Genomic DNA, 60,948 nt, shown 5'->3' with positions numbered 1-60,948 from the left:
GGTATACAGAGAGGGAACGACGGAGCAGAGGACGGTATACAGAGAGGGAACGACGGAGCAGAGAGGACGGTATACAGAGAGGGAACGACGGAGCAGAGAGGACGGTATACAGAGAGGGAACGACGGAGCAGAGGACGGTATAAAGAGGGAACGACGGAGCAGAGAGGAAACAATGGAGGAGAATATATGCTGCCAACTCACAGTGGTCTCGGCCGGTGTTGGTGATGAGAAGGATGACACTCAGGATGATGATGACGAAGACCAGGAGCGCAGAGGCTCGCCTCCCTGCAGGACATAACATCACATCATCAGGATCCATAGCCGCAGAGATGAGATGGTGAGGAATCCAGCTGTATATCCATCTACATTATAATGGGGTGCAGTAGGGGGCTGCAATCCCATATATATATATATGAGTGACAGGTGCAGCACGGGAGGAGACCTGGAGCCTCAAACAACTCCTCTGCCTTATACTCAGTCTCCTGAACCATCTCCATCCTCTCCTGATCTTGTAAGACGCAAAACAATTCTACATGTACCGGCCCGGTCACTCCATTACACGGGTCACATCTCTCCTCTACCGGCCCGGTTACTCCGTTACACTGGTCACATCTCTCCTCTACCGGCCGGTTACTCCATTACACTGGTCACATCTCTCCTCTATCGGCCGGTTACTCCATTACACTGGTCACATCTCTCCTCTATCGGCCGGTTACTCCATTACAATGGTCACATCTCTCCTCTACATCTACCGGCCTGGTCACTCCATTACACTGGTGACATCTCTCCTCTACCGGCCGGTTACTCCATTACACGGGTCACATCTCTCCTCTACATCTACCGGCCCTATCGCTCCATTACACTGGTCACATCTCTCCTCTACATCTACCGGCCCGGTTACTCCATTACACTGGTCACATCTCTCTTCTACCGGCCCGGTCACTCCATTACACTGGTCACATCTCTCCTCTACATCTACCGGCCTGGTTACTCCATTACACAGGTCGCATCTCTCCTCTACCGGCCCGGTCACTCCGTTACACTGGTTACATCTCTCCTCTACCGGCCGGTTACTCCGTTACACTGGTTACATCTCTCCTCTACCGGCCGGTTACTCCATTACACTGGTCACATCTCTCCTCTATCGGCCGGTTACTCCATTACACTGGTCACATCTCTCCTCTACCGGCCAGTTACTCCATTACACGGGTCACATCTCTCCTCTACATCTACCGGCCCGGTTACTCCATTACACTGGTCACATCTCTCCTCTACCGGCCCGGTCACTCCATTACACGGGTCACATCTCTCCTCTACATCTACCGGCCCGGTTACTCCATTACACTGGTCACATCTCTCCTCTACCGGCCCGGTCACTCCATTACACGGGTCACATCTCTCCTCTACATCTACCGGCTGGTCACTCCATTACACTGGTCACATCTCTCCTCTACATCTACCGGCCCGGTTACTCCATTACACTGGTCACATCTCTCCTCTACATCTACCGGCCCGGTCACTCCATTACACTGGTCACATCTCTCTACTACCGGCCCGGTCACTCCATTACACTGGTCACATCTCTCCTCTACCGGCCCGGTCACTCCATTACACTGGTCACATCTCTCCTCTTCATCTACCGGCCTGGTCACTCCATTATACGGGTCACATCTCTCCGTCCGGTCACTCCATTACACGGGTCACATCTCTCCTCTACATCTACCGGCCCGGTCACTCCATTACACTGGTCACATCTCTCCTCCACATCTACCGGCCCGGTCACTCCATTACACTGATCACATCTCTCTACTACTGGCCCGGTCACTCCATTACACTGGTCACATCTCTACATCTACTGGCCGGTCACTCCATTACACTGGTCACATCTCTCCTCTACCGGCCCGGTAAATTCTGTTATTGTAGATTTACCAACCACCTCTGCTGGAAGTTTGTTCCAGGTATCTACTACTCTTTCAGTAAAATAATATTTTCTTACATTGCTTCTGATCTTTCCCCCAACTAACCTCTCACTGTGTCCTCTTGTTCTTGAGCTCAGTTTTTTACTAAAAACACTCCCCTCTTGAACCTTATTTAGTCCCTTAACATACTTAAAGGTTTCAATCATGTCCCCCCTTTCCCGTCTTTCCTCCAGACTATACAGATTCAAATCCTTAAGTCTTTCCTGATATGGTTTATGCCTCACACCCTCCACCATTTTTGTAGCTCGTCTTTGGACCCGTTCTATTTTATCAATGTCCTTTTTTAGGTGAGGTCTCCAGAACTGGACACAGTATTCCAGATGTGGCCTCACCAGAGCTCTATACAGCGGGATCACAATCTCCCTCTTCCTACTGGTTATACCTCTAGCTATACACCCCAGCATACCATTATATATATATATATATATATATATATATATATACACCCCAGCATACGATTTGCTTTCCCCACCGCCTGGTTGCACTGGTGACTCATTTTAAGGCTTTCAGAAATCATTACCCCTAAATCCTTCTCTTCTGAAGTCTTTTCCAACACAGTACTGCCGATGTGATACTCGGATAGAGGATTCCTCCTCCCCAAGTGCATTATTTTACATTTGGAAACGTTGAACTTCAATTTCCACTGTTTGGACCACGTATCTAGCAAAGCTAAATCATTTTCCATATTACTGACACTTCCAGGAATATCCACCCTATTGCACACTTTTGTGTCGTCAGCAAACAGACAAACTTTACCTATCAACCCTTTTCCTATGTCACTTACAAACATATTAAAAAGAATAGGACCCAGAACAGACCCTTGAGGCACACCACTTGTAACCAGTCTCTGCTCGGAATATTCACCATTACCAACAACCCTCTGATATCTCTCCTTCAGCCAACCACAAATCCACTCAACTATCCAGGGATTTAGTCCAATTTTCTCCAACTTCTCTATCAGCTCTTTATGGGGAACTGTATCTGCGGCTTTGCTGAAGTCCAGATAGGTGATATCCACAGCACCACCTTCATCCAGCACTTTTGTGGCATAATCAAAGAAATCAATGAGATTAGTCTGACATGATCGGCTCTCAGTAAAGCCATGCTGGTTTGGATCCATCAAATTGTTGATTCTTAGGTGATCCCTTATCTTCTTTTTTAGAAGAGTTTCCATCATTTTCACTACTACAGATGTCAGGCTCACTGGCCTGTAGTTACTGGGCTCTTCTCTATTCCCCTTCTTGTGGATTGGTATAACATTGGCCGTTCTCCAATCATCGGGGACATCTCCTGTTAGCAGGGATTGGTTATACAGATCTGTCAGGGGGGCAGCAATCACAGATCTGAGTTCTTTAAGAACCCTGGGATGGATCCCATCTGGACCCATCGCCTTATTCAGCTTTAAACGGGCAAGTTCCTCTGCAACTTCAGCCTCTGAAAATACTGGAGCCGAACCCATATAGCTGGAGGCCATGCTGTGTCCAACCGTCCTGTGATTGTGAAGGCCGCCTGCTGAAAACACTGAGCAGAAGTAACTATTCAAATAGTCAGCGACCGCCTTATCTCCATCAATAAACGTATTCTCCCCATTACTTATCCCCATTACTCTCCTCCACATCTACCGGCCCGGTCACTCCATTACACTGGTCACATCTTTGCTTTACCGGCCCGGTCACTCCATTACTCTGGTCACATCTCTCCTCTACATCTACCGGCCCGGTCACTCCATTACACTGGTCACATCTCTCCTCTACATCTACCGGCCCGGTCACTCCATTACACTGGTCACATCTCTCCTCTACATCTACCGGCCCGGTTACTCCATTACACTGGTCACATCTCTCTTCTACCGGCCCGGTCACTCCATTACACTGGTCACATCTCTCCTCTACATCTACCGGCCCGGTTACTCCATTACACGGGTCACATCTCTTTTCTACCGGCTCAGTCACTCCATTACACGAGTCACATCTCTCCCCTTCCGGCCCAGTCACTCCATTACACGGGTCACATCTCTCCTCTACCGGCCCGGTCACTCCATTACACGGGTCACATCTCTCCTCTACCGGCCCGGTCACTCCATTACACGGGTCACATCTCTCCTTTACCGGCCCGGTCACTCCATTACACGGGTCACATCTCTCCTCTACATCTACCGGCCGGTCACTCCATTACACTGGTCACATCTCTCCTCTACATCTACCGGCCCAGTCACTCCATTACACTGGTTACATCTCTCCTCTACCGGCCGGTTACTCCATTACACTGGTCACATCTCTCCTCTACCGACTGGTTACTCCATTACACTGGTTACATCTCTCCTCTACCGGCCAGTTACTCCATTACACGGGTCACATCTCTCCTCTACATCTACCGGCCCGGTTACTCCATTGCACGGGTCACATCTCTCTACTACCGGCCCGGTCACGCCATTACACTGGTCACATCTCTCCTCTACATCTACCGGCCCGGTTACTCCATTACACTGGTCACATCTCTCTTCTACCGGCCCGGTCACTCCATTACACTGGTCACATCTCTCCTCTACATCTACCGGCCCGGTTACTCCATTACACGGGTCACTTCTCTCCTCTACATCTACCGGCCCGGTCACTCCATTACATGGGTCACATCTCTCCTCTACATCTACCGGCCCGGTCACTCCTTTACACTGGTTACATCTCTCCTCTACCGGCCCGGTCACTCCATTACACTGGTCACATCTCTCCTCTACATCTACCGGCCCGGTTACTCCATTACACGGGTCACTTCTCTCCTCTACATCTACCGGCCCGGTCACTCCATTACATGGGTCACATCTCTCCTCTACATCTACCGGCCCGGTCACTCCTTTACACTGGTTACATCTCTCCTCTACCGGCCCGGTCACTCCATTACACGAGTCACATCTCTCCTTTACCGGCCCGGTCACTCCATTACACGGGTCACATCTCTCCTCTACATCTACCGGCCCGGTCACTCCATTACACGGGTCACATCTCTCCTCTACATCTACCGGCCCGGTCACTCCTTTACACTGGTCACATCTCTCTTCTACCGGCCCGGTCACTCCATTACACTGGTCACATCTCTCCTCTACATCTACCGGCCTGGTCACTCCTTTACACTGGTCACATCTCTCCTCTACCGGCCGGTTACTCCATTACACGGGTCACATCTCTCCTCTACATCTACCGGCCCTATCGCTCCATTACACTGGTCACATCTCTCCTCTACATCTACCGGCCCGGTTACTCCATTACACTGGTCACATCTCTCTTCTACCGGCCCGGTCACTCCATTACACTGGTCACATCTCTCCTCTACATCTACTGGCCCGGTCACTCCATTACACTGGTCACATCTCTCCTCTATCGGCCCGGTCACTCTATTATACTGGTCACATCTGTCCACTACATCTACAGGCCTGGTCACTCCATTACACTGGTTACATCTCTCCTCTACCGGCCCGGTCACTCTGTTACACTGGTCACATCTCTCCTCTACCCGCCTGGTCACTCCATTACACTGGTCACATCTCTCCTCTACCGGCCCGGTCACTCCATTACACTGGTCACATCTCTCCTCTTCATCTACCGGCCTGGTCACTCCATTATACGGGTCACATCTCTCCGCCCGGTCACTCCATTACACGGGTCACATCTCTCCTCTACATCTACTGGCCCGGTTACTCCATTACACGGGTCACATCTCTCTTCTACCCGTCCGGTCACTCCATTACACGGGTCACATCTCTCTTCTACTGGCCCGGTCACTCCATTACACTGGTCACATCTCTCCTCTACATCTACCGGCCCGGTTACTCCATTACACTGGTCACATCTCTCTTCTACCGGCCCGGTCACTCCATTACACTGGTCACATCTCTCCTCTACATCTACTGGCTCAGTCACTCCATTACACGAGTCACATCTCTCCCCTTCCGGCCCAGTCACTCCATTACACGGGTCACATCTCTACATCTACCGGCCGGTCACTCCATTACACTGGTCACATCTCTCACCTTCCGGCCCAGTCACTCCATTACACGGGTCACATCTCTACATCTACCGGCCGGTCACTCCATTACACGGGTCACATCTCTACATCTACCGGCCGGTCACTCCATTACACTGGTCACATCTCTCACCTTCCGGCCCAGTCACTCCACTACACGGGTCACATCTCTACATCTACCGGCCGGTCACTCCATTACACTGGTCACATCTCTCCTCAACCCCCCCCCCCCCCCCCCCCGTTCACTCAATTACACGGGTCACATCTCTCCCCTACCGGCCCAGTCACTCTATTACATGGGTCACATCTCTACATCTACCGGCCTGGTCACTCCATTACACGGGTCACATCTCTCTTGTTACAGGCCCGGTCACTCCATTAAACTGGTCACATCTCTCCTCTACATCTACCGGCCTGGTCACTCCATCACACTGGTCACATCTCTCCTCTACATCTACCGGCCCGGTCACTCCATTACACGGGTCACATCTCTCTTGTACAGGCCCGGTCACTCCATTACACGGTTCACATCTCTCTTCTACCGGCCCGGTCACTCCATTACACTGGTCACATCTCTCCTCTATCGGCCAGTTACTCCATTACACTGGTCACATCTCTCCGCTACCGGCCCGGTCTCTCCATTACACTGGTCACATCTCTCCTCTACCGGCCCGGTCACTCCATTACACTGGTCACATCTCTCTTCTACCGGCCCGGTCACTCCATTACACGGGTCACATCTCTCTTGTACAGGCCCGGTCACTCCATTACACTGGTCACATCTCTACATCTACTGGCCGGTCACTCCATTACACTGGTCACATCTCTCCTCTACCTGCCCGGTCACTCCATTACACTGGTCACATCTCTCTTCTACCGGCCCGGTCACTCCATTACACTGGTCACATCTCTCTTGTACAGGCCCGGTCACTCCATTACACTGGTCACATCTCTCCTCTACATCTACCGGCCCGGTTACTCCATTACACTGGTCACATCTCTACATCTACTGGCCGGTCACTCCATTACACTGGTCACATCTCTCCTCTACATCTACCGGCCCGGTTACTCCATTACACTGGTCTCATCTCTCCTCCACATCTACCGGCCCGGTCACTCCATTACACTGGTCACATCTCTCCTCTACCGGCCCGGTAAATTCTGTTATTGTAGATTTACCAACCACCTCTGCTGGAAGTTTGTTCCAGGTATCTACTACTCTTTCAGTAAAATAATATTTTCTTACATTGCTTCTGATCTTTCCCCCAACTAACCTCTCACTGTGTCCTCTTGTTCTTGAGCTCAGTTTTTTACTAAAAACACTCCCCTCTTGAACCTTATTTAGTCCCTTAACATACTTAAAGGTTTCAATCATGTCCCCCCTTTCCCGTCTTTCCTCCAGACTATACAGATTCAAATCCTTAAGTCTTTCCTGATATGGTTTATGCCTCACACCCTCCACCATTTTTGTAGCTCGTCTTTGGACCCGTTCTATTTTATCAATGTCCTTTTTTAGGTGAGGTCTCCAGAACTGGACACAGTATTCCAGATGTGGCCTCACCAGAGCTCTATACAGCGGGATCACAATCTCCCTCTTCCTACTGGTTATACCTCTAGCTATACACCCCAGCATACCATTATATATATATATATATATATATATATATACACCCCAGCATACGATTTGCTTTCCCCACCGCCTGGTTGCACTGGTGACTCATTTTAAGGCTTTCAGAAATCATTACCCCTAAATCCTTCTCTTCTGAAGTCTTTTCCAACACAGTACTGCCGATGTGATACTCGGATAGAGGATTCCTCCTCCCCAAGTGCATTATTTTACATTTGGAAACGTTGAACTTCAATTTCCACTGTTTGGACCACGTATCTAGCAAAGCTAAATCATTTTCCATATTACTGACACCTCCAGGAATATCCACCCTATTGCACACTTTTGTGTCGTCAGCAAACAGACAAACTTTACCTATCAACCCTTTTCCTATGTCACTTACAAACATATTAAAAAGAATAGGACCCAGAACAGACCCTTGAGGCACACCACTTGTAACCAGTCTCTGCTCGGAATATACACCATTAACAACAACCCTCTGATATCTCTCCTTCAGCCAACCACAAATCCACTGAACTATCCAGGGATTTAGTCCAATCTTCTCCAACTTCTCTATCAGCTCTTTATGGGGAACTGTATCTGCGGCTTTGCTGAAGTCCAGATAGGTGATATCCACAGCACCACCTTCATCCAGCACTTTTGTGGCATAATCAAAGAAATCAATGAGATTAGTCTGACATGATCGGCTCTCAGTAAAGCCATGCTGGTTTGGATCCATCAAATTGTTGATTCTTAGGTGATCCATTATCTTCTTTTTTAGAAGAGTTTCCATCATTTTCACTACTACAGATGTCAGGCTCACTGGCCTGTAGTTACTGGGCTCTTCTCTATTCCCCTTCTTGTGGATTGGTATAACATTGGCCGTTCTCCAATCATCGGGGACATCTCCTGTTAGCAGGGATTGGTTATACAGATCTGTCAGGGGGGCAGCAATCACAGATCTGAGTTCTTTAAGAACCCTGGGATGGATCCCATCTGGACCCATCGCCTTATTCAGCTTTAAACGGGCAAGTTCCTCTGCAACTTCAGCCTCTGAAAATACTGGAGCCGAACCCATATAGCTGGAGGCCATGCTGTGTCCAACCGTCCTGTGATTGTGAAGGCCGCCTGCTGAAAACACTGAGCAGAAGTAACTATTCAAATAGTCAGCGACCGCCTTATCTCCATCAATAAACGTATTCTCCCCATTACTTATCCCCATTACTCTCCTCCACATCTACCGGCCCGGTCACTCCATTACACTGGTCACATCTTTGCTTTACCGGCCCGGTCACTCCATTACACTGGTCACATCTCTCCTCTACATCTACCGGCCCGGTCACTCCATTACACTGGTCACATCTCTCCTCTACATCTACCGGCCCGGTTACTCCATTACACTGGTCACATCTCTCTTCTACCGGCCCGGTCACTCCATTACACTGGTCACATCTCTCCTCTACATCTACCGGCCCGGTTACTCCATTACACGGGTCACATCTCTTTTCTACCGGCTCAGTCACTCCATTACACGAGTCACATCTCTCCCCTTCCGGCCCAGTCACTCCATTACACGGGTCACATCTCTCCTCTACCGGCCCGGTCACTCCATTACACGGGTCACATCTCTCCTCTACCGGCCCGGTCACTCCATTACACGGGTCACATCTCTCCTTTACCGGCCCGGTCACTCCATTACACGGGTCACATCTCTCCTCTACATCTACCGGCCAGTCACTCCATTACACTGGTCACATCTCTCCTCTACATCTACCGGCCCAGTCACTCCATTACACTGGTTACATCTCTCCTCTACCGGCCGGTTACTCCATTACACTGGTCACATCTCTCCTCTACCGACTGGTTACTCCATTACACTGGTTACATCTCTCCTCTACCGGCCAGTTACTCCATTGCACGGGTCACATCTCTCTACTACCGGCCCGGTCACGCCATTACACTGGTCACATCTCTCCTCTACATCTACCGGCCCGGTTACTCCATTACACTGGTCACATCTCTCTTCTACCGGCCCGGTCACTCCATTACACTGGTCACATCTCTCCTCTACATCTACCGGCCCGGTTACTCCATTACACGGGTCACTTCTCTCCTCTACATCTACCGGCCCGGTCACTCCATTACATGGGTCACATCTCTCCTCTACATCTACCGGCCCGGTCACTCCTTTACACTGGTTACATCTCTCCTCTACCGGCCCGGTCACTCCATTACACTGGTCACATCTCTCCTCTACATCTACCGGCCCGGTTACTCCATTACACGGGTCACTTCTCTCCTCTACATCTACCGGCCCGGTCACTCCATTACATGGGTCACATCTCTCCTCTACATCTACCGGCCCGGTCACTCCTTTACACTGGTCACATCTCTCCTCTACATCTACCGGCCTGGTCACTCCTTTACACTGGTCACATCTCTCCTCTACCGGCCGGTTACTCCATTACACGGGTCACATCTCTCCTCTACATCTACCGGCCCTATCGCTCCATTACACTGGTCACATCTCTCCTCTACATCTACCGGCCCGGTTACTCCATTACACTGGTCACATCTCTCTTCTACCGGCCCGGTCACTCCATTACACTGGTCACATCTCTCCTCTACATCTACTGGCCCGGTCACTCCATTACACTGGTCACATCTCTCCTCTATCGGCCCGGTCACTCTATTATACTGGTCACATCTGTCCACTACATCTACAGGCCTGGTCACTCCATTACACTGGTTACATCTCTCCTCTACCGGCCCGGTCACTCTGTTACACTGGTCACATCTCTCCTCTACCCGCCTGGTCACTCCATTACACTGGTCACATCTCTCCTCTACCGGCCCGGTCACTCCATTACACTGGTCACATCTCTCCTCTTCATCTACCGGCCTGGTCACTCCATTATACGGGTCACATCTCTCCGCCCGGTCACTCCATTACACGGGTCACATCTCTCCTCTACATCTACTGGCCCGGTTACTCCATTACACGGGTCACATCTCTCTTCTACCCGTCCGGTCACTCCATTACACGGGTCACATCTCTCTTCTACTGGCCCGGTCACTCCATTACACTGGTCACATCTCTCCTCTACATCTACCGGCCCGGTTACTCCATTACACTGGTCACATCTCTCTTCTACCGGCCCGGTCACTCCATTACACTGGTCACATCTCTCCTCTACATCTACTGGCTCAGTCACTCCATTACACGAGTCACATCTCTCCCCTTCCGGCCCAGTCACTCCATTACACGGGTCACATCTCTACATCTACCGGCCGGTCACTCCATTACACTGGTCACATCTCTCACCTTCCGGCCCAGTCACTCCATTACACGGGTCACATCTCTACATCTACCGGCCGGTCACTCCATTACACGGGTCACATCTCTACATCTACCGGCCGGTCACTCCATTACACTGGTCACATCTCTCACCTTCCGGCCCAGTCACTCCACTACACGGGTCACATCTCTACATCTACCGGCCGGTCACTCCATTACACTGGTCACATCTCTCCTCAACCCCCCCCCCCCCCCCCCCCCCCCCGTTCACTCAATTACACGGGTCACATCTCTCCCCTACCGGCCCAGTCACTCTATTACATGGGTCACATCTCTACATCTACCGGCCTGGTCACTCCATTACACGGGTCACATCTCTCTTGTTACAGGCCCGGTCACTCCATTAAACTGGTCACATCTCTCCTCTACATCTACCGGCCTGGTCACTCCATCACACTGGTCACATCTCTCCTCTACATCTACCGGCCCGGTCACTCCATTACACGGGTCACATCTCTCTTGTACAGGCCCGGTCACTCCATTACACGGGTCACATCTCTCTTGTACAGGCCCGGTCACTCCATTACACGGTTCACATCTCTCTTCTACCGGCCCGGTCACTCCATTACACTGGTCACATCTCTCCTCTATCGGCCAGTTACTCCATTACACTGGTCACATCTCTCCGCTACCGGCCCGGTCTCTCCATTACACTGGTCACATCTCTCCTCTACCGGCCCGGTCACTCCATTACACGGGTCACATCTCTCTTGTACAGGCCCGGTCACTCCATTACACGGGTCACATCTCTCTTGTACAGGCCCGGTCACTCCATTACACTGGTCACATCTCTACATCTACTGGCCGGTCACTCCATTACACTGGTCACATCTCTCCTCTACCTGCCCGGTCACTCCATTACACTGGTCACATCTCTCTTCTACCGGCCCGGTCACTCCATTACACTGGTCACATCTCTCTTGTACAGGCCCGGTCACTCCATTACACTGGTCACATCTCTCTTCTACCGGCCCGGTCACTCCATTACACTGGTCACATCTCTCTTGTACAGGCCCGGTCACTCCATTACACTGGTCACATCTCTCCTCTACATCTACCGGACCGGTCACTCCATTACACGGATCACATCTCTCCTCTACTGGCTGGTCACTCCATTACACTGGTCACATCTCTACATCTACTGGCCGGTCACTCCATTACACTGGTCACATCTCTCCTCTACCGGCCCGGTCACTCCATTACACTGGTCACATCTCTCTTGTACAGGCCCGGTCACTCCATTACACTGGTCACATCTCTCCTCTACCGGCCGGTTACTCCATTACACTGGTCACATCTCTCCTCTACCGGCCGGTTACTCCATTACACTGGTCACATCTCTCCTCTACCGGCCGGTCACTCCATTACACTGGTCACATCTCTCCTCTACATCTACCGGCCCGGTCACTCCATTACACGGGTCACATCTCTCCTCTACATCTACCGGCCGGTCACTCCATTACACTGGTCACATCTCTCCTCTACATCTACCGGCCCGGTCACTCCATTACACGGGTCACATCTCTCCTCTACATCTACCGGCCCGGTCACTCCATTACACGGGTCACATCTCTCCTCTACATCTACCGGCCCGGTCACTCCATTACACTGGTCACATCTCTCCTCTACCGGCCCGGTCACTCCATTACACGGGTCACATCTCTGCTTTACCGGCCCAGTCACTCCATTACACTGGTCACATCTCACCGCCCAGAGATCAGCATGCGGAGGGCAGGCTACCCTGGGCACCATACCTGGGTGTAATATCTGCTTCCAGCCTGTACTCTGCTCGGCTCCTCGGACCATCACACAAGTCTCTGATGTTGGTTGTTCCTCATATTGACCTATAAGAAGGTTAAAACTCATCAGGTGAATTCACACTGAGGAATCTGCACTGAGAAGTTCCCACGGATTCCGTCGCTCAAACCCGCTCGGGCCCGCGTGCATTTCCGTCCGTCCCATAGACTCCATTGTGTCAATTCTTTGAGCGGATACATTATATGTGTGATATTACATGGGGGGGGGGGATGTAATACAGGGTATGATTGTATACCAGCTGGTCTCCTACCTCCTCGGGGTTCCTCCAGTTTTTGGCCCCTCTGATTGGTCAGCGCGGCGTATGTGACTGTCAGCTCTTCTCCCCTCCTTGTATCTAGATGAACAGATAAGGTTTTATATCCCTGTAATAATCTAGAAATGGCTCACGTTGTAGGCTATGTTCACACACGTACATTTTATGAGAAGAACGGCCACTCATTAATTTCATTACAATTTTCAATGCATAATAGTCGTTGTCTGTACTGTGTGTGAGCATAGCCGTACAGTGTAGACACTAGAGGGCGCTCTGTGTGTGTGAGCATAGCCGTACAGTGTAGACACTAGAGGGCGCTCTGTGTGTGTGAGCATAGCCGTACAGTGTAGACACTAGAGGGCGATCTGTGTGTGTGAGCATAGCCGTACAGTGTAGACACTAGAGGGCGCTCTGTGTGTGAGCATAGCCGTACAGTGTAGACAATAGAGGGCGCTCTGTGTGTGAGCATAGCCGTACAGTGTAGACACTAGAGACGCTCTGTGTGTGAGCATAGCCGTACAGTGTAGACACTAGAGGGCGCTCTGTGTGTGAGCATAGCCGTACAGTTTATACACTAGAGGGCGCTCTGTGTGTGAGCATAGCCGTACAGTGTAGACACTAGAGGGCGCTCTGTGTGTGTGAGCATAGCCGTACAGTGTAGACACTAGAGGGCGCTCTGTATGTGTGAGCATAGCCGTACAGTGTAGACACTAGAGGGCGCTCTGTGTGTGTGAGCATAGCCGTACAGTGTAGACACTAGAGACGCTCTGTGTGTGAGCATAGCCGTACAGTGTAGACACTAGAGGGCGCTCTGTGTGGGTGAGCATAGCCGTACAGTGTAGACACTAGAGGGCGCTCTGTGTGTGTGAGCATAGCCGTACAGTGTAGACGCTAGAGGGCGCTCTGTATGTGTGAGCATAGCCGTACAGTGTAGACACTAGAGGGCGCTCTGTGTGTGTGAGCATAGCCGTACAGTGTAGACACTAGAGGGCGCTCTGTGTGTGAGCATAGACGTACAGTGTAGACACTAGAGGGCGCTCTGTGTGTGTGAGCATAGCCGTACAGTGTAGACACTAGAGGGCGCTCTGTGTGTGAGCATAGCCGTACAGTGTAGACACTAGAGGGCGCTCTGTGTGTGAGCATAGCCGTACAGTTTATACACTAGAGGGCGCTCTGTGTGTGTGAGCATAGCCGTACAGTGTAGACGCTAGAGGGCGCTCTGTATGTGTGAGCATAGCCGTACAGTGTAGACACTAGAGGGCGCTCTGTGTGGGTGAGCATAGCTGTACAGTGTAGACACTAGAGGGCGCTCTGTGTGTGTGAGCATAGCCGTACAGTGTAGACACTAGAGGGCGCTCTGTGTGTGTGAGCATAGCCGTACAGTGTAGACACTAGAGGGCGCTCTGTGTGTAAGTATAGCCGTACAGTGTAGACACTAGAGGGCGCTCTGTGTGTGTGAGCATAGCCGTACAGTGTAGACACTAGAGGGCGCTCTGTGTGTGAGCATAGCCGTACAGTGTAGACACTAGAGGGCGCTCTGTGTGTGAGCATAGCCGTACAGTGTAGACACTAGAGGGCGCTCTGTGTGTGTGAGCATAGCCGTACAGTGTAGACACTAGAGGGCGCTCTGTGTGTGTGAGCATAGCCGTACAGTGTAGACACTAGAGGGCGCTCTGTGTGTGTGAGCATAGCCGTACAGTGTAGACACTAGAGGGCGCTCTGTGTGTGTGAGCATAGCCGTACAGTGTAGACACTAGAGGGCGCTCTGTATGTGTGAGCATAGCCGTACAGTGTAGACGCTAGAGGGCGCTCTGTGTGTGTGAGCATAGCCGTACAGTGTAGACACTAGAGGGCGCTCTGTGTGTGTGAGCATAGCCGTACAGTGTAGACACTAGAGGGCGCTCTGTGTGTGTGAGCATAGCCGTACAGTGTAGACACTAGAGGGCGCTCTGTGTGTGAGCATAGCTGTACAGTGTAGACACTAGAGGGCGCTCTGTGTGTGAGCATAGCCGTACAGTGTAGACACTAGAGGGCGCTCTGTGTGGGTGAGCATAGCCGTACAGTGTAGACACTAGAGGGCGCTCTGTGTGTGAGCATAGCCGTACAGTTTATACACTAGAGGGCGCTCTGTGTGTGTGAGCATAGCCGTACAGTGTAGACGCTAGAGGGCGCTCTGTATGTGTGAGCATAGCCGTACAGTGTAGACACTAGAGGGCGCTCTGTGTGTGTGTGAGCATAGCCGTACAGTGTAGACACTAGAGGGCGCTCTGTATGTGAGCATAGCCGTACAGTGTAGACACTAGAGGGCGCTCTGTGTGTGAGCATAGCCGTACAGTGTAGACACTAGAGGGCGCTCTGTGTGTGAGCATAGCCGTACAGTGTAGACACTAGAAGGCGCTCTGTGTGTGTGAGCATAGCCGTACAGTGTAGACACTAGAGGGCGCTCTGTATGTGTGAGCATAGCCGTACAGTGTAGACACTAGAGGGCGCTCTGTGTGTGAGCATAGCCGTACAGTGTAGACACTAGAGGGCGCTGTGTGTGTGTGAGCATAGCCGTACAGTGTAGACACTAGAGGGCGCTCTGTATGTGTGAGCATAGCCGTACAGTGTAGACACTAGAGGGCGCTCTGTGTGTGTGAGCATAGCTGTACAGTGTAGACACTAGAGGGCGCTCTGTGTGTGTGAGCATAGCCGTACAGTGTAGACACTAGAGGGCGCTCTGTGTGTGAGCATAGCCGTACAGTGTAGATACTAGAGGGCGCTCTGTGTGTGTGAGCATAGCCGTACAGTGTAGACACTAGAGGGCGCTCTGTGTGTGAGCATAGCCGTACAGTGTAGACACTAGAGGGCGCTCTGTGTGTGTGAGCATAGCCGTACAGTGTAGACACTAGAGGGCGCTCTGTGTGTGAGCATAGCCGTACAGTGTAGACACTAGAGGGCGCTCTGTGTGGGTGAGCATAGCCGTACAGTGTAGACACTAGAGGGCGCTCTGTGTGTGAGCATAGCCGTACAGTTTATACACTAGAGGGCGCTCTGTGTGTGTGAGCATAGCCGTACAGTGTAGACGCTAGAGGGCGCTCTGTATGTGTGAGCATAGCCGTACAGTGTAGACACTAGAGGGCGCTCTGTGTGTGAGCATAGCCGTACAGTGTAGACACTAGAGGGCGCTCTGTGTGTGAGCATAGCCGTACAGTGTAGACACTAGAGGGCGCTCTGTGTGTGAGCATAGCCGTACAGTGTAGACACTAGAGGGCGCTCTGTGTGTGTGAGCATAGCCGTACAGTGTAGACACTAGAGGGCGCTCTGTGTGTGAGCATAGCCGTACAGTGTAGACACTAGAGGGCGCTCTGTGTGTGTGAGCATAGCCGTACAGTGTAGACACTAGAGGGCGCTCTGTGTGTGAGCATAGCTGTACAGTGTAGACACTAGAGGGCGCTCTGTGTGTGAGCATAGCCGTACAGTGTAGACACTAGAGGGCGCTCTGTGTGTGAGCATAGCCGTACAGTGTAGACACTAGAGGGCGCTCTGTGTGTGAGCATAGCCGTACAGTGTAGACACTAGAGGGCGCTCTGTGTGTGAGCATAGCCGTACAGTGTAGACACTAGAGGGCGCTCTGTGTGTGAGCATAGCCGTACAGTGTAGACACTAGAGGGCGCTCTGTGTGGGTGAGCATAGCCGTACAGTGTAGACACTAGAGGGCGCTCTGTGTGTGAGCATAGCCGTACAGTGTAGACACTAGAGGGCGCTCTGTGTGTGAGCATAGCTGTACAGTGTAGACACTAGAGGGCGCTCTGTGTGTGTGAGCATAGCCGTACAGTGTAGACACTAGAGACGCTCTGTGTGTGAGTATAGCCGTACAGTGTAGACACTAGAGGGCGCTCTGTGTGTGTGAGCATAGCCGTACAGTGTAGACACTAGAGGGCGCACTGTGTGGGTGAGCATAGCCGTACAGTGTAGACACTAGAGGGCGCTCTGTGTGTGTGAGCATAGCCGTACAGTGTAGACACTAGAGGGCGCTCTGTGTGTGTGAGCATAGCCGTACAGTGTAGACACTAGAGGGCGCTCTGCGTGTGAGCATAGCCGTACAGTGTAGACACTAGAGGGCGCTCTGTGTGTGAGCATAGCCGTACAGTGTAGACACTAGAGGGCGCTCTGTGTGGGTGAGCATAGCCGTACAGTGTAGACACTAGAGGGCGCTCTGTGTGTGTGAGCATAGCCGTACAGTGTAGACACTAGAGGGCGCTCTGTGTGTGAGCATAGCCGTACAGTGTAGACACTAGAGGGCGCTCTGTGTGTGAGCATAGCCGTACAGTGTAGACACTAGAGGGCGCTCTGTGTGTGTGAGCATAGCTGTACAGTGTAGACACTAGAGGGCGCTCTGTGTGTGAGCATAGCCGTACAGTGTAGACACTAGAGGGCGCTCTGTGTGTGAGCATAGCCGTACAGTGTAGACACTAGAGGGCGCTCTGTGTGTGTAAGTATAGCCGTACAGTGTAGACACTAGAGGGCGCTCTGTGTGTAAGTATAGCCGTACAGTGTAGACACTAGAGGGCGCTCTGTGTGTAAGTATAGCCGTACAGTGTAGACACTAGAGGGCGCTCTGTGTGTAAGTATAGCCGTACAGTGTAGACACTAGAGGGCGCTGTGTGTGTGTGAGCATAGCCGTACAGTGTAGACACTAGAGGGCGCTCTGTGTGTGTGAGCATAGCCGTACAGTGTAGACACTAGAGGGCGCTCTGTGTGTAAGTATAGCCGTACAGTGTAGACACTAGAGACGCTCTGTGTGTAAGTATAGCCGTACAGTGTAGACACTAGAGGGCGCTCTGTGTGTAAGTATAGCCGTACAGTGTAGACACTAGAGGGCGCTCTGTGTGTTGGCAGATGGACAGTAGGTGAGAGGTTGAGGAGCACAGGATGCGATACTACTACCACACAAACCACCATCTGTGATTGGTAGAGATGGGTGAGCAGGGTCATGTGACCCCGCTATACTCTCCATCATAAAGTACCTTCCTGAGAAGGTGGCGGATTAGTTTTCTTGCTGATAGCGGCCTATGTGACCGTGACCCCATCACCCTGCAGAGGATCAGCACCTAGAGAACAAACAGGAGTGCTAAGCCTGTCACTATATATGGGGGTATTATACTATCACTATATGGAGGTATTATACTATCACTATATATGGGGGTATTATACTATCACTATATGGAGGTATTATACTATCACTATATATGGGGGTATTATACTATCACTATATATGGGGGTATTATACTATCACTATATATATATAGGGGTATTATACTATCACTATATATATGGGGGTATTATACTATCACTATATATGGGGTATTATACTATCACTATATATGGGGGTATTATACTATCACTATATATATGGGGTATTATACTATCACTATATGGGGGTATTATACTATCACTATATATATGGGGGTATTATACTATCACTATATATATGGGGTATTATACTATCACTATATATATGGGGGTATTATACTATCACTATATATGGGGGTATTATACTATCACTATATATGGGGTATTATACTATCACTATATGGAGGTATTATACTATCACTATATATGGGGGTATTATACTATCACTATATGGAGGTATTATACTATCACTATATATGGGGGTATTATACTATCACTATATATGGGGGTATTATACTATCACTATATATATATGGGGTATTATACTATCACTATATATGGGGGTATTATACTATTACTATATGGAGGTATTATACTATCACTATATATGGGGGTATTATACTATCACTATATATATGGGGGTATTATACTATCACTATATATATGGGGGTATTATACTATCACTATATATGGGGTATTATACTATCACTATATATGGGGGTATTATACTATCACTATATATGGGGGTATTATACTATCACTATATGGAGGTATTATACTATCACTATATATGGGGGTATTATACTATCACTATATGGAGGTATTATACTATCACTATATATGGGGGTATTATACTATCACTATATGGAGGTATTATACTATCACTATATATGGGGGTATTATACTATCACTATATATATGGGGGTATTATACTATCACTATATATATATGGGGTATTATACTATCACTATATATATGGGGTTATTATACTATCACTATATATATGGGGGTATTATACTATCACTATATATATATGGGGTATTATACTATCACTATATATATGGGGTATTATACTATCACTATATATGGGGGTATTATACTATCACTATATATATGGGGGTATTATACTATCACTATATATGGGGGTATTATACTATCACTATATATGGGGTATTATACTATCACTATATATATGGGGTATTATACTATCACTATATATGGGGGTATTATACTATCACTATATATATATGGGGTATTATACTATCACTATATATATGGGGTATTATACTATCACTATATATGGGGGTATTATACTATCACTATATATATGGGGTATTATACTATCACTATATATGGGGGTATTATACTATCACTATATGGAGGTATTATACTATCACTATATATATGGGGGTATTATACTATCACTATATATATGGGGGTATTATACTATCACTATATGGGGGTATTATACTATCACTATATATGGGGGTATTATACTATCACTATATATGGGGGTATATGGGGGTATTCTACTATCACTATATATGGGGGTATTATACTATCACTATATATGGGGGTATTATACTATCACTATATATGGGGGTATTATACTATCACTATATATGGGGTATTATACTATCACTATATATGGGGGTATTATACTATCACTATATATGGGGGTATTATACTATCACTATATATGGGGGTATTATACTATCACTATATATGGGGGTATTATACTATCACTATATATATGGGGGTATTATACTATCACTATATATATGGGGTATTATACTATCACTATATATGGGGGTATTATACTATCACTATATATGGGGGTATTATACTATCACTATATATGGGGTATTATACTATCACTATATATATGGGGTATTATACTATCACTATATATATGGGGTATTATACTATCACTATATATGGAGGTATTATACTATCACTATATATGGGGGTATTATACTATCACTATATATGGGGGTATTATACTATCACTATATATATGGGGGTATTATACTATCACTATATATATGGGGTATTATACTATCACTATATATGGGGGTATTATACTATCACTATATATGGGGGTATTATACTATCACTATATATGGGGGTATTATACTATCACTATATATATGGGGTATTATACTATCACTATATGGGGGTATTATACTATCACTATATATGGGGGTATTATACTATCACTATATATGGGGGTATTATACTATCACTATATATGGGGTATTATACTATCACTATATATGGGGGTATTATACTATCACTATATATGGGGGTATTATACTATCACTATATATATGGGGGTATTATACTATCACTATATATATGGGGGTATTATACTATCACTATATATATGGGGGTATTATACTATCACTATATATATGGGGGTATTATACTATCACTATATATATGGGGGTATTATACTATCACTATATATGGGGGTATTATACTATCACTATATATATGGGGGTATTATACTATCACTATATATGGGGGTATTATACTATCACTATATATGGGGTATTATACTATCACTATATATGGGGGTATTATACTATCACTATATATATGGAGGTATTATACTATCACTATATATATGGGGTATTATACTATCACTATATATATGGGGTATTATACTATCACTATATATGGGGTATTATACTATCACTATATATGGGGGTATTATACTATCACTATATATGGGGGTATTATACTATCACTATATATATGGGGGTATTATACTATCACTATATATATGGGGTATTATACTATCACTATATATGGGGGTATTATACTATCACTATATATGGGGGTATTATACTATCACTATATATATGGGGTATTACTATCACTATATATATGGGGTATTATACTATCACTATATATATGGGGTATTATACTATCACTATATATATGGGGGTATTATACTATCACTATATATGGGGGTATTATACTATCACTATATATGGGGTATTATACTATCACTATATGGGGGTATTATACTATCACTATATATATGGGGTATTATACTATCACTATATATGGGGGTATTATACTATCACTATATATGGGGGTATTATACTATCACTATATATATGGGGGTATTATACTATCACTATATATATGGGGGTATTATACTATCACTATATATGGGTATTATACTATCACTATATATGGGGTATTATACTATCACTATATATGGGGTATTATACTATCACTATATATATGGGGGTATTATACTATCACTATATATATGGGGGTATTATACTATCACTATATATATGGGGTATTATACTATCACTATATATATGGGGGTATTATACTATCACTATATATGGGTATTATACTATCACTATATATATGGGGGTATTATACTCCCCTATATATGGGGTATTATACTATCACTATATATATGGGGGTATTATACTATCACTATATATGGCGGTATTATACTATCACTATATATATGGGGGTATTATACTATCACTATATATATGGGGTATTATACTATCACTATATATATGGGGGTATTATACTATCACTATATATATGGGGGTATTATACTATCACTATATATATGGGGGTATTATACTATCACTATATATATGGGGTATTATACTATCACTATATATGGGGGTATTATACTATCACTATATATGGGGTATTATACTATCACTATATATATGGGGGTATTATACTATCACTATATATGGGGGTATTATATCTATCACTATATATATGTGGGTATTATACTATCACTATCTATATGGGGTATTATACTATCACTATATATGGAGGGTATATACTATCACTATATATAGGGGGTATTATACTATCACTATATATGGGGTATTATACTATCACTATATATATGGGGGTATTATACTATCACTATATGGAGGTATTATACTATCACTATATATATGGGGGTATTATACTATCACTATATATATGGGGTATTATACTATCACTATATATGGGGGTATTATACTATCACTATATATGGGGGTATTATACTATCACTATATATATGGGGTATTATACTATCACTATATATATGGGGTATTATACTATCACTATATATGGGGTATTATACTATCACTATATATATGGGGTATTATACTATCACTATATATGGGGGTATTATACTATCACTATATATGGGGGTATTATACTATCACTATATATGGGGTATTATACTATCACTATATATGGGGTATTATACTATCACTATATATGGGGGTATTATACTATCACTATATATGGGGGTATTATACTATCACTATATATATGGGGTATTATACTATCACTATATATATGGGGGTATTATACTATCACTATATATATGGGGTATTATACTATCACTATATATATGGGGTATTATACTATCACTATATATATGGGGGTATTATACTATCACTATATATGGGGGTATTATACTATCACTATATATATGGGGGTATTATACTATCACTATATATGGGGGTATTATACTATCACTATATATGGGGGTATTATACTATCACTATATATATGGGGTATTATACTATCACTATATATATGGGGTATTATACTATCACTATATATGGGGTATTATACTATCACTATATATATGGGGTATTATACTATCACTATATATGGGGTATTATACTATCACTATATATGGGGGTATTATACTATCACTATATATGGGGGTATTATACTATCACTATATATATGGGGGTATTATACTATCACTATATATGGGGTATTATACTATCACTATATATGGGGTATTATACTATCACTATATATATGGGGGTATTATACTATCACTATATATATGGGGGTATTATACTATCACTATATATGGGGGTATTATACTATCACTATATATATGGGGGTATTATACTATCACTATATATATGGGGGTATTATACTATCACTATATATGGGGGTATTATACTATCACTATATATGGGGTATTATACTATCACTATATATGGGGGTATTATACTATCACTATATATGGGGGTATTATACTATCACTATATATGGGGGTATTCTACTATCACTATATATGGGGGTATTATACTATCACTATATATGGGGGTATTCTACTATCACTATATATGGGGGTATTATACTATCACTATATATGGGGTATTATACTATCACTATATATATGGGGTATTATACTATCACTATATATGGGGGTATTATACTATCACTATATATGGGGTATTATACTATCACTATATATGGGGGTATTATACTATCACTATATATGGGGGTATTATACTATCACTATATATGGGGGTATTATACTATCACTATATATGGGGTATTATACTATCACTATATATATGGGGTATTATACTATCACTATATATGGGGGTATTATACTATCACTATATATGGGGTATTATACTATCACTATATATATGGGGGTATTATACCATCACTATATATGGGGTATTATACTATCACTATATATATATGGGGTATTATACTATCACTATATATGGGGGTATTATACTATCACTATATATGGGGGTATTATACTATCACTATATATGGGGGTATTATACTATCACTATATATGGGGGTATTATACTATCACTATATATGGGGGTATTATACTATCACTATATATGGGGGTATTATACTATCACTATATATGGGGGTATTATACTATCACTATATATGGAGGTATTATACTATCACTATATATATATGGGGTATTATACTATCACTATATATAGGGGTATTATACTATCACTATATATGGGGGTATTATACTATCACTATATATATGGGGGTATTATACTATCACTATATATGGGGTATTATACTATCACTATATATATGGGGTATTATACTATCACTATATATGGGGGTATTATACTATCAAAGAGGCGTATCACACTTCTAAAACTTCACATTTATTTATTCGGCTAAAATGCTAAAAACGCCACATAAACCACATTTACTTCCAAATTGCACCTATCGGTGACTACTAGATAACAGTCGCCTGGATCATCCGATCCACATATTTCAGGCGACAACCACCCACAAAATAGTTATTATTCACAAACTGATGTAATAAAAGTAACAGTCATATACTAACTGATACTAAATTTCAATATCGTTACACACAACGTGGTTTATGTGGCGTTTTTAGCATTTTAGCTGAATAAATAAATGTGAAGTTTTAGAAGTGTGATACGCCTCTGTGATTTAGTTTTTGATTTATACGTATCCAAGGCCTGTGGTTAGTGGCAATTCACTAACTTTTTCTGTGATAGGAGTTTTTGATTTTTTGATTATGGCCGATTTTCTGACTGGAGCCATTGACACTGTGACTTTGACGAATGAAGCAAGGGAGGTGTTTTCGGAAACTGAACTTGTGAATTCTGCTACCTCTCACATTTCTATAAAAACAGCATTTAGAGATATTAATCGAGGATATAAGAACAATATTAAATCCTGGTGGGAACTTCAGTCCCTCGATAACTATATCAAACATAGGATAGTACCGAAGGGACTGAGGGTCCAGATCCAACCTGCTGAGAGGTCATGCTCAACAACCCTTATCTCTGAATGGGAACGTGAATCACTGGATAGTTCTTTAAGATTTATGCAATTGCTTTTGGACGAAGAAAAAAGAATTTTTGAGTCCACTTCAACTAGATTGAGCTGACAGATGAGGTTTTGAAGTTTAAACCAGACCCTGAATTTGAAAAACGTGAAACAACACTTAAAACAGAGGTTGATAAATTTCAGACTCAGTTGAAGGAGCGCAAACATAATCAGTTTGTGAAAGACCTGAATGAATTCAAAGAAAAGAAAGCATTCAGGTTTGACCAGAGAGAGAGTGCGACTATAACTGAGTCTGAACAATCTTCTTCCGACCTCGACCCATCGGACTCAGAACAGACATCTCAATACTTCCCCGACAGTAACATTAGAGGTATAAGATCAGAGGGGAGGGGTAGAGGCAGAAATAAGGGCCAAGGAAGAGGAAGAAGTAGGGGAAATAGTAGAGGCAGAGGATGGTCATCAAATCCAGGAAGAGGAGGGAGGGGGAACATAGTAACACGGTCAGTGTACAGATCCTCCTCCTCTTTACCTACGGCTGCCTCGGATGGTACACATCAACCTTTTTTTAGAGAGGGGGCCCACGTACCAAACACGGGGCAAATAGGACTCCAGACGGACCCCATAATAACAGAAAAAGATGAAGGGCTACAGGTGATCAATCTATCACAGAAATTAATGTCCACACATGAATTAAATGTGTTGAAGAAGGGTCTTACATTTGTACCAGTCACGAGATTTGATCCTTTTACATGGGTGAAGGACCTTAATTTATTTTCACGTAGACTTAAGTGGCACAAATTTTTCAAGCACACTAATAGACGGACGTGTACTGAATTGGGCATCTCGGAGGAGGATTTGCCGGATGTACAATTACTGGCCGATCTATTTGAATCGGGCGGGAGGGGCTTGGGGGAGGGCCCCTTCACTGACCTGAGACCGAGAAGTACAAAAATGCCCCCTATTGGAGACTGTGGTAATATTGATACATTTTTGACCATAGTAACACATGAAATTGAAGCCTTATGTGAGATGCACAGACAATCTTCTTGTCAAAATATGACTAAAGAAGAACTTCAGGCTTTACTGTCATTGGAACGAGATGATTCAATAATAATAAAACCCTCAGACAAGGGGGGAAACCTTGTTGTGTTGGATCATCCCAAGTACAAAGACATGTGCTTGAGAATCTTGAGAGATAAGAACTGCTACCGTATACTTGAGGCTGATCCCACTAAATGTTATATTGATGAATTACGGATCATCCTCGAGGAAGGACTAACCCAAAAGCTGATCAGTAAAAATGAATTTGAATTTATGTTACCTAGGGCACCACAAGTGGCCACTTTTTATAGCCTGCCCAAAATTCATAAGGGGCTAAATCCTCTAAAGGGACGCCCAATTGTTTCGGGTGTTGACTCGATCACCCAAAACACTAGTGTTTATATTGATCAGATCCTAAGGGAGTTTGTGACGAGTCTCCCCTCGTATACGAGAGATACTTCTGATTTTTTATGCAAAATTGGCGATCTTGAGGTTGGATCAGACACCCTGCTTATAAGTATCGATGTTGAATCTCTGTACAGCTCAATTCCCCATGACGCTGGGCTGGCAGCGGTGAGATATTTCTTAAGATCTAGAGGTAATCACTGTGTCAACCATAATGAATTTGTAATAAGACTTACTGAGTTTGTCCTACACCATAATTATTTTTTGTTTGATCATGAATACTACCACCAACTCAGGGGGACGGCCATGGGTAGCCCATGTGCACCCAGCTACGCTAACCTCCTCCTGGGTTGGTGGGAGGACACTACAGTCTTCCCAGGGGAACCCAGAAGTTGGACTGATAAGATCCTGTTCTGGACCCGCTACATAGATGACATTTTTCTACTATGGGCGGGTTCCAGAGAGGAATTTTGTGAATTCATGGAAATTCTTAACTCCCAAAATGATGTTGGTCTAAGATTCACATACGAGGTGGGAGATGGAGAGTTACCCTTTTTAGATCTGATGGTGAAGAAGGAGGGTGACAAGTTGGCAACTACTATTTTTAGGAAAGCCACAGCGACTAACAGCCTCCTTCATTGGAGCAGTTACCATCCCTACCCCCTGAGAAAAGGAATTCCAAAGGGCCAATTCCTCAGGGTACGTAGAAACTGTTCCTCTGAACAAGAATTCCACAGACAGGCAGCAACCCTCAAGAGGAGGTTTGCTGCGAGAGGGTACCCTGAGGAACCTCTATGTGAGGCATATCAGTATGCCCAGGGTCAGGATCGACGCTATCTTGTGTCATCCACGAGACCACGGCAGACTGAGGAGAAGGTCGCTCGTATTGTAGGTACATTTGATGATAGGGCACCTGAAATTAGAAAAATCCTACAGACATACTGGCCGATATTGACAGTGGACGATGACCTCACTGACATCCTTCCCCGGACACCCAGTATAACGTTCCGTAAGGGACGTAATCTGAGAGACAGACTGGTACACAGCCACTACACACGCCCGAGTGCAAATCCTATGTGGCTAAATGTCAAGTCCACTGGGATGTTCAAATGTGGGAGGTGCAAAGCATGTAATTTCGTGAGGACCACAAAACAAGTGGAAAGTGCGGTGACAGGAGAGACCTTTGAAATTAGGGATTTCCTTAACTGTAGATCAGACGGAGTAGTGTATATCTGTAAATGTGATTGCCCTAAGGACTATGTGGGCAAAACATTTAGGGAATTCAGAAGACGCATGTGTGAACATGTGAAGGACGTGGAACACAGAAGAGATACCCCAATTGCACGTCACGTCTGGGAGACCCATAAGGGTGATCCCAGATGCCTCTCCTTCATGGCAATCGAAAGGGTCAGACCTTCCCCTAGACAGGGTGACTGGAACAAGAGGATCTTGTGTAAGGAAGCAGCCTGGATATATATAGATTTAAATCGCAGGCCCCAGGTGGCTTGAATGAAATGCAAAACTATACTTGTTTCCTCTAAGCTTACCTTCCCTTTTTACTTCGTTAGTTTCTGAATATAATAGTGTCACATGTAATGTCAATTAAGGCTAACCAGTCAGTATTGGCAATGGAGCAGGAATGCTCATGCCATTTTTCCTTTTTTTAATAATAATAATACCATCACCCCCCCCCCCGGCATGCAATAACTGAATAAGTATGATAATGTGCCGGTGGATAGGGGGATGATAGACTCAGGAGGAGTATGATGTTGACATCTGTCATCATCAATTAGACGGCCTGGGGGCATAATATATGGGTTCCTGTGCTGTCGTCCTGGACGGGTGTTCCTGCGATGCCTCTCTCCTTTTCCCTTGCTGCATCTAGATCATGTACCCTACCTTTCCCTCCCTCGATGTCTTAGATTGGTCCCTTTAGAAAATCAATGTATAGCAGGGCGTAAGAGGGATAGGTTCCAGCGCGGGGTCGCCCTTTCTAGGGCGGTAGCTCCGCTTGTAGATAGGTAGGGGGTAATAAGGGTTAGCAGGGAGGGTTTAATACAAGGGACAGGGATCACCTCTCTCTCTCTCTCCCCTCCAACCCCCTATAATTATAATAGATGCCATCTTGAAACCACTATTAATGAAATACTGGGGCATGTATCAATATACTACCCTGTATTCTTTAGTTTGACTAGCAAGGTAGTTAAAATAATTCTTCTAGCATTTATGCATTGTAATGGAGCTCATGTGAGTTGATACTAATGAGATGGAGACAAGTGCAACCATCTCAATATGAAGGAACGTAGCGCTGGAATGCAGCGCATGTTTCTAATGGGTGGAACGCACGGTGGAACGCATTGGCGCTCCACGGATCTAATGATGAGTGCGATCATGTGACTGGTCATGTGAGCACAGGATCCATATGGGTGGAGCGCACGGTGGAGCGCATCGGCGCTCCACGTGCGTAATCACGCATGCGATCATGTGACGAGTCATGTGGCTGGAACCGGAAGCACAATCAAGGCACCAGCCGGCAACTGACGATTAGGGAGAGGCATTTAAGGAGCACTGTCCGGGCGGCACACAGGTATCCTCAACACCCCGCGGTACACCACTGCAGCCCCAATGGAGGCCGGACACCACTCCTAAGGGGAAAGAGTAAGAGGCTCGGCTGAGCCATCTTTTGCATTATTACATTTTTTCTCCTCAGTTTACAACCATGAATGGCTATTATCTGTTTGCTGATTGGGCAAAATAGAGTATTTAGTGCACCTACGTCATAATTTCTAATGAGAAGGGCATTTATCGTTGCATTTCTTGTTTATGGTACATGACCGTGGGATTTAGTCCAGTCTCTGTTTGCTGATAGGGTTAAACAGAGCATTAAGTGCACCTACGTCACAGCTTTCAGTGAGAACTGTATTCATATATTTATGCTTTCTCTGTTTATGTTATGTGACCGTGGGTTTTAGGATCAGTGCACTTTAACCCCTGATGATCCGTGGATACACACCACGGGGAAACGCGTCGGGTATGGGTATTTAATATACTTTTTGTGTGTAACGATATTGAAATTTAGTATCAGTTAGTATATGACTGTTACTTTTATTACATCAGTTTGTGAATAATAACTATTTTGTGGGTGGTTGTCGCCTGAAATATGTGGATCGGATGATCCAGGCGACTGTTATCTAGTAGTCACCGATAGGTGCAATTTGGAAGTAAATGTGGTTTATGTGGCGTTTTTAGCATTTTAGCCGAATAAATAAATGTGAAGTTTTAGAAGTGTGATACGCCTCTGTGATTTAGTTTTTAGTTTTTGATTTATACGTATCCAAGGCCTGTGGTTAGTGGCAATTCACTAACTTTTTCTGTGATAGGGGTATTCTACTATCACTATATATGGGGGTATTATACTATCACTATATGGGGGTATTATACTATCACTATATATGGGGGTATTATACTATCACTATATATATGGGGGTATTATACTATCACTATATATATGGAGGTATTCTACTATCACTATATATGGGGGTATTATACTATCACTATATATATGGGGGTATTATACTATCACTATATATATGGGGGTATTCTACTATCACTATATATGGGGGTATTCTACTATCACTATATATATGGGGGTATTATACTATCACTATATATGGGGTATTATACTATCACTATATATGGAGGTATTATACTATCACTATATATGGGGGTATTATACTATCACTATATATATATGGGGTATTATACTATCACTATATATATATGGGGTATTATACTATCACTATATATGGGGTATTATACTATCACTATATATGGGGGTATTATACTATCACTATATATATATGGGGTATTATACTATCACTATATATGGGGGTATTATACTATCACTATATATGGGGGTATTATACTATCACTATATATGGGGTATTATACTATCACTATATATGGGGGTATTATACTATCACTATATATGGGGGTATTATACTATCACTATATATGGGGGTATTATACTATCACTATATATGGGGTATTATACTATCACTATATATGGGGGTATTATACTATCACTATATATATGGGGGTATTCTACTATCACTATATATGGGGGTATTCTACTATCACTATATATGGGGGTATTCTACTATCACTATATATATGGGGGTATTATACTATCACTATATATGGGGTATTATACTATCACTATATATATGGGGTATTATACTATCACTATATATGGGGGTATTATACTATCACTATATATGGGGTATTATACTATCACTATATATATGGAGGTATTATACTATCACTATATATATGGGGTATTATACTATCACTATATATATATGGGGGTATTCTACTATCACTATATATATGGGGGTATTATACTATCACTATATATGGGGTATTATACTATCACTATATATGGAGGTATTATACTATCACTATATATGGGGGTATTATACTATCACTATATATGGGGGTATTATACTATCACTATATATATATGGGGTATTATACTATCACTATATATGGGGGTATTAGACTATCACTATATATGGGGGTATTATACTATCACTATATATGGGGTATTATACTATCACTATATATGGGGGTATTATACTATCACTATATATGGGGTATTATACTATCACTATATATGGGGTATTATACTATCACTATATATGGGGGTATTATACTATCACTATATATGGGGTATTATACTATCACTATATATGGGGGTATTATACTATCACTATATATGGGGGTATTATACTATCACTATATATGGGGGTATTATACTATCACTATATATATATGGGGTATTATACTATCACTATATATGGGGGTATTATACTATCACTATATATGGGGTATTATACTATCACTATATATGGGGGTATTATACTATCACTATATATGGGGGTATTATACTATCACTATATATGGGGGTATTATACTATCACTATATATGGGGGTATTATACTATCACTATATATATGGGGTATTATACTATCACTATATATGGGGGTATTATACTATCACTATATATGGGGTATTATACTATCACTATATATGGGGGTATTATACTATCACTATATATGGGGTATTATACTATCACTATATATGGGGGTATTCTACTATCACTATATATATGGGGGTATTATACTATCACTATATATATATGGGGTATTATACTATCACTATATATGGGGGTATTATACTATCACTATATATATGGGGGTATTATACTATCACTATATATGGGGGTATTATACTATCACTATATATGGGGGTATTATACTATCACTATATATGGGGGTATTCTACTATCACTATATATGGGGGTATTATACTATCACTATATATGGGGGTATTATACTATCACTATATGGAGGTATTATACTATCACTATATATATGGGGGTATTATACTATTACTATATATGGGGGTATTATACTATCACTATATAGGGGTATTATACTATCACTATATATATGGGGGTATTATACTATTACTATATATATGGGGGTATTATACTATCACTATATAGGGGTAACGTTGTGTTTCCTCCTCTTTACCTTTCTGCTTTGTGAATGATTTCCCCTCTCTCTTTTCTGGGGGTCTCTTGAGAGCTGCGTATGTGACTCCGGGGTCCTGATCCTGTGGGCGGGCTGAAAGGAGAGACGGGAGAGTCAGGGAGGCGGAGTCTAAAGTGTTCTATACAATATAGCAAGGGAACCAAAACATCCCCCCCCCACTCCAAGTACACACTGGCCATTACCCCCTCCCTCCATCATTACTATGTGTGATTCTCCTCCCTCCATCATTGCTTTGTGTGATTCTCCTCATTACTATGTGTGATTCTCATTACTATGTGTGATTCTCCTCATTACTATGTGTGATTCTCATTACTATGTGTGATTCTTCTCATTACTATGTGTGATTCTCATTACTATGTGTGATTCTTCTCATTACTATGTGTGATTCTCCTCATTACTATGTGTGATTCTCATTACTATGTGTGATTCTTCTCATTACTATGTGTGATTCTCATTACTATGTGTGATTCTCCTCATTACTATGTGTGATTCTCATTACTATGTGTGATTCTTCTCATTACTATGTGTGATTCTTCTCATTACTATGTGTGATTCTCATTACTATGTGTGATTCTCCTCATTACTATGTGTGATTCTCATTACTATGTGTTATTCTCATTACTATGTGTGATTCTTCTCATTACTATGTGTGATTCTCATTACTATGTGTGATTCTCATTACTATGTGTGATTCTCCTCATTACTATGTGTGATTCTCATTACTATGTGTGATTCTTCTCATTACTATGTGTGATTCTCATTACTATGTGTGATTCTCATTACTATGTGTGATTCTCCTCATTACTATGTGTGATTCTCATTACTATGTGTGATTCTTCTCATTACTATGTGTGATTCTCATTACTATGTGTGATTCTCCTCATTACTATGTGTGATTCTCATTACTATGTGTGATTCTCATTACTATGTGTGATTCTTCTCATTACTATGTGTGATTCTCATTACTATGTGTGATTCTCATTACTATGTGTGATTCTCCTCATTACTATGTGTGATTCTCATTACTATGTGTGATTCTCATTACTATGTGTGATTCTTCTCATTACTATGTGTGATTCTCATTACTATGTGTGATTCTCATTACTATGTGTGATTCTCATTACTATGTGTGATTCTCCATCATTACTATGTGTGATTCTCCTCCCTCCATCATTACTATGAGTGATTCTCCATCATTACTATGTGTGATTCTTCTCATTACTATGTGTGATTCTTCTCATTACTATGTGTGATTCTCCATCATTACTATGTGTGATTCTCCATCATTACTATGTGTGATTCTCCATCATTACTATGTGTGATTCTCCATCATTACTATGTGTGATTCTCCATCATTACTATGTGTGATTCTCCATCATTACTATGTGTGATTCTCCATTATTACTATGTGTGATTCTCCATCATTACTATGAGTGATTCTCCATCATTACTATGTGTGATTCTTCTCATTACTATGTGTGATTCTTCTCATTACTATGTGTGATTCTCCATCATTACTATGTGTGATTCTCCTCCCTCCATCATTACTATGTGTGATTCTCCATCATTACTATGTGTGATTCTCCATCATTACTATGTGTGATTCTCCATCATTACTATGTGTGATTCTCCATCATTACTATGTGTGATTCTCCATCATTACTATGTGTGATTCTCCATCATTACTATGAGTGATTCTCCATCATTACTATGTGTGATTCTCCATCATTACTATGAGTGATTCTCCTCCCTCCATCATTACTATGAGTGATTCTCCATTATTACTATGTGTGATATTCTCCTCATTACTATGTGTGATTCTCCATCATTACTATGTGTGATTCTCCATCATTACTATGTGTGATTCTCCATCATTACTATGTGTGATTCTCCTCATTACTATGTGTGATTCTCCTCATTACTATGTGTGATTCTCCATCATTACTATGTGTGATTCTCCATCATTACTATGTGTGATTCTCCTCCCTCCATCATTATGTGTGATTCTCCATCATTACTATGTGTGATTCTCCTCATTACTATGTGTGATTCTCCTCCCTCCATCATTATGTGTGATTCTCCATCATTACTATGTGTGATTCTCTTCATTGCTTTGTTTGATTCTCCTCATTACTATGTGTGATTCTCCTCCCTCCATCATTACTATGTGTGATTCTTCTCATTACTATGAGTGATTCTCCATCATTACTATGTGTGATTCTCCTCATTACTATGTGTGATTCTCCATCATTACTATGTGTGATTCTCCATCATTACTATGTGTGATTCTTTACAGTCCCTTATACCTTTGCCCCCATAGCAGTACCAGTCTCAGTCCCTTTTACCTATTACCCATCATCATACATGAAAGCCCATCCGCAGGGTCTCCTATCTCTGTCACACACACCTGGTGCAGGGTCTCCTATCTCTGTCACACACAACTGGTGCAGGGTCTCCTATCTCTGTCACACACACCTGGTGCAGGGTCTCCTATCTCTGTCACACACACCTGGTGCAGGGTCTCCTATCTCTGTCACACCCGGTGCAGGGTCTCCTATCTCTGTTACACCTGGTGCAGGGTCTCCTATCTCTGTCACACACACCTGGTGCAGGGTCTTCTATCTCTGTCACACACACCTGGTGCAGGGTCTCCTATCTCTGTCACACACACCTGGTGCAGGGTCTCCTATCTCTGTTACACACACCTGGTGCAGGGTCTCCTATCTCTGTCACACACACCTGGTGCAGGGTCTCCTATCTCTGTCACACCCGGTGCAGGGTCTCCTATCTCTGTCACACCCGGTGCAGGGTCTCCTATCTTGGTGCAGGGTTTCGTGCTGGGCTGCGGGGGGGAAGCCGCCTGGGTTGTGGCAGTATGAGGATTTGCCGGGGGTCTCACCTGTTTTAGCCTTTCCCTGCTTTTTCCCTTTGCCGGTGTTTAGCTTAATCTCGGCGTAGGTGATGTTCTCCTCCATGGTGATCTGTCCGTTCTCCGTGGTGATCCGTCCGTTCTCAGAGCTGCCTGGAAATGAGACGATGAGAAGGAAGTGTGTGAGGCCGGCGAGATGGAGATGTGAAAGCTGCACTATAAATAACATGTGCGCGTGGTGTATGAGAGACGAGGAACGGCCGTATGTACCGATCACCCCCAGCAGTAACGCACTCACAGACTGCTGCGCCCCCTGACCAGGAACGGCCGTATGTACCGATCACCCCCAGCAGTAACGCACTCACAGACTGCTGCGCCCCCAGAGGAGGAACGGCCGTATGTACCGATCACCCCCAGCAGTAACGCACTCACAGGCTGCTGCGCCCCCTGACCAGGAACGGCCGTATGTACCAATCACCCCTAGCAGTAACGCACTCACAGGCTGCTGCGCCCCCAGAGGAGGAACGGCCGTATGTACCGATCACCCCCAGCAGTAACGCACTCACAGGCTGCTGCGCCCCCGACGAAGAACGGCCGTATGTACCGATCACCCCCAGCAGTAACGCACTCACAGACTGCTGCGCCCCCAGAGGAGGAACGGCCGTATGTACCGATCACCCCCAGCAGTAACGCACTCACAGACTGCTGCGCCCCCAGAGGAGGAACGGCCGTATGTACCGATCACCCCCAGCAGTAACGCACTCACAGACTGCTGCGCCCCCAGAGGAGGAACGGCCGTATGTACCGATCACCCCCAGCAGTAACGCACTCACAGGCTGCTGCGCCCCCCGATGAGGAACGGCCGTATGTACCGATCACCATCAGCAGTAACGCACTCACAGGCTGCTGCGCCCCCCGGACGAGGAACGGCCGTATGTACCGATCACCATCAGCAGTAACGCACTCACAGACTGCTGCGCCCCCCGACGAGGAACGGCCGTATGTACCGATCACCATCAGCAGTAACGCACTCACAGGCTGCTGCGCCCCCAGAGGAGGAACGGCCGTATGTACCGATCACCACCAGCAGTAAGGCCCTAACAGGCTGCTGCGCCCCCAGAGGAGGAACGGCCGTATGTACCGATCACCCCCAGCAGTAACGCACTCACAGACTGCTGCGCCCCCTGACCAGGAACGGCCGTATGTACCGATCACCCCCAGCAGTAACGCCCTAACAGGCTGCTGCGCCCCCGGACCAGGAACGGCCGTATGTACCGATCACCCCCAGCAGTAACGCCCTCACAGACTGCTGCGCCCCCAGAGGAGGAACGGCCGTATGTACCGATCACCCCCAGCAGTAACGCACTCACAGACTGCTGCGCCCCCAGAGGAGGAACGGCCGTATGTACCGATCACCCCCAGCAGTAACGCACTCACAGACTGCTGCGCCCCCCGACGAGGAACGGCCGTATGTACCGATCACCACCAGCAGTAACGCACTCACAGGCTGCTGCGCCCCCGACGAGGAACGGCCGTATGTACCGATCACCATCAGCAGTAACGCACTCACAGACTGCTGCGCCCCCAGAGGAGGAACGGCCGTATGTACCGATCACCACCAGCAGTAAGGCCCTAACAGGCTGCTGCGCCCCCAGAGGAGGAACGGCCGTATGTACCGATCACCCCCAGCAGTAACGCACTCACAGACTGCTGCGCCCCCTGACCAGGAACGGCCGTATGTACCGATCACCCCCAGCAGTAACGCCCTAACAGGCTGCTGCGCCCCCGGACCAGGAACGGCCGTATGTACCGATCACCCCCAGCAGTAACGCCCTCACAGACTGCTGCGCCCCCAGAGGAGGAACGGCCGTATGTACCGATCACCCCCAGCAGTAACGCACTCACAGACTGCTGCGCCCCCAGAGGAGGAACGGCCGTATGTACCGATCACCCCCAGCAGTAACGCACTCACAGACTGCTGCGCCCCCCGACGAGGAACGGCCGTATGTACCGATCACCATCAGCAGTAACGCACTCACAGACTGCTGCGCCCCCAGAGGAGGAACGGCCGTATGTACCGATCACCCCCAGCAGTAACGCCCTCACAGACTGCTGCGCCCCCAGAGGAGGAACGGCCGTATGTACCGATCACCCCCAGCAGTAACGCACTCACAGACTGCTGCGCCCCCAGAGGAGGAACGGCCGTATGTACCGATCACCCCCAGCAGTAACGCACTCACAGACTGCTGCGCCCCCCGACGAGGAACGGCCGTATGTACCGATCACCACCAGCAGTAACGCACTCACAGGCTGCTGCGCCCCCGACGAGGAACGGCCGTATGTACCGATCACCATCAGCAGTAACGCACTCACAGACTGCTGCGCCCCCAGAGGAGGAACGGCCGTATGTACCGATCACCATCAGCAGTAACACACTCACAGGCCCCCCCGGCGGGGAGTATGGCTGCCGCTGCTTCATGGCGTCCTCTATCCCTCGGTGGTTATTGTTATGTCACCTGTTGGTTGTTGGTTTACTCCATATCTTTATTGGGTTTCGCAGGTCGTGTTACGACGGCCGTTTCTTCTTCTTCTTCCTCAGTCTCGGGGTTTGTCTCCATGTCCATATTTGCAGGACTCTTCTTACTTGTGGGTTTTGCAGGTCGTGTTATGGTGGCCCCTTCCGTTCGGCCTGGCGGGTGGTCCTTAGGCTTCACCATCAGTGAGTACCAGGAGGACCGGATGGTCTCTACGGCAGATGGAGCCGATGGAGTTAGTTACTAGAGATGAGCAGATAAGTTATAAATCTAATTTGTTACACTTTTGCATTTCTTCTATTGACTCACAAAATTATGGTCACCATATTAGCAAAAAGAAGGGTTCTGTTAGGGGTACACCGTCCGGCCGTTGCAGAGCTGAGAGGAGTTGCACCATACATGGTTTCTCAGGACAATCTGAAGAGAATCTGACCCTGAAATGTTTTGGGGAACTTCAGCGTCTATTGTAAATCTTATTCACTATTAGTGCTGAGCGAGCGTGCTGGTCCGAGCTTGGTACTCGATGGAGTATTAGGGAACTGGATGGAGTATTAGGGTACTGGATGGAGTATTAGGGTACTGGATGGAGTATTAGGGTACTCGATGGAGTATTAGGGTACTGGATGGAGTATTAGGGTACTGGATGGAGTATTAGGGTACTGGATGGAGTATTAGGGTACTCGATGGAGTATTAGGGTACTGGATGGAGTATTAGGGTACTGGATGGAGTATTAGGGTACTCGATGGAGTATTAGGGTACTGGATGGAGTATTAGGGTACTGGATGGAGTATTAGGGTACTGGATGGAGTATTAGGGTACTGGATGGAGTATTAGGGTACTGGATGGAGTATTAGGGTACTGGATGGAGTATTAGGGTACTGGATGGAGTATTAGGGTACTCGATGGAGTATTAGGGTACTGGATGGAGTATTAGGGTACTGGATGCAGTATTAGGGTACTGGATGGAGTATTAGGGTACTGGATGGAGTATTAGGGTACTGGATGGAGTATTAGGGTACTGGATGGAGTATTAGGGTACTGGATGGAGTATTAGGGTACTCGATGGAGTATTAGGGTACTGGATGGAGTATTAGGGTACTGGATGCAGTATTAGGGTACTGGATGGAGTATTAGGGTACTGGATGGAGTATTAGGGTACTGGATGGAGTATTAGGGTACTGGATGGAGTATTAGGGTACTCGATGGAGTATTAGGGTACTCGATGGAGTATTAGGGTACTGGATGGAGTATTAGGGTACTCGATGGAGTATTAGGGTACTGGATGGAGTATTAGGGTACTCGATGGAGTATTAGGTTACTCGATGGTTCTCGTTACTCGGACGAGCATCTTGCGATACTCGAGAAAATGGCATCATCCGTTTCCTGTAAGTTTGGCCGCTATTTCTCAGCCAATAAACATGCAGGAGACTCTTTGGTACATCCTGCGATGACGTGGGACCCATACATGTCGATAGCAGCCATTGGTTGGCCAGATCAGATGACCCTGCCATATAAAACTGGGCGGGGGCAGTGCTGGCTTCAGACGCATGCTATGAGAGATCAGGGAGAGAGCTGCTGCTGGTCAGGGAGAGTGTCAGTGTAGGATATAGCGTTCTAGTAGGCAGGGTATATACCAGCAATACAAACACACAGACCTTTTCAGGGTTTAAAAGCTTTTATTATTACTATTACTACAGACTGCTGGCTGGGAGTTGTAGTGCAGCTACCGCGATTTAACCAGCACACTGTGGTGACCGGCTGCTGGCATAAAGGGGGCATTAGGTGTTGTATACTCACCCCTAAGATGTGCTCAGTGTACTGTTTTATGATTTTGTGCCTGGTGGTCCTGGTGTCGTACATTGTATTGCTGGGATTTGTAGTACAGCTGCATATAACTTCACTGCTCATTGTTCTGTGTAACAGGTGGCATAGACCATATACCACCACTTACACACAGACTCTATAGACAGCCTCTAAATACTAGTGTGACACTGACCACCAATAAATTAGTTTTTTTCTGTATTTCTTATTGAGTGCATATCCAAGCTCACTGCTAATTGCCCTGTGTAAGTGCTGCTATACACCATATACCTGCACTTACACACAGACTCTATACCACTACCTCCAAAAGTAGTCTGAGTAATATATTTTCTTGGCTTGCTGTGATCTGTAGTGCAGCTATCTCAGTCTTGACTGTGCGGTGTCCATAAAATGGTGAACCCCAGGGGTAAGGGTCGAGGGCGTGGGGTACCGTTGCCGGAGGCCGTGGTTCAGGGCAGGGTGACACAGCAGCACCTGTTGAACTGTTTTCTGGACCTGTCAGGACTGGCAGGCGTAGACAAGACACTAGACAGTGGGCCCTGAATCTGACCCCACCCACTGTCACCTGCCTACTTGCCTCGGTCGACCCTAGGCGGTCGCGGACAACCACAAAGACAATCCTTATGCTGAATACATGCAGACAAAAAAACATGCAGACAGACAGACAAACACAATGCGGAAAGGTCAACTAGCCGAGACAGAAACCGAACGAGCAACGCAGTATCAAATCAGGAAGAAGCGGGTAGTCAGGGGGCAGGCAGAAGGTCAGAATCCAGGCAAGGCAATATAGAAGGAATAGGGCAGAATACAGGGAACTGGGGAGCTGGGACTAGTAACAACTAATAGCCAGCAGGGAAATGAGGAGCTGGGACTAGTAACAACTAATAGCCAGCAGGGAAATGAGGAGCTGGGACTAGTAACAACTAATAGCCAGCAGGGAAATGAGGAGCTGGGACTAGTAACAACTAATAACCAGCAGGGAAATGAGGAGCTGGGACTAGTAACAACTAATAGCCAGCAGGGAAATGAGGAGCTGGGACTAGTAACAACTAATAGCCAGCAGGGAAATGAGGAGCTGGGATCAGTACAACTAATAGCCAGCAGGGAAATGAGGAGCTGGGACTAGTAACAACTAATAGCCAGCAGGGAAATGAGGAGCTGGGACTAGTAACAACTAATAGCCAGCAGGGAAATGAGGAGCTGGGACTAGTAACAACTAATAGCCAGCAGGGAAATGAGGAGCTGGGACTAGTAACAACTAATAGCCAGCAGGGAACTGGGGAGCTGGGATCAGTACAACTAATAGCCAGCAGGGAAATGAGGAGCTGGGATCAGTACAACTAATAGCCAGCAGGGAAATGAGGAGCTGGGATCAGTACAACTAATAGCCAGCAGGGAAATGAGGAGCTGGGACTAGTAACAACTAATAGCCAGCAGGGAAATGAGGAGCTGGGACTAGTAACAACTAATAGCCAGCAGGGAAATAAGGAGCTGGGACTAGTAACAACTAATAGCCAGCAGGGAAATGAGGAGCTGGGACTAGTAACAACTAATAGCCAGCAGGGAAATGAGGAGCTGGGACTAGTAACAACTAATAGCCAGCAGGGAAATGAGGAGCTGGGACTAGTAACAACTAATAGCCAGCAGGGAAATGAGGAGCTGGGACTAGTAACAACTAATAGCCAGCAGGGAAATGAGGAGCTGGGACTAGTAACAACTAATAGCCAGCAGGGAAATGAGGAGCTGGGACTAGTAACAACTAATAGCCAGCAGGGAAATGAGGAGCTGGGATCAGAACAACTAATAGCCAGCAGGGAAATGAGGAGCTGGGACTAGTAACAACTAATAACCAGCAGGGAAATGAGGAGCTGGGACTAGTAACAACTAATAACCAGCAGGGAAATAAGGAGCTGGGACTAGTAACAACTAATAGCCAGCAGGGAAATGAGGAGCTGGGACTAGTAACAACTAATAGCCAGCAGGGAAATGAGGAGCTGGGACTAGTAACAACTAATAGCCAGCAGGGAAATGAGGAGCTGGGACTAGTAACAACTAATAACCAGCAGGGAAATGAGGAGCTGGGACTAGTAACAACTAATAGCCAGCAGGGAAATGAGGAGCTGGGACTAGTAACAACTAATAACCAGCAGGGAAATGAGGAGCTGGGACTAGTAACAACTAATAGCCAGCAGGGAAATGAGGAGCTGGGACTAGTAACAACTAATAGCCAGCAGGGAAATGAGGAGCTGGGATCAGAACAACTAATAGCCAGCAGGGAAATGAGGAGCTGGCTGCTTTTTATCCAGGATCAGAGCTCAGGTCCAGCAGCTGATTGGAGCAGCCCTGATTCCAGCACCAAGCTCAGCTGAACAGACCGAGCAGTGCAGTAACCCCTGCACTGCCAGAAGTCTAACAGGCAAGGCAGGTGTGGCTGAAAAGTAAAACACAGTTCAGACACAATTCATATGCAAACACAGACAGAAATTCAGCGCTTCCTCGGCCGCCCGGCACAGACCGAGGAGCGCAAAGTCACATTCCTAACAGGACCCTTCCCTAAGTCAGAACAACCGGAGCAGTCGCTCTGTCCCGATGCCCAAACTATGCAGCTCAGGCAGTCAGTGGGTGATGAGAGTGGGGACCTGCAAGCGGGGTTGGAAGAGGCGTCTGATGATGACGATGAGACCCGGTTGTCAGACAGTGAGGTTGTTGTCATGGATGTAACTCAAAGTGAGGAGGAGAGTGAGGAGCTGGTGGATGAGGAGGAGGTGACTGACCCGAGCTGGGGGGATAAGCCTAGTGAAGACCGTGCTTCTGAGGGGGGGCAAGATCACCCGCAGGACCAGTTGGAAGAGGAAGAGGGGTGGGCAGAGGGAGAGGCAGGGGCAGCCACAGGACGTGTAGGAGGATGGAGCCGCCACAGGACGGGTAGGAGGATGGAGCCGCCATAGGACGTGTAGGAGGATGGAGCCGCCATAGAATGAATAGGAGGATGGAGCCGCCATAGGACGGGTAGGAGGATGGAGCCGCCACAGGACGTGTAGGAGGATGGAGCCGCCACAGGACGTGTAGGAGGATGGAGCCGCCACAGGACGTGTAGGAGGATGGAGCCGCCATAGGACATGTAGGAGGATGGAGCCGCCATAGAATGAATAGGAGGATGGAGCCGCCATAGGACGGGTAGGAGGATGGAGCCGCCACAGGACGTGTAGGAGGATGGAGCCGCCACAGGACGTGTAGGAGGATGGAGCCGCCACAGGACACGTAGGAGGATGGAGCCGCCACAGGACGTGTAGGAGGATGGAGCCGCCATAGGTCGCGTAGGAGGATGAAGCCGCCACAGGATGTGTAGGAGGATGGAGCCGCCACAGGACACATAGGAGGATGGAGCCGCCATAGGGCATATAGGACTTAGAGCCGCCACAGGACGTGTAGGAGGATGGAGCCGCCACAGGACACGTAGGAGGATGGAGCCGCCACAGGACGCGTAGGAGGATGGAGCCGCCACAGGACGCGTAGGAGGATGGAGCCGCCACAGGACACGTAGGAGGATGGAGCCGCCACAGGACACGTAGGAGGATGGAGCCGCCATAGGACGTATAGGAGGATGGAGCCGCCATAGGACGTGTAGGAGGATGGAGCCGCCACAGGATGTGTAGGAGGATGGAGCCGCCACAGGACGTATAGCAGGATGGAGCCGCCACAGGACGTATAGCAGGATGGAGCCGCCACAGGACGCGTAGGAGGATGGAGCCGCCACAGGACGCGTAGGAGGATGGAGCCGCCACAGGACGCGTAGGAGGATGGAGCCGCCACAGGACGCGTAGGAGGATGGAGCCGCCACAGGACGCGTAGGAGGATGGAGCCGCCACAGGACGCGTAGGAGGATGGAGCCGCCACAGGACGCGTAGGAGGATGGAGCCGCCACAGGACGCGTAGGAGGATGGAGCCGCCACAGGACGCGTAGGAGGATGGAGCCGCCACAGGACGCGTAGGAGGATGGAGCCGCCACAGGACGCGTAGGAGGATGGAGCCGCCACAGGACGTGTAGGAGGATGGAGCCGCCACAGGACGCGTAGGAGGATGGAGCCGCCACAGGACGCGTAGGAGGATGGAGCCGCCATAGAATGAATAGGAGGCTTCTGAATATGCGGATATGTCATAGACGTTCTTCAGTCATTGTTCTCATCCATTGTTCTCTCAATGACCTCAAGACGTCCAGTCCCTGAAGCAGCAAACCCTGATGCCCCCTCCACCATAGGACGCGTAGGAGGATGGAGTCGCCATTGGACGTACAGGAGGATGGAGCCGCCATAGGGCATGTAGGACTTAGAGCTGCCAATGATACGTGTAGGAGGATGCCATAGGGCATACAGGACTTAGAGCTGCCAATGATACGTGTAGGAGGATGAAGCCACCACAGGACGCGTAGGAGGATGGAGCCGCCACAGGACGCGTAGGAGGATGGAGCCGCCACAGGACGTATAGCAGGATGGAGCCGCCATAGGACGTGTAGGAGGATGAAGCCACCACAGGACGCGTAGGAGGATGGAGCCGCCATAGGACGTGTAGGAGGATGAAGCCACCACAGGACGCGTAGGAGGATGGAGCCGCCATAGGACGTGTAGGAGGATGAAGCCACCACAGGACGCGTAGGAGGATGGAGCCGCCACAGGACGCGTAGGAGGATGGAGCCGCCACAGGACGCGTAGGAGGATGGAGCCGCCACAGCACGCGTAGGAGGATGGAGCCACCACAGGACGCGTAGGAGGATGGAGCCGCCACAGGACGCGTAGGAGGATGGAGCCGCCACAGGACGCGTAGGAGGATGGAGCCGCCACAGGACGCGTAGAATGAATAGGAGGCCTCCACCATCTCTTTCCTACAAACGTAGCATTTGTGCATTAGCAGTCAATGAGAAATATGGTGGTCATTTTTAAGTTTAACCCAGGACCACCTGATTGTCCCACAATGCATCAGCAGGAGGGCAGCTCCGAGGCCGGGTCCTGCTGGGGGAATGTCACATGGTTCACCCTGAATTTCTGTAAAGAAGAGACAATTTCTGTCAGTGCAGAATCTACAGAAGGAGCAGAGGAAACGGCCGAGACCACAAGAGCTTCATCTCAGCCACAATTCACACAGCCAGAAATAATCCCACAGAAACTGCTGGGGAGAAGGAAGGGGGGGGGGGGGGGGAGGAATCAGCAGCACAGGGGAGAGAGCTGGGATCAGCAGCACAGGGGAGAGAGCTGGGATCAGCAGCACCGGGGACACAGCTGGGATCAGCAGCACAGGGGACACAGCTGGGATCAGCAGCACAGGGGAGAGAGCTGGGATCAGCAGCACAGGGGACACAGCTGGGATCAGCAGCACAGAGGGCACAGCTGGGATCAGCAGCACCGGGGACACAGCTGGGATCAGCAGCAATGGGGACACAGCTGGGATCAGCAGCAATGGGGACACAGCTGGGATCAGCAGCACAGGAGACACAGCTGGGATCAGCAGCACAGAGGACACAGCTGGGATCAGCAGCATAGGGGACACAGCTGGGATCAGCAGCACAGAGGACACAGCTGGGATCAGCAGCACAGGAGACACAGCTGGGATCAGCAGCACAGAGGACACAGCTGGTATCAGCAGCACAGAGGACACAGCTGGGATCAGCAGCACAGGGGACACAGCTGAGATCAGCAGCACAGAGGACACAGCTGGGATCAGCAGCACAGGAGACACAGCTGGGATCAGCAGCACAGAGGGCGCAGCTGGGATCAGCAGCACAGAGGACACAGCTGGGATCAGCAGCACAGAGGACACAGCTGGGATCAGTAGCACAGAGGACACAGCTGGGATCAGCAGCACAGAGGACACAGCTGGGATCAGCAGCACAGAGGACACAGCTGGGATCAGCAGTACAGAGGACACAGCTGGGATCAGCAGCACAGGAGACACAGCTGGGATCAGCAGCAGAGGGGACACAGCTGGGATCAGCAGCAATGGGGACAGAGCTGGGATCAGCAGCACAGGAGACACAGCTGGGATCAGCAGCACAGAGGACACAGCTGGGATCAGCAGCACAGAGGACACAGCTGGAATCAGCAGCACAGAGGACACAGCTGGGATCAGCAGCACAGAGCACACAGCTGGGATCAGCAGCACAGAGGACACAGCTGGGATCAGCAGCACAGAGGACACAGCTAGGATCAGTAGCACAGAGGACACAGCTGGGATCAGCAGCACAGAGGACACATCTGGGATCAGCAGCACAGAGGACACAGCTGGGATCAGCAGCACAGAGGACACAGCTGGGATCAGCAGCACAGAGGACACAGCTGGGATCAGTAGCACAGAGGACACAGCTGGGATCAGCAGTACAGAGGACACAGCTAGGATCAGTAGCACAGAGGACACAGCTGGGATCAGTAGCACAGAGGACACAGCTGGGATCAGCAGCACAGAGGACACAGCTGGGATCAGCAGCATAGGGGACACAGCTGGGATCAGCAGCACAGAGGACACAACTGGGATCAGCAGCTCAGAGGACACAGCTGGGATCAGTAGCATAGGGGACACAGCTGGGATCAGCAGCATCGGGGACACAGCTGGGATCAGTAGCACAGAGGACACAGCTGGGATCAGCAGCACAGAGGACACACTTGAGATCAGCAGCACAGAGCACACAGCTGGGATAAGCAGCACAGAGGACACAGCTGGGATAAGCAGCACAGAGGACAAAGCTGGGATCAGCAGCACAGAGGACACAGCTGGGATCAGCAGCAGAGGGGACACAGTCGGGATCAGCAGCACAGGGGACACAGCAGGGATCAGCAGCAGAGGGGACACAGCTGGGATCAGCACGGGGGACATAGCCGGGATCAGCAGCACGGTTTGGATTAGCAGCACAGAGGGCACAGCTGGGATCAGTAGCACAGAGGACACAGCTGGGATCAGCAGCACAGAGGACACAGCTGGGATCAGCAGCAGAGGGGACACAGCTGGGATCAGCAGCACAGAGAACACAGCTAGGATCAGTAGCACAGAGGACACAGCTGGGATCAGCAGCACAGAGGACACAGCTGGGATCAGCAGCAGAGGGGACACATCTGGGATCAGCAGCACAGAGGACACAGCTGGGATCAGCAGCACAGAGGGCGCAGCTGGGATCAGCAGCACAGAGGGCACAGCTGGGATGAGTAGCACAGAGCACACAGGTGGGATCAGCAGCACAGGAGACACAGCTGGGATCAGCAGTACAGAGGACAGGTTCCAGGCTCAGTGTCAGGCTACGGGATCAGTGTCAGTCTCAGTGTCAGGCTGAGGGCTCAGTGTCAGGCTGCCAACCAAGTGTCAGGCTCAGTGTCAGGCTCCGGGCTCAGTGTCAGGCTGAGGGCTCAGTGTCAGGCTGCCAACCAAGTGTCAGGCTCAGTGTCAGGCTTCGGGCTCAGTGTCTGGCTCCAGGCTTAGTGTCAGGCTCCAGGCTTAGTGTTAGGCTCCAGGCTCAGTGTCATGCTCCGGGCTCAGTGTCAGGCTTCAGACTCAGTTTTAGGCTCAGTGTCAGGCTTTGGGCTCAGTGTCAGGCTTTGGGCTCAGTGTCAGGCTCCAGGCTCAGCGTCAGGCTTTGGGCTCAGTGTCCGGCTTCGGGCTCAGTTTCAGGCTCAAGGCTCAGTGTCAGGCTCCGGGCTCAGTGTCAGGCTCAATGTCAGGCTCCGGGCTCAGTGTCAGGCTCTGGGCTCAGTGTCAGGTTCAGTGTCAGGCTCCGGGCTCAGTGTCAGGCTCTTGGCTTAGTGTCAGGCTCTGGGCTCAGTGTCAGGCTCTGGGCTCAGTGTCAGGCTCCGGGCTCAGTGTCAGGCTCCGGGCTAGTGTCAGTCTCAGTGTCAGGCTCCGGGCTCAGTGTCAGGCTCCAGGCTCCGTGTCAGGCTCAGTGTCAGCCTTCGGGCTCAGTGTCAGGCTCAGTGTCAGGCTCCGGGCTCAGTTTCAGGCTCTGGGCTCAGTGTCAGGCTCCGGGCTTAGTGTCAGGCTCTGGACTAAGTGTGGGGCTCAGTGTCAGGCTCCAGGCTCAGTGTCAGGCTCAGTGACATTGTCAGGCTCTGGGCTAAGTGTGGGGCTCAGTGTCAGGCTCCGGGCTCCGTGTCAGGCTCTGGGCTCAGTGTCAGGCTCCGGGCTCAGTGTCAGGCTCAGTGTCAGGCTCCGGGCTCAGTGTCAGGCTCCGGGCTCAGTGTCAGGCTCTGGGCTCAGTGTCAGGCTCCGGGCTCAGTGTCAGGCTCCGGGCTCAGTGTCAGGCTCCGGGCTCAGTGTCAGGCTTCGGGCTCAGTGTCAGGCTCAGTGTCAGGCTCTGGGCTCAGTGTCAGGCTCCGGGCCAGGCTCCGGGCTCAGTGTCAGGCTCCGGGCTCAGTGTCAGGCTCCGGGCTCAGTGTCAGGCTCTGGGCTCAGTGTCAGGCTCCGGGCTCAGTGTCAGGCTTCGGGCTCTGTGTCAGGCTCTAGGCTCAATGTCAGGCTCCGGGCTCATTGTCAGGCTCAAGGCTCAGTGTCGGGCTCCGGGCTCAGTGTCAGGCTCCGGGCTCAATGTCAGGCTCCGGGCTCAGTGTCGGGCTCAGTGTCAGGCTCCGGGCTCAGTGTCAGGCTCTGAGCTCAGTGTCAGGCTCAGTGTCAGGCTCCGGGCTCAGTGTCAGGCTCTGAGCTCAGTGTCAGGCTCCAGGCTAGTGTCAGTCTCAGTGTCAGGCTCCGGGCTCAGTGTCGGGCTCAGTGTCAGGCTCCGGGCTCAGTGTCAGGCTCCGGGCTAGTGTTAGTCTCAGTGTCAGGCTCCGGGCTCAGTGTCAGGCTCCGGGCTAGTGTCAGGCTCCAGGCTAGTGTCAGTCTCAGTGTCAGGCTCCGGGCTCAGTGTCGGGCTCAGTGTCAGGCTCCGGGCTAGTGTCAGTCTCAGTGTCAGGCTCCGGGCTCAGTGTCAGGCTCCGGGCTAGTGTCAGTCTCAGTGTCAGCCTTTGGGCTAAGTTTCAGGCTCAGTGTCAGGATCTGGGCTCAGCTTCAGGCTCCGGGCTCAGTGTCAGGCTCCGGGCTCAGTGTCAGGCTTAGTGTCAGTCTCCGGGCACAGCGTCAGGCTCCGGGCTCAGTGTCAGGCTTCAGGCTCAGCGTCAGGCTTCGACTCAGTGTCAGGCTCCAGGCTCAGTGTCAGGTTCAGTGTCAGGCTCTGGGCTCAGTGTTGGGCTCTGTGTCAGGCTCCAGGCTCCGTGTCAGCCTTCGGGCTCAGTGTCAGGCTCCGGGCTCAGTGTCAGGCTCCGGGCTTAGTGTCAGGCTCAGTGTTAGTGTCAGGATCTGGGCTAAGTGTGGGGCTCAGTGTCAGGCTCCAGGCTCAGTGTCAGGCTCCGGGCTTAGTGTCAGGCTCAGTGTCATTGTCAGGCTCTGGGCTAAGTGTGGGGCTCAGTGTCAGGCTCCGGGCTCAGTGTCAGGCTCCGGGCTCAGTGTCAGGCTCCGGGCTCAGAGTCAGGCTCCGGGCTCAGTGTCAGGCTCCGGGCTTAGTGTCAGGCTCATTGTCAGGCTCCGGGCTCAGTGTCAGGCTCCGGGCTCAGTGTCAGGCTCCGGGCTCAGAGTCAGGCTCCGGGCTCAGTGTCAGGCTTATTGTCAGGCTCCGGGCTCAGTGTCAGTGTAGTGTACCAGAGCATGGTTCCTGTGGCTGGGCTGAGGATGGCACCTGTCTACAAGCAGTTTATTGTCTATTTTAGGAGTTAACATGTTTTATGTGCAACTATTCTGTGTATTTCTCTGTACCAGTAACTGGCAGGCAGAGATGGGTTACATGCTTACACTGCACGCCACACAACAGCGACATCTACTGACCTTAGTGGGAACTGCTTAGGTAGTGTGGTAAGCTTGGAAGTTGCTAGAAGGGGGTGTGGTTATGCAGATAGGCCCCCTATATAAGGCTAGCTGTTGCAGTGTTTAGCTGAGACAAGCTGAGACAAGAGACAGGAGACAAGTGACCAGCTGTAGAGGGTATAACATCACCTCAGGAGATCACCACAGAGAGAAAAGCTGCTGAGGGGAACAAGGAGAAAGATTTTACACAGAGCAGCAAGAGAACAAACAGCTGGAGGTGAGAGAAAGAGAGACCTTGAGAGACAGTTTGTCAGGTGCCCCCTCAGGAAAGGGCCAGCACATATACAGTCAGTGGGAATCCTAAAGACAGACACCCAGTGGAGAGACTTGGCTGTAGGAGGGAGCCGAGTTAACTTAGCCTCGGCACCCATCTTCCTGACATTCGGGGGGTAGGATTGACTAGGACCCCTGGATCCTCTGGGAACCGAAAGTTGTGGCCTAAGGCCCGGCCCAGTAACCTAAGCAGGAAGCTCCCTGGCAGACAGGGAGGGGAGAAGCAGACTCAAGCACCATTGGGGAGAAGTCCACAGGATCACAGTGCTCACCAGCGTCCCACACGTACTGGCAGACCAGGACCTAAGGCAGGTCGTCTCTCTTCACACCACCAGGCTCTCACAAGCACAGTAGCTCAGTCAAAGCCGCCAGTATTCACCACTGTATGCTAAAGGACTGTATAACACCTGCAAGTCTTACAGTAAAGGAGTTGTTGTTACACTGCCTCCCTCCTTGTCTCCCTGTTGTCTGGTCCACCTGCACCACACCACCATCAAGGGCCATATTACCAGGCAGCAGTATTTTGGGGTTGGCCCCGGGGGAACTACAAGTCCACACCACCGACTACCTTACACACGGGTGCAGCCCCCCTACAGAAACCGCTGCAGCAGCCACAGAAGAGAGAGAGATACCCGGGAAGCGCCAGAGAGTCCCCCTGTACCTGCAGAAGCCCTCGTGCCCACCTGTGACCGTGACAAGTTCCAGCCATCCTGCAGGTATAGCACACTCTCCCTCTGCAGCCCTCAGTGCATCCCCTCACAGAGGAGCTCAGCGCCACGCTCAGGAGAGACTACCATCACCATCATCCTCGCCTCATTCCCCTCACTCTCTTCCCATTACCCCGGCTCGCTGCAAGTTCTCTTTTGGCGTCACGAACAGGATAGGCTGTGTGCCTGTCACAAAGTACCAACACCTCAGCTGTGAGAAAACTGCCCTCAAGTGTGTGCTAACCGCAAAAGAGGGGGAACCCTGTATCCACAGAGACTTTAACTGTATGCTGCTTGTGAGAAAAGACTGCTAAAGTGTTTCTGCTACTGTTTTACTGAACTGTTTCCACTGAGAGGAACTTTGCTTAAAAGAGGGGGAAGATGGAACCCGTATCCCTGTGTGTGGATTTACAGATGTACAGCATGGACTTTGCTTTATTGAAAGAGACTTTACAAGCCACCATGTTTGTTTCCCTGAGCCACCTGTACTGTGCTCTCAGAGACATTGCCACTATCCTAAAGAAGAAGGATTTGTTTGCTGCGTCACAGTCGCAGCGCACCGCCCCTCAAGGGGTTAACTACAGCTCCGCTGAAGCGCGGGAAAGAGTAAGTCCCGCCTCACCTCAGAGCAGCTACGCAGCACCACAACAGCAACGGTCGCCCGCCAAGTCTCCTAGAGGTCTGCACAGACAGCGCTTCCGGAGTCCACTGTGTGCCGCCATCTTGGGTGAGTCCCAGCCTCATAGGAAAAAGAGCGCCTCCGTCCCACACAGGAAGTGGGCGGAGCCTGGACCGCCCGGAAGAGGAGGGGGTTCAGTAGCGAGCAGCATGGCGAGCAAGCAGCAACCCGAGACCGGAGTTCCCGCATCCGCCATGTCGGCCAACCCGGACGGCATGCCTGAGCCGCAGCCTGCCCCTCACTCCTCGGAGCGGGTCTGCATTAGTATGCCTCCGGATGCAGCGCTCGAGACAACAGACCCAGATGAGGCAGGGGCGCTAGAGGCTCCACAGTGCCAAGTCCCCGTCATCCCCTGGGAAGAAGGGGCCGCGATACAACCCCGGTTGATGGACGGTCGGCCACCGAGCCCGGAGGAATCCGTGATCCCCAAATGGTGCTTTGGGGACGAAGGCTGCCTGCAGCAGATCCTCACAGAGATCCGGGAAGCTAACACAGTCCAGGGGACCCAGCCCCGACAGCGGCCAAGCACCGACACCGACCAAAAGTATCGGCAGTTTTACCAGGAGAGGATGGACCGAGAGCGGGAGATCCGCCAGAGGCTGAAGGAGCCCACCGAGAAGGACGCACGCCCCTTACGGCTGCAAGGGACAGTACGTAAGTTCAGCCGGGACCGGGGGTATGGGTTTATTGAGGACAACCACGGGCCCAAGTGGTATTTTGTAAACCGGGCTTCGGTGAAACGCCCTGACCTGCCGGAACACTTGCACTCCCTGTTCCCAGGAGAACAGGTGGAGTTTACCCCCATGCTGGGACCCCGAGGGTGGTGGGCAGCGGGTGTCACCAGGGTACCGCCCCCACCTTATAGCGGCCTAGATGAGGACTGGTCAGAAGACCCCCACAGACCCTCCGTAGCCCTCCGTGAGACCCCGGAGGGCCTACGTCTGTTGCCGTTACCGCCCCCAGACTCTGATGAGAGTGCTCCCAGCTCCAAAATGGCTGAACCAGCGCCTTCTCCCCCTTCAGCCCCAGCAATAGCTGCAGAAGCGGCTCCGCCTGATCCGGTCCCCACTGTCACAGCTCCAGCGGTACCCACCGTCACCATAGAGGTACCACCCGCAACTACAGAGGCCACCCTGGTGGTTGCAAAGCCTGTGTCCACGGCAACCTGGTCCACAAGCCTTCCGGGTGTCCGGGACGTCGCCACCACCACCATTGTGGAGGCGAATGCCACCTGGCATATGCACTTAGCGCCAGGGGTGAAGGTGCTCAGTGGTCCTAGCACATCCACCGGAGAGGAGAAAGCAGTGTCTGCAGGGGTCTCGGCTGAGTCCTCCATCCCCACACCATCAGGAGTAGCAGCAGCACAGCTACCAGCGTTTCCGCCACTCCCACCAGGTGAAGAGCGACCACCCTTATCCAGCGCTAAGGGCAGAGCCGCCATCTTGGCTCTCTACAAGTTGCAGCAGCGCTGAGTTTGACTGAGGTACTTTTACCCACTGTTGGCAGGAATGCCCTAGTTACCTCAGGAACTACAAAGAGTTAACTGTTTATTGCAACGTTTAAGAACTGTGCCTGGCAGCTGCCATGATCCAAAATATGGTTTTATAAAGTTTTATGTGTGCTGCAACGTTCAAGTGAAGTGCCTGGTTCTTAAACCATGTAATGTGGTCATTCCAAAGTATTGCATTTAAAGTGCTCTTGTTTTGGGGGGTTATGTTTTTGTTGGGGTTTAGTGTGTTAAAAAGACACACATATGCCATGGACTGCCTTTTTTCCGTGAGACTCTAATGGACGCTACCCAGGTCATGTGCCAAAGAGTTTGTTTGCACTATTACACTGTTATTGCAGCCATGTGTATTGTTTATTCAAAAGAAGCACTCTAATATGGACGGTGTGCTAAGTGCCAATAGAGAGACTTTAAGAGTTCCCTGTTGGGCAGGAGCCCACTATGTTTACAAAGTTGTTTGCACTATATTTGCCTATGTGCCTAACCAAACTTTTACACTTTTATACAGGTATGGTGCCTTTTATTTGTGTTTCCAGCTTTCATCCTCGCCCCAGCCCGTCGCCGAGGCCGGCTTATTTTTAGAGGGGGAATTATGTAGTGTACCAGAGCATGGTTCCTGTGGCTGGGCTGAGGATGGCACCTGTCTACAAGCAGTTTATTGTCTATTTTAGGAGTTAACATGTTTTATGTGCAACTATTCTGTGTATTTCTCTGTACCAGTAACTGGCAGGCAGAGATGGGTTACATGCTTACACTGCACGCCACACAACAGCGACATCTACTGACCTTAGTGGGAACTGCTTAGGTAGTGTGGTAAGCTTGGAAGTTGCTAGAAGGGGGTGTGGTTATGCAGATAGGCCCCCTATATAAGGCTAGCTGTTGCAGTGTTTAGCTGAGACAAGCTGAGACAAGAGACAGGAGACAAGTGACCAGCTGTAGAGGGTATAACATCACCTCAGGAGATCACCACAGAGAGAAAAGCTGCTGAGGGGAACAAGGAGAAAGATTTTACACAGAGCAGCAAGAGAACAAACAGCTGGAGGTGAGAGAAAGAGAGACCTTGAGAGACAGTTTGTCAGGTGCCCCCTCAGGAAAGGGCCAGCACATATACAGTCAGTGGGAATCCTAAAGACAGACACCCAGTGGAGAGACTTGGCTGTAGGAGGGAGCCGAGTTAACTTAGCCTCGGCACCCATCTTCCTGACATTCGGGGGGTAGGATTGACTAGGACCCCTGGATCCTCTGGGAACCGAAAGTTGTGGCCTAAGGCCCGGCCCAGTAACTTTGCAGGAAGCTCCCTGGCAGACAGGGAGGGGAGAAGCAGACTCAAGCACCATTGGGGAGAAGTCCACAGGATCACAGTGCTCACCAGCGTCCCACACGTACTGGCAGACCAGGACCTAAGGCAGGTCGTCTCTCTTCACACCACCAGGCTCTCACAAGCACAGTAGCTCAGTCAAAGCCGCCAGTATTCACCACTGTATGCTAAAGGACTGTATAACACCTGCAAGTCTTACAGTAAAGGAGTTGTTGTTACACTGCCTCCCTCCTTGTCTCCCTGTTGTCTGGTCCACCTGCACCACACCACCATCAAGGGCCATATTACCAGGCAGCAGTATTTTGGGGTTGGCCCCGGGGGAACTACAAGTCCACACCACCGACTACCTTACACACGGGTGCAGCCCCCCTACAGAAACCGCTGCAGCAGCCACAGAAGAGAGAGAGATACCCGGGAAGCGCCAGAGAGTCCCCCTGTACCTGCAGAAGCCCTCGTGCCCACCTGTGACCGTGACAAGTTCCAGCCATCCTGCAGGTATAGCACACTCTCCCTCTGCAGCCCTCAGTGCATCCCCTCACAGAGGAGCTCAGCGCCACGCTCAGGAGAGACTACCATCACCATCATCCTCGCCTCATTCCCCTCACTCTCTTCCCATTACCCCGGCTCGCTGCATCAGGCTCCGGGCTCAGTGTCAGGCTCCGGGCTTAGTGTCAGGCTCAGTGTTAGTGTCAGGATCTGGGCTAAGTGTGGGGCTCAGTGTCAGGCTCCAGGCTCAGTGTCAGGCTCCGGGCTTAGTGTCAGGCTCAGTGTCATTGTCAGGCTCTGGGCTAAGTGTGGGGCTCAGTGTCAGGCTCCGGGCTCAGTGTCAGGCTCATTGTCAGGCTCCGGGCTCAGTGTCAGGCTCTGGGCTCAGTGTCAGGCTCCGGGCTCAGTGTCAGGCTCCGGGCTCAGTGTCAGGCTCCGGGCTTAGTGTCAGGCTCATTGTCAGGCTCCGGGCTCAGTGTCAGGCTCCGGGCTCAGTGTCAGGCTCCGGGCTCAGTGTCAGGCTCCGGGCTCAGAGTCAGGCTCCGGGCTCAGTGTCAGGCTCATTGTCAGGCTCCGGGCTCAGTGTCAGGCTCCGGGCTCAGTGTCAGGCTCCGGGCTCAGTGTCAGGCTCCGGGCTCAGTGTCAGGCTCCGGGCTCAGTGTCAGGCTTCAGGCTCTGTGTCAGGCTCTGGGCTCAATGTCAGGCTCCGGGCTCAGTGTTAGGCTCAGTGTCAGGCTCCGGGCTCAGTGTCAGGCTCAGTGTCAGGCTTTGGGCTCAGTTTCAGGCTCAGTGTCAGGATCTGGGCTCAGCTTCAGGCTCCGGGCTCAGCGTCAGGCTTCGACTCAGTGTCAGGCTCCAGGCTCAGTGTCAGGTTCAGTGTCAGGCTCTGGGCTCAGTGTTGGGCTCTGTGTCAGGCTCCAGGCTCCGTGTCAGGCTCAGTGTCAGCCTTCGGGCTCAGTGTCAGGCTCCGGGCTCAGTGTCAGGCTCCGGGCTCAGTGTCCGGCTCCGGGCTTAGTGTCAGGCTCAGTGTTAGTGTCAGGCTCTGGGCTAAGTGTGGGGCTCAGTGTCAGGCTCCAGACTCAGTGTCAGGCTCCAGGCTCAGTGTCAGGTTCAGTGTCAGGCTGTGGGCTCAGTGTTGGGCTCTGTGTCAGGCTCCAGGCTCCGTGCCAGGCTCAGTGTCAGCCTTCGGGCTCAGTGTCAGGCTCCGGGCTCAGTGTCAGGCTCCGGGCTTAGTGTCAGGCTCAGTGTTAGTGTCAGGCTCTGGGCTAAGTGTGGGGCTCAGTGTCAGGCTCCAGGCTCAGTGTCAGGCTCCGGGCTTAGTGTCAGGCTCAGTGTCATTGTCAGGCTCTGGGCTAAGTGTGGGGCTCAGTGTCAGGCTCCGGGCTCAGTGTCAGGCTCCGGGCTCAGTGTCAGGCTCCGGGCTCAGTGTCAGGCTCGGGGCTCAGTGTCAGGCTCCGGGCTCAGTGTCAGGCTCTGGGCTCAATGTCAGGCTCCGGGCTCAGTGTTAGGCTCAGTGTCAGGCTCAGGGCTCAGTGTCAGGCTCAGTGTCAGGCTCTGGGCTCAGTGTCAGGCTCTGGGCTCAGTGTCAGGCTCCGGGCTCAGTGTCAGGCTTCAGGCTCTGTGTCAGGCTCTGGGCTCAATGTCAGGCTCCGGGCTCAGTGTCAGGCTCTGGGCTCAGTGTCAGGCTCAGTGTCAGGCTCCGGGCTCAGTGTCAGGCTCTGGGCTCAGTGTCAGGCTCAGTGTCAGGCTCCGGGCTCAGTGTCAGGCTCCGGGCTCAGTGTCAGGCTCCGGGCTCAGTGTCAGGCTCTGGGCTCAGTGTCAGGCTTCGGGCTCTGTGTCAGGCTCCAGGCTAGTGTCAGTCTCAGGCTCCGGGCTCAGTGTCGGGCTCAGTGTCAGGCTCCGGGCTAGTGTCAGGCTCCAGGCTAGTGTCAGTCTCAGTGTCAGGCTCCGGGCTAGTGTCGGGCTCAGTGTCAGGCTCCGGGCTCAGTGTCGGGCTCAGTGTCAGGCTTCGGGCTCAGTGTCAGACTCCGGGCTCGTGTCAGTCTCAGTGTCAGGCTCCGGGCTCAGTGTCAGGCTCCGGGCTAGTTTCAGTCTCAGTCTCAGTGTCAGGCTCCGGGCTCAGTGTCAGGCTCTGGGCTAGTGTCAGGCTCCAGGCTAGTGTCAGTCTCAGTGTCAGGCTCCGGGCTAGTGTCAGTCTCAGTGTCAGTCTCAGTGTCAGGCTCCGTGCTCAGTGTCAGGCTTCGGGCTCAGTGTCGGGCTCAGTGTCAGGCCCTGGGCTAGTGTCAGTCTCAGTGTCAGGCTCCGTGCTCAGTGTCAGGCTCCAGGCTAGTATCAGTCTCAGTGTCAGGCTCCGGGCTCAGTGTCAGGCTCTGGGCTCAGTTTCGGGCTCAGTGTCAGGCTCCGGGCTCGGTCTCAGGCTTTAGGCCATAAAGCTCCACACTAATGTAGGTGATGGATTAACCACAGGCCATAGTGAGTTGTGAACATTAAGAAATAGATGAGGACCCTCTGTATCTTGTCAGATGAACCCATCATTTCTCACGGGCATAAGGTGTATGGCCTTATACTACAGGGGGGGGGCCTGATACTAAAGGGGGGCCTAATACCACAGGGGGCATTGAGTGCTGTATACAGAGACATAAGAGACAGCAAATATGTCTGATGCCCAGGAACAGAAGTCCTGTCCAAGGGGTTTCTGCATTGATTGTCAAGTGTCCATTACCAAGAGCGTCAGTGGAGCAGAGGATTACATAGCAAGTCTGCACCAATGCCTGGGGGCGTTCCGGGACCTGCGAGGGCTTCAGGTCGGGCCTAGTCAGCAATGGTTACAGATGTTTGCCCATTCCCCTCAGGTAACAATTGTTAAGCATCTGTGAAACTACAAGAATCAGAAGTATCGACCACAATCCAATTGTGAGTATAATTAACCCCATAGAGACTGAGCAGGAGCAAAGCTTAAGGGCCCCCATATCCCAGAAGTCGGGGTGTCTCCTTACTGTTGTCTTCTAGGCTAGAACCTGTTACTGTTCCTGAAGTGTGGACCATGTGTGGACCATGTGTGGCGCCCCCCAGCTGTGAACCCTGGTTAGACCTTTTTTATTGGATACAATTAAGTTATTTAGAGTAACTAAAGAGTCACGACATGGAGGAGCTCTTCCTCTCCACATGGGGGCGGCCAGTCTGCCTTTTTCATTGGTCGTATGCAGAGTTTGGAGGTTATAAGTGTTCCGGAATCTCATCAAATGTGTATCCGAATCCCAAGGACGACTGGAGAAGATCCCGGTTCTGAAGATGAGGATAAAATGGAACAATGAAGTAAAGGGGGTGTTGCCCCGGGAGCGAGTTTTCTGGAAAGTCTTCAGGGCTCCTATTGTGTTTCCTGATCCATAACTCAAATATACTGTAAAAATGAATGGTCCTGTAAAATCTGTGGAGATCAAACACAACCAATGTACGACCATCCGTCCGTCCAAAGCCACCAACCAGCCTCCACCCACTAAGTCTGACCACTCAACTACTAAAGACCCACAGAGTCATGTGCTCTTTCTTCATCTACTGACTATTTAGCTATATAAGACCATGGTTACTTATCCTCCAATCACAGACCATGAACCCACCACCCACTGACGACTCATCCTCCAATCACAGACCATGAGCTCTCTATGTACTTCTACTGGCTGACCACTTATCCTCCAATCAAAGGCCATGAGCTCACCACCCACTGACCACTCATCCTCTAATCACAGACCATGAGCCCACCACCCACTGACAACTCATCCTCCAGTCACAGACCATGAGCCCAGCACCCACTGACCACTCATCCTCCAATCACAGACCATGAGCCCACCACCCACTGACAACTCATCCTCCAGTCACAGACCATGAGCCCAGCACCCACTGACCACTCATCCTCCAATCACAGACCATGAGCCCACCACCCACTGACCACTCATCCTCTAATCACAGACCATGAGCCCACCACCTACTGACAACTCATCCTCCAGTCACAGACCATGAGCCCAGCACCCACTGACCACTTATCCTCCAATCACAGACCATGAGCCCACCACCCACTGACCACTCATCCTCCAATCACAGACCATGAGCCCACCACCCACTGACCACTCGTCCTCCAATCAAAGACCATGAGCCCACCACCCACTAACCACTCGTCCTCCAATCGCAGACCATGAGCCCATCACCCACTGACCACTCATCCACTGATTACAGACCATGAGCCCACCCCTCACTGACCACTCATCCGCTGATCATAGACCATAAGCCCTCTACCCACTGACCGCTCAGCCTCCAATCACAGACCATGAGCCCTCTATGCACCTCTACTGGCTGACCACTCATCCTCCAATCAAAGGCCATGAGCCCACCACCCACTGACCATTCGTCCTCCAATCAAAGACCATGAGCCCACCACCCACTAACCACTCGTCCGTCAATCACAGACCATGAGCCCATCACCCACTGACCACTCATCCACTGATTACAGACCATGAGCCCATGACCCACTGACCACTCGTCCTCCAATCACAGACCATGAGCCCACCACCCACTGACCGCTCAGCCTTCAATCACAGACCATGAGCCCATGACCCACTGATGACTCATCCTCCAATCACAGACCATGAGCCCTCTATGCACCTCTACTGGCTGACCACTCATCCTCCAATCAAAGGCCATGAGCCCACCACCCACTGACCACTCGTCCTTCAATCAAAGACCATGAGCCCACCACCCACTAACCACTCGTCCTCCAATCACAGACCATGAGCCCATCACCCACTGACCACTCATCCACTGATTACAGACCATGAGCCCATGACCCACTGACCACTCATCCTCCAATCACAGACCATGAGCCCACCACCCACTGACCACTCATCCTCCAACACAGACCATGAGCCCTCTACCTACTGACCACTCATCCTCCAATCACAGACCACTCATCCTCCAATCACAGACCATGAGCCCTCCACCTACTGACCACTCATCCGCCCAATCACAGACCATGAGCTCACCACCCACTGACCACTCATCCTCCAATCACAGACCATGAGCCCATGACCCACTGACCACTCGTCCTCCAATCACAGACCATGAGCCTACCACCCACTGACCACTCGTCCTCCAACACAGACCATGAACCCACCACCCACTGACCACTCATCCTCCAATCGCAGACCATGAGCCCTCCACCTACTGACCACTCATCCGCCCAATCACAGACCATGAGCTCACCACCCACTGACCACTCATCCTCCAATCACAGACCATGAGCCCTCTACCTACTGACCACTTATCCTCTAATCACAGACCATGAGCCCTCTACCTACTGACCACTTATCCTCTAATCACAGACCATGAGCCCACCATCCACTGATCACTCATCCTCCAATCACAGACCATGAGCCCTCTACCTACTGACCACTTATCCTCCAATCACAGACCATGAGCCCACCACCCATTGACCACTCATCCTCCAATCACAGACCATGAGCCCACCACCTTCTGAGGAATTGGAGACCCTGTGCATAACCATAGCGATAGCCGATTAAAGCTTGAAAACAATTTTCCAGACTAAAGCAGTGTTCTGTGCTCCACCTCGGTGTACCAGTCTTAGGAACCAATCCTGGCTTCGATCACTTCTATCTAAAAGACGGAAATGTTACCCCACTGCCCCTACCTAGCTGGATAGATAGATACTTACTAGTCCACAAAGTTGTGGTGCACAATGAACATGGGGTCATTGGCAGATGTAGAAATGTCGGCCATCGTCCCTCCCATGTAGTAATGAACACGGTTGTGTAGATAAGATCCATATGTCTCCCCGTCTGATGGGTCTAGAAAGCCTGGAAGAAGAGGACAGGATTATAGGCGGTCATCATTGTGTGTCCATTCTGTCTGTACTATGATTTATCACATGTCCGGGGTGGGTGCCCATATTTCCGTTCTGTCCTGTATCACTGACTCACTGGGGCTCATATAGTCTTTATGTCTTATACCAGGCTGATTATCTCCATTATTGATAACTCCATTTTGGATCGGGTGAGACGTGAGGCTCAACAGTCAGTAGATCCGGAGGATCAGGAAACATTGGCCTTGATGCTTCCCAGAACCTCCTAAGCTGCCAAGAAAGCAAGGAGCAGAAGAATAACCATCACTGACAGAGGAGGGACTATAGATAGTCTGAGGCCTGGAAGCTGTAGGTATCTCCTGGATGTAGATGACAGGAGAACAATCACTAACAGAGAAGAGTCCTGACCAGGAGGATTATACATAACCTGAAACCTGGAAACCTTGGTTGACTCCTCGATGTAGAGGACAGGAGAACAAAGAGTCCTGACCAGCAGGGACTATGGATACTCTGATGCCTAGAAACCATAGATGCCTCTTCCATGTAGGGGACAGGAGAACAAATAGTCCTGACCAGGATAGATAACCTGAGGCCTGGAAGCTGTAGGTGTCTCCTAGATGTAAGGGACTGGAGTACTATCACTGAAGGAGAAGAGTCCCGACTAGGAGGGACTACAGATGAGCTGAGGCCTAGAAACCATAGATGCCTCCTAAATGTAGAGGACAGGAGAACAAAGAGTCCTTACCAGAAGGACTGTAGGTAACCTGAGGCCTGGAAGCTGTAGGTGTCTCCTAGATGTAAGGGACTGGAGTACTATCACTGATGGAGAAGAGTCTTTACCAGGAGGACTGTAGGTAACCTGAGGCCTGGAAGCTGTAGGTGTCTCCTAGATGTAAGGGACTGGAGTACTATCACTGATGGAGAAGAGTCCCGACCAGGAGGACTGTAGGTAACCTGAGGCCTGGAAGCTGTAGGTGTCTCCTAGATGTAAGGGACTGGAGTACTATCACTGATGGAGAAGAGTCCCGACCAGGAGGACTGTAGGTAACCGTAGGCCTGGAAGCTGTAGGTGTCTCCTAGATGTAACGGACTGGAGTACTATCACTGATGGAGAAGAGTCCCGACCAGGAGGACT

General features: G+C 49.0%; 1 long non-coding RNA gene across 1 annotated transcript; it reads right to left on the bottom strand.

Moving 5' to 3' along the window:
* Positions 1-219: 219 nt before the first annotated feature.
* LOC138786385 (uncharacterized) lies at positions 220-13,113 on the bottom strand. The gene is made up of 3 exons (XR_011362217.1): positions 13,029-13,113; positions 12,715-12,804; positions 220-285 (listed from the first exon to the last, which is right to left on the bottom strand). It is a non-coding gene; the product is annotated as an uncharacterized lncRNA (long non-coding RNA).
* Positions 13,114-60,948: the final 47,835 nt, after the last annotated feature.

Source organism: Dendropsophus ebraccatus, chromosome 3 (genome assembly GCF_027789765.1).
Source record: "Dendropsophus ebraccatus isolate aDenEbr1 chromosome 3, aDenEbr1.pat, whole genome shotgun sequence".
Taxonomy (NCBI): Eukaryota; Metazoa; Chordata; class Amphibia; order Anura; family Hylidae; genus Dendropsophus; species Dendropsophus ebraccatus.
Note: the sequence above shows the minus strand (reverse complement) of the source record. Positions and strands in the feature narration are given on the sequence as shown.